The sequence below is a fragment of the Simochromis diagramma genome, unplaced genomic scaffold, assembly GCF_900408965.1.
Source record: "Simochromis diagramma unplaced genomic scaffold, fSimDia1.1 OVJJ01000165.1, whole genome shotgun sequence".
Taxonomy (NCBI): Eukaryota; Metazoa; Chordata; class Actinopteri; order Cichliformes; family Cichlidae; genus Simochromis; species Simochromis diagramma.
In genome coordinates this window covers 1,597,684-1,669,772 of record NW_024387467.1, presented here as the reverse complement: position 1 = coordinate 1,669,772, position 72,089 = coordinate 1,597,684, and the positions used below count along the sequence as shown (strand labels likewise).

At 41.6% G+C, this 72,089-nt stretch overlaps 1 protein-coding gene across 1 annotated transcript; it reads right to left on the bottom strand.

Annotated features, from left to right (window-relative positions):
- Positions 1-32,710: 32,710 nt before the first annotated feature.
- LOC120723413 (pseudouridine 5'-phosphatase) lies at positions 32,711-66,626 on the bottom strand. Its single transcript, XM_040014845.1, has 4 exons — positions 66,455-66,626; positions 65,728-65,946; positions 58,429-58,658; positions 32,711-34,010 (listed from the first exon to the last, which is right to left on the bottom strand). The coding sequence occupies exons 1-4, from the start codon at positions 66,522-66,524 to the stop codon at positions 33,834-33,836; spliced, it is 696 nt and encodes a 231-aa protein (XP_039870779.1). The 5' UTR covers positions 66,525-66,626; the 3' UTR covers positions 32,711-33,833.
- Positions 66,627-72,089: the final 5,463 nt, after the last annotated feature.

Genomic DNA, 72,089 nt, shown 5'->3' with positions numbered 1-72,089 from the left:
AAAAAGAAAAATTGCAGGTGCAAGTGTTGCATTTTAAGGAGAAATTTATTTTGAGCAAAGAAAATCTATATTTGAGTGAACAAAATTCATTGCTATGTGCAAAAAATGTATTTCAGTGTTTGCTATTATCCACACACACACAATAGCAGCAGCCCCTCTGCTAAATGTATGGATCACAAAATATGATCCACATTTCAAAGTGTCTTGATAAATAATTTAAGGTGTTGGATAATGATATTAAGAAGGTGTCAAGAAGGCAAATGATTATGGAAATGGTTCCTGTGAAAAATATACAGGAAAAGAAATAATAAGCTTTAACTCCAGAACTTCTAAGTGATGTTAAACTACTTTTCTTCATATCCAGAGTGACACAGATGAGGACCTTACTTTGTGTCAAACAGCAGGAAATTTCTATCATGATATAGAAGGCCAGATTCAAATGGAAGCCAAAAAGCTTCCTATTAAGGAAATGTGGAGGAAACCTCTGCTGTGTGCAGAAGCCAAAATAAAGAAGATGAAAGAGAAAGCAGAAGGTGGAAAAGAAGAGAATAACCAGAGAGAAGTTTTCCAAAGAGAGCATTTGCACATGATAGATGAGGAATGCTTTCCATTTGGAGATGCAGGGCATTGACTAAACAAGAGACAAACAAAAGAAAAAAAAAACCCTTCAAGAAACAACACCAGGCTAAACAGAAGAGAAGGGGTGCTTTTAATGTTGAAAAAAGAAGCTATGACTGAAGTAAAAAGAAATAAATAAATAAAAGCTTTTAAAACAGAAAGGGAGGCGAAAGAAACAATTTGGAAAGCCTTCATGGATTAGAGGAATGCTTCCCATGGATAAGGGATGCTGCAGAAAGAAAACATGAAAAAAGTAAAAGGTTTCTTTTTGCAAAAGAAGTCAGGGAACAACGCCTAACAGGAAGGTCTTTGCTACTGAAAATAATTCCACGGTTTGTGACAGTGAGCCCTTTATGAAAGAAAAGGAAGAAATGATGATGATGATGAAGGTCTACATTAGAGAAAAGGCAGGTATCCAGAGAATGAGTGATGCTCTCCAGCTGGAAAAGCAAAGCACTGAAAAAGAAAATGGGATGAAGAAAACTTTCGGTGCCAAACAGGAAACTATTTGTGAGGGGAAAATGCATGTGAGAAAGCAAGGAGATGAGCAAAGAGGCTGACGTAATGGAGCATCATTAATAAAACCAGTAATAGAACTGTTTACTAACATAGCTGTCAAAATTTTCAAGACTAGCGAAAATGGAGATTTAGCACTACACTGTAAAAAAAATTGTAATATAAAAGTATTTTACTGTGTATTTTAGTTTTGTACTGTTCTTCTAGAACATCATTAAATTCACATCAATAGACTGATTTTACATTTCAAATGTAAATTAACGTAAAATCACTGTAAATGTAATAAAACATAATTTTCTTGTTTTTTAAATGTATCTGTCTGTACATATGCATATTTAGATTGTTAAAATCATAATCATAAAATAATGGATCATAATTTCACAAATATTTGTCCGTTATTTGAAAGACTGACCTGTTAAATTCAAATGTAATGCTATGGAAAAATATATAAAATAATTCGTATAAACTTTTTTTACATCAAATAATAATAATTATTATTGTTATTTAGGGCGATCGTGGCTCAAGAGTTGGCAGTTTGCCTTGTAATCAGAAGGTTGCCGGTTCGAGCCCCAGGCTCGGACACTCTCGGTCGTTGTGTCCTTGGGCAAGACACTTCACCTACCACCTACTGGTGATGGCCAGAGGGGAAGCGCTTTGAGGGTCTCATAAAGCGCTATATGAATGCAATCCATCATTATTTAAACCAACTGTATATTTCTGTACATTTAAGTATTATTATTCATATTGCCGCATTCATTGACCTTGTTTATAGGTAATTTCAATGTTTAATCACATTAAATTGTTCCTAATTTAATGTTTAAAAGCACTTGAAAAAGGCAAAATCCCATGTAAAATTAGGGCAACAAACTGTATTGTCATTACTGAAAATAACCGTATTTTCATGGGAAAGTTATTTTCTATTATTTTCTGGTATTATTTTGGCGCCCCAGCTGCTGGAATATTACTGTTTTTTTAGGATTTTTTTTTTGCGCTGTAGTCATCCTCTAGCTTCATTTTTGTTTGGGCCTGCAAGGATGAACATGGCAGCTAAAGCTGCACCAAGAAATGTGAGTGTGACTGGTGAGTGTCAGCACCACAGTCCAGAGACAATCCAGCACATAACAGCAGGGTGCAAGATGCTAGCAGGCAGGGCATACATGGAACGCCATAACCAAGTGGCCGGCATAGTGTACAGGAACATCTGTGCCGAGTATAACCTGGAAGTCCCGAGGTCAAAATGGGAGACGCCCCCAAGGGTGGTGGAGAATGACCGAGCTAAGATCCTGTGGGACTTCCAGACACAGACGGACAAAATGGTGGTGGCTAACCAACCAGACATAGTGGTGGTAGACAAACAGAAGAAGACGGCCGTAGTGATCGATGTAGCGGTTCCGAATGACAGCAACATCAGGAAGAAGGAACACGAGAAGCTGGAGAAATACCAAGGGCTCAGAGAAGAGCTCGAGAGGATGTGGAGGGTGAAGGTAACGGTGGTCCCCGTGGTAATCGGAGCACTAGGTGCGATGACTCTCAAGCTGCGGAGTCGGGGCGGTCTGCCTCCCCCCACCGCAGGGAAAAGGGTAACACCACCTGGGTCTGGGTGCAGTTCCCCCCTCCAGGGGCAAGGGTACCTAGACCCGGGGCTTAGAGTACGCTTGGGGAGTGTGATCGTGTGTACAGCGTCTCTTTATGTCTGTCTCCACGTTGGTTGAGTGTGGAGTAAGTGCATATGAGAGCATGAGGGTGGGAATGGATGTCTGTGTCTGTGTGTGCCTGTATGTCTGTGTCTATATGTCAGGTTGGGTGTCAGGCGCCACCTCTCTGGGGACATCTCAGGCCCTCCAAGGTTTGGAGGCCTATCTCCCCCCACCACCACTTCCCCTGCCAGTGGCGGACTCCCTCAGACATCGGTGCGTTGGTGGTTCTTTGTGTCCGGGGGTGGGCGTCCAGGTACACACCGGCTCACTCCTTGGCGGCCGCTTATAGGGGCCTGGAGCCTGGGGCTCGCTCGGGCCACTTCGGAGGTGGGGTGCCCCCGGCCTCTCGGCCTGGGGCTCGGTCACTCAGGCACGGCTGGCTGCCGGCGGAGCTCACGGGCGCGTCACTGCAACTCCCCCTGGCTTCTGCTCCGCGGCTGCTGAGGACTCTCCTCAGCTCTTACTGGGACAGTGGCGCGGCTGCCCCTCTGTTGGTCTTCCTTGGTCTCTTGTGTTCTGGGGGCCTCTGGATGTCTGGAGTTTTGATCTCCTCCATACCTGCTTCATGCCCTGGAGGACGGGGCTGTGGCCCCCCCACACCCTCTAGCAGATCATTACATGAAGGAACCTTTTAAAAACAAGCGCGTCCATGCTCACAGGTGTACACACGGGTGATCACACCCACAAACTACACCCTTTTTGGCTCCTACCTCAAAGCACACTGTGTTCTGTTGATCTTACGTGCTGCACAATAATGTTTAATATTTAGTATTTACTGTCATATTCCCATAGATCATCGTGATGTTGTTTATTCTATTACTCTTGTTCTCTTCTGCTTGTTTTCTTTTTTCTTTCTCAGCAGGTGATCCAGGTGATCGATAGATGCATTTTTTTTCTTTTTTTTTTTTCTGCTCATTCTGTTGGTTTTTGTTTTTTGCCCTTCTCCCCCGTCCCTCTTCTCAGCTCTTTCTCTTTCCCTCTTTCTTTCTCCCCTTCTTTCCCCCAGTCAAGTCTGTCCCGTATTCAGTAAGTGAAAATAAAATAAACAATAAAAGGTGAATCAAATGGACCATTACGGCAAGGCTGGGATGGTCAATTTGGTAAAGTAAATCCGTTGGGCATCTTTCTTTGCCTTTAGACAACAATTCTGATGCAAAAGAGCCAAACGGGACAGGCAAAAGAAAAAAAAAAAAAAAAAAAAAAAAGAAGGTAACGGTGGTCCCCGTGGTAATCGGAGCACTAGGTGCGGTGACTCCCAAGCTAGGCGAGTGGCTCCAGCAGATCCCGGGAACAACATCGGAGATCTCTGTCCAGAAGAGCGCAGTCCTGGGAACAGCTAAGATACTGCGCAGGACCCTCAAGCTCCCAGGCCTCTGGTAGAGGACCCGAGCTTGAAGGATAGACCGCCCACAGGGGCGAGTGGGGAATTTTATATATATATGTATATATGTATATATGCTCCATCACACGCGTCCAAGTACTCCACAGCGTGGCTGGCAAGAAAGGGTATAAAAGAAGAAAAACTAATGACATGGCCACCTTGTTCACCTGATCTGAACCCCATTGAGAACCTGTGGTCCATCATCAAATGTGAGATTTACAAGGAGGGAAAACAGTAACCTCTCTGAACAGTGTCTGGGAGGCTGTGGTTGCTGCTGCACGCAATGTTGATGGTGAACAGATCAAAACACTGACAGAATCCATGGATGGCAGGCTTTTGAGTGTCCTTGCAAAGAAAGGTGGCTATATTGGTCGCTGATTTGTTTTTGTTTTGTTTTTGAATGTCAGAAATGTATATTTGTGAATGTGGAGATGTTATATTGGTTTCACTGGTAAAAATAAATAATTGAAATGGGTATATATTTGTTTTTTGTTAAGTTGCCTAATAATTCTGCACAGTAATAGTCACCTGCACACATAGATATCCTCCTAAAATAGCTAAAACTAAAAACAAACTAAAAACTACTTCCAAAAACATTCAGCTTTGATATTAATGAGTTTTTTGGGTTCATTGAGAACATGGTTGTTGTTCAATAATAAAATTATTCCTCAAAAATACAACTTGCCTAATAATTCTGCACTCCCTGTATTGTAACAACTGAATTATGTGCTTTGCTTTTACACAATGATGCAGATTAAGCTTACGGGGCGTGAAATATTATCGCATGTTTCCACAATTACACAAATTAACTGTTGTGCACAGTTTAGTCTCCACAGTCACACGCTGTGAGTCTATTGCACACTGTTTTTTACTGTGATATTTTTGTTTTCTTAGCTTAGTCTAGCAATTGAAACCTGCCAATTACTAACCTTACACTAGTCATTTCAGTGCATTTAGTTCCGTTCTTAGCTCTTCTGCCTTGGGCCCTTTCGAGTGAAAGGTCTAAGATTGTAGATGGGACCCGTTGTGCGGGACTCCTGTAATGTGGAAGGCACGTTCTCCATAACCTTAGCTGGATAACCAGAGGCTTTCTGACCGGAGAGGTTCACTGCATTTGGTCTTCCACGATGAAACAGTGAATAAATTTCTTTGTCAGTAGTACGGTACTAATATTAGATTGGCCAGAACATGCATTTGCCAGGGTGTTTATTAGCTCCTCATTACTTAGAATTTGAGCCACAAGATTCCGTGTAGACTGGCTCATAGTGCCATTCCTCGCAGGTACAAACAAGGAAAACACTAGATGGCGCAGGCGCCTCCGTGACGTCAAGTTTCATTAAATATATTCAAGTTTCATTTTGTATATTCAGAAAATCATTCTATATATATAATAATTTCCATATATATATATATATATATACAGTGTTGGGGAGTAATGGAATACATGTACCGCCGTTACGTATTTAAAATACAAAATATGAGTAACTGTATTCCGTTACAGTTACCGTTTAAAAAGGTGGTATTCAGAATACAGTTACTTTGTTGAAATAAATGGATTACACTGCGGTACTTTCCTGTTTCATATTGTGGCGGGTCAGGACTGTTTGGGTTTTGTTTGACAGCTACGTTCTGTTGTTCCAGGCGGCAGCGTTACAGTTGCCATGGTTACAGGGCGACGCTCACTTTCTCTGCGACTGTGTGCTTCCTGGGTGAGAGAGCGCCTTTTCGTTGTTGTTGTTGTTGTTGTTGTTGTTGTGCTAAGCTAACAGGCAGAATGCTACAAGCATAGCTCTAAAGAATGTAGCATCATGGGCAGTGTAGTCCGTGTTGCAGGGAGAATGGACTGCCATACACGTTATGGGTCTGTGAGCGCGAGGAGGGAGAAAAAGGGGAGTGGAAAGGTACGAGTTGTCATCGAGGAAAAACGGGAGCTGGAAGCATGTAAATATAATAATAACCACTGCAGCCAAGAAGAGTGCCTGACGAGCCCAGTTGTAAGTAAGCTATTAAGACTCGACTGTACACCGTGTTCGTGTTTTCCTCCGAAAACAATAAGTTCCATTGGAGCAGCCTTTCAACGCCTCTCTCTGTCTCTCGCAAGAAAAGTTGACCCACACAACAAAGTAAAGCTATTTTTCGGCTACGAGCCGACAGGGACCCCGCCGTATTAGTCAGAGGTCCCTTTACTACAGTTCGGAGTCGCGGACCTTCAGTAATAGTAATAAATCACACAGCAATAGTACATTCACGTTGTTGTAAACAGCATGATAATATATTAAGTAATCCAAAGTATTCAGAATACGTTACTGTCATTGAGTAACGTAACGGAATACGTTACAGAATACATTTTGGGGCATGTAATCTGTATTCTGTAATGGAATACATTTTAAAAGTAACCTTCCCAACACTGTATATATATACATATATATAGATAGATATATGTATATGTGTGTGTGTGTATATATATACATATATATAATGTGTATATAATATACTTTTTTTTAACTAACTGTAATCCTTGAGATGTCTAATTAAAATCCAGTCTGTAAATGCCCTGTCCTATATCGAGCCCTGTTTGGCACGCAGGGGAGTGGGTGGGCATAAGCTTCCCAGTCTGTGCCAACTCCCAGAGGATTTGGTTTCTGTCATGGTCTCTTGGAAAGGCTTTAATTTGATGCTGTAATAATTCCTTTTAGTAAGGCTACCACGTACTTTACCTCCTCGGGGCATGCACAGGGATTTGTAATTGGCTGTCGTTCCACTACTATTCCACTGCTGCTCCACTATATTTAACCATGCATGCCAGGAAATGCTGAATAAATCCTTCAGTGATAACATTACAGCCTTAGGTTGAGTCTATTTCTGCTTTACATCAAGTTGAAATTAAATTTACAAAAGCGAATTAAATTCAATAACTATCATCAAGACAAAGATCCAAATGTATGTGAACACGTTCATAAAATAAAAGAATAATGTTTATGAGCCTGTTACATCTATCTGTGTGACAAGTCATATTTTTTATTATCAAGTTTTCACTTTGAAAATGTAATAGAACATTTGACATGCTGTTTCTGGTTTAAAAACAGGGTTTCAAAACAACAAAATGAGCATGAAGTCTGCGTAACATATGGAAACTGTATCATTTATAATGAGGAACTCAGGAGAACATAACTATAAGAAGCTCATTTACAGGTGACGTAAACATGTATCACCAACAGCTAAATGTAATGGTGTTCATGCTATGAGGTTCCACCAGCAGGTTTGCAGTTTGTAGTAGGCAGGTTTAATATCAACAGTATTAGTATAAAAAATATTTTGGCAGCTCTACGGTCATGAAAATAAGAAGATGCTGAGAAGATGCAATTCTTCATATGTATTTATAAAAGAGAAAATATCAAGTTCTCGAACACACAACACATCAAACACCATACAGATGGACAGCAGAAGACCACACCGGGTTCTCCTTTTGTCAGCTGGAAAGAGACAGCTGAGCTGGTCTGTTCCACGGACTCTAAAACAGTAGATTTTTTTTACCCCTGTCCTGTTTGGCACTGTCGCAAGCAGAGTTATCATTATTATTGTCTCAAGGCCAAGAAAAACACCCATATATACTATTCTGGTCCGCTTGATTGTCATAGTTTATTAGTTATTACAACCAGGATGGACAGAACCTGGGAATGGGAGAAGAGATGGGAAATGGGAAAGAGAAAGAAGAAGGAAAGAGGAGTTGGGAAGAGAATTAACAGAAGGAAAGGAAAATAGAGGAGAAGAGGGATAGAAAGAGAAAAGACTCTACCACCTGTTGGAAGAAAACAAGCAAAAAGAAAACAACACAGAAGGGAAACCACAGTAGCAACACACATAGATATAAGTAATATTAATAATAAATTATTGAAAGCTGCCGAGCAGCACACGCGATTAATAATGCATGATATGTTTGGAGGCAGCAGTCAGCCCAGACTGTGTGTCTGTGAGTACCTGTTTGTACACCTGTGTGAACACCTCAGTGTGTGTGTGTGTGTGTGTGTGCGCCCACGCTTGTATTCACAAGGTTTCTCCATGTAAGGGTCTAATAGTGGGTCTGGTGAGCCATAGCCCCATCCCCCAGGACAGGAAACGGGGATGGAGGAGAGCCAGGCCCCAGACATCTAGCACCTGCAAAGCCAGGCTTCTACCTTTCTACCTATAAAACCCGGAGAGCAGCCAAATGGCTGGTAGGCTTTTAGCTAAGCTTTAGCTTCAGCCAAGTGGAAGCTAAATTGGCTAGTCATTCATATGTATATTAGGTTGTTACCTGGGAATTCTGGAGGGAGGGGAGTGGGGGTGTGTGATTGAGGGGGTGGGGGAGCTGCTAAAAGCTGTGCACTTCCTTTTGTGTTTCATCTTGATGCATTCTCAATCATCCAGGGAAATAAATCTCCAAAAGTCACCAACTTGGAGTGTTTCAGTTTGCCATCTTAGGGAGAAATCAACACACATGGGTGTATGTCCTTTGTTGCTGAGATTTATTGATAAAAACAGTACAAAAAACCAACCATTTGTACACATATTTACAAATAATAATAAAAAGTGAGTGAGTACATTTCAACATTTTCAGCAATCACTCACAATCCTGGCACTGCCATGGTATCTGTAGTCTGCATTTACCACATGTGTATCTGTAGCAGTGAACACATCGCACAGTGGCATGATTGTTCTTGCATTTGTGTTTGACCTGACACATGGCTCTTTTTCCAGGGCTAGGTGTGGAGGGTTGTGTCCAAATGTACTTGGATTTTAGGTCGCAAGCCACCCAAAACTTGATCCCAAACTTGTCAGGTTTACTTGCAATATACTGCAGGAAACAGCACCGAGTCTTTGATGGGAAAAGCTGTTCATCAACGGTGATATGTAGACCAGGGTTGTAGCACGTGATGCAGTTGGTGACAAATGATCCCCACACACTGGAAATTGCAGCGAACTTTGCTCGATCACTGCGGGTGGACTTGTCATCAAAGCGTAGGTGTTGCATGATGTCTTGGAAGCGGTTTCATGCCATAGTTCCAATGATCTGTGGGTTTCCCAGGTTTGCTGACCAGCAGTCATTTACAGATGGAACCCTGTAAACCCCCCGCAAGATGACAATTGCAATAAATGCCATTAGTTCAGGGAGGTCCATGAACCAATGAACATGCTCCGTTTGCTGTGCATGTTGAATAGTCCATTCTTGAATGCTATGAAGCATGTCAAGAGTGATGAAACACAGGAAGCTCTGAAGGCGACTCGAGATACTTCTCCTGGCCTTAGCCGTTGGCTCTCCATCTGCAGCGTACGCTTCTATTGGGGTGAAAGGGAGACATGTCCCCACCTGTTCTTCACGCCACACTGTGCCATCTTTCGCTGTCTCAGTCCCCAAACAAGCTCTCTTTTTAGGTGGAGAAGCAGTCTCCTCATCTGCAGTGTGAACAAATTCAAATTGTGAGCAATGGGAAGGTCAAACAAAATCACAAATGCATGCATAGATACTAATTATAATTCCAGTATCTCCTCCTCTGTATCAGAATAATGTCTGAAATATCTTACTTACTAACTACATCCACTTACTTGTTTGAAATGAAATAGGAAATAACATGAAATGAAACTAACCGGAAGACTGATCAGACAGCTCTGAGTCCGAATCCGGCTGAACTTCTAGGTCTTCTCCATCCGAGTCACAAGGGTCGACTTCCCTCAGGATCATTTCCAAGGACTGCTGAGTGGTGAGTCTTCTCTGCATTTTCTTTCCTTGGAGAGGAGGTCCGTACACCAGAGAATTCTTCAGGGCAATGAAGGATTAGGCGAAGTGCAGTGAGATTGTATCATATATATAGGGCTTGGCTTCCTGATCAATGGTCCACTACCAAAAGGAAGCCAAGCCCTGTCACCCTTTACAACAAAACAAAATGTTGAAATGTACTCACTCACTTTTTATTATTATTTGTAAATATGTGTACAAATGGTTGGTTTTTTGTACTGTTTTTATCAATAAATCAATAAATCTCATACACCCATTTTCTCCCTAAGATGGCAAACTGAAACACTCCAAGTTGGTGACTTTTGGAGATTTATTTCCCTGGATGATTGAGAATGCATCAAGACGAACACAAAAGGAAGTTCACAGCTTTTAGCAGCTCCCCCACCCCCTCAATCACACACCCCCACTCCCCTCCAGAATTCCCAGGTAACAACCTAATTTACATATGAATGACTAGCCAATTTAGCTTCCACTTGGCTGAAGCTAAAGCTTAGCTAAAAGCCTACCAGCCATTTGGCTGCTCTCCGGGTTTTATAGGTAGAAAAGCCAAATGGCTGCTCTCTGGGAGTTTAAGTGCTCTAGAGGTCCCCTAGAGCATGAGAGCCAAAGGAGGACCACAGGAGGGGCAATCATGCTATCCACCTGGAAAAGAGCTAAGGGGGGCCCCAGATGGGGGGTCACCCAGCAGCCACGATGCAGAAGCCACAGGGGGCTGCAGCAACGAACCCGCCTATGCCAGAGCAGATCAAGCCCCGGGCTCAGAGACCTAAGATCTGAGGCCCCTCCACACCACGGAAGCGGCTTGACAGAGCCAGGGGTAAACACCCCCCCCCCCCCCCAGCCACCAGGAGTGAGCCAGTACACATCTGAGCACCCATGGATGGTTCCCTTTACTCAGGGGTGGAGACAAGCAGACCGCCCCCAGTCCTGCAGCAGCAGGGAGGCCCACCAGCCCAGATCTTGACCAGACAGCCAGCTTCTCCTCCCAGCCCCCCACCCCAGTTGGCAAACCGAGAACAGGTGTGTGTTGAAGACCCCGCGCCTCACTCCACCCACTCATATGTGGTGTTGATGCTGTTCTAAAATAGGTACTTCAGTGGCCTCCTCACTCATTAGATTGTAGACCAGTAAAGCAATCTTGGAATTTTTCAAGGGGAAATTTGTATGAGCAGCTGACAAATTTGCAGTGTTTGCAGGTTTCCAGCCTTATAAACAGGACATTTGCATAATGACTGAAACCAGCCCACTGAAGGAACAATGGGCTGGGAGGTCAGTTCCTTAATCTTAATTATGCAAATTCTCATGACCATTGATCAACAACCACTGATCAACAACCATTGATCAATGGCCACTGATCAATGGCCATGAGTAATCGGATCAGTATTTAAGATTTGACTCTTATAATCCACTGGAGCATAAAGTGGGTGTCATCAGGACGCTAGAACACAGAGAGAACACCATCCCCACAGACAGCGGCCAGGGAGGCAGAAGAACATCACACCAAGAAGGCCCTGAGTAAATGTAAAACATTGATCAATACGGACCAGAATCTCATCAGCACCTCGGCGAATTTATCCAACAAATAATTAACGCAGGTCTCAAGGCACCAGCAATGTGTACCTAATAAAGTGGTTGATGAGTGCATTTGTATAGTATATGCCTGTGTGCAATTAGCATTGCCAACTGAATGCTCATAATAAAGAGTCATTTTAATGTTACCACTGACAGTGTGCTACTGGCCTTGCTCTATTATACAAATCTGAAAAAAGTTTGAAATACTGTCATTAAAAAGATTAATGTAATGCTGGACAGTGTTCAGGAAAGTGAGAGAACTAGAGTCCTAACTGACAAATGTACAAACTATGAAATATGTATTATTGCATGATCTGTCTGAGAAGGAAAGACAAGCGTCGTGGGATCAGCTGCAGGGGTTGGTAAGGAGACATCTCTGCCATCGCTCCACCACACCAAGATGTTCCAGGATTTATGGAGTGAAAAATCAATGAAGGGTGGCTCACGGCTGATGACCCTGCAGCTACCCTAATGACACCATCTGAGGTGCAACGGGCAACTCAGTTTATCTAACACGCAGAAGCCAAGTTTCTCACCATACAATAGAAAGCACCGTTAGGTAACTGTGATACTGATTTGGTGCTACATAAGTATTGTATTGAACTGAATTCAAAATCCTGCTCCTCACATACAATAATTAAATAATCAGGCCCCATCTGATCTTAATGACCTTGTAGTACCATATCACCCTATTAGAGCACTTCGCTCTCGCTCTGCAGGCCTACTTGTTGTTCCTAGAGTATTTAAAAGTAGAATGGGAGGCAGAGCCTTCAGTTTTCAGGCCCCTCTTCTGTGGAACCAGCTTCCAGTTTGGATTCAGGAGACAGACACTATCTCTACTTTCAAGATCAGGCTTCAAACTTTCCTTTTTGCTAAAGCATATAGTTAGGGCTGGACCAGGTGACCCTGAATCCTCCCTTAGTTATGCTGCAATAGACGTAGGCTGGAAAAGATGCACTGAGTGTGCACTCACCGCTTTTCACTCACCATGTGTTATACACAGCTCTACATTTAATTATTATTTATTGTTAATCTCTTGCTCTCTTCCACAGCATGTCTTTGTCCTCTCTCCCTCACCTTCACCCCTAATCATGGCCGATGACTGCCCCTCCTTACTGGAGGCATCAACCTGTTAAAAGGGAGTTTTTTCTTCCCACTGTCACCATGTCTTTGCTGATGAGGGCTGATATGATTGTTGGGGCTTCTCTCTGCTATTGTAGAGGGTTTAGCTTGCAATATTAAAGGTATCGAAGTGACTGTTGTTGTTATTTGGCACTATAAATAAAATTGAATTGAAACTGTTTTCCACTGATCCCTCACGTGTTGCCTCTTTCTTTGGTATCATGTATATTGTCCCAGTATTCTCTTGTCCATTGTCTTTGTTATCCCTGTCAGGTGTGTTCCTTGTTTTCATGGAAGAGTTCATGTTTCCGATTTTTGTTCCTGACCTGCTTTTCTTTATATTTTTGTAAAAGCTTATCAATAAATCAGTTTTAAGTAAACATTTTCTTGCATATTATACATTTTCTGCAGAGAGTGCCACAGAGTTAGCGCTGGTGTAAAGAATCATTATTTTAGGACCAACTAGAAAATGGCTTTATGAAACTTTTTGTCCAGCATGAAGTCTTGAACTTCTTTAAATGTGTTATGGTAGCAGAGACCCTGGAGATTTGCTTCTATTTCTGTCTTCGTTTTTATTTGCCACAAAGGAACTTTTTTTTTTAAATAATTCAAAGTCTGTGCCATCACTGAATCTCCCCGTCCTCGCTGTGGATAATCAGAGTCTGTATACATGAACAGCGTTTCTAGGCCAGAACCTCCTGCTGCTAGCAGGCTGTTTTCTGTGGGCCTCACACTGGTTTTCTCAACACCTACTAGCTTATGATAGCATTGATAATGTGCACTGATATCATCAAGGATGATACTCCAGGATGTTTCCAGACAAATCTACATTACACTGGCCTCATCACATCCCGTGACCTCAACTCACATTTAAACAAACTTGTCTCCATCTATTAACCCACTCTAGGCACAGACAATAACATTAGAGGCAAAACTATTGCTGAGTTATGGGGTTGACAGTCAACAGAGATGTCTTGGACACTAAAAAGGTGAATAATTGAATTTATATTTAAAAAAATCTCAAAATGCTGTAAATGCTTATTGGACTTTGAGGTTATTTAGTGACAAAGAATTGTCACAGGTTATGGTGAAAAACCTACACCACTGGCCAATGTTAAAGCTTTATAAACTTTAAGTGTTCCCCAGCAGAGATGGGCAGTTGTAATCTGTAATCTGTTGGGCAGCAACAGACGTGTGCAGATCTGAAATATCTACTCATCCAGGAGAGAGTGCGACCACACAGAGTTTAAAGCTTGGAAGTCATCACATTACTTTGAGTTTGATTCTGTACAAAGTGACAAAAACATTAGCATCCACTGTACACTCTGCGTGGGGAGTAAACGTCTTTCTACAGAGAAAAATTAAACTTCAAATCTGAGCGAGCAGCGAGCACGCTGCCACGGGAATGTGACATTCACAGAGAAACCCCCACTGACATGACCGCTGTGGACAAACCTCCACCCGCCCCACCCCTGCTAAACGGGTGACAGTAGCTTTAAGAGTGACAGGACTCAGTGCTGCTGAATCTTTGATGTTATTTATTTTCTGCTGTGTGTTACTTGCGTCTATTTCAAAGAGTGAGTGTAAATACAAAACATTATTTTATTTATGTGCTGGAATATGCAGACAATAGGTTTAAATGTTAAACACAGTCAGAGAACGTTGCGTATAGTTTAATTTTTGCTTGATGCATAAAGTTAAAAGATTAAAACTAATAAAACAAGTTTTTAAAAATAGACTTTTCCATTTGATTCAATTTTATATGATGGATTATGCAGAAAATATAGAACTGGGCTGAAAGGTCTGTTGCTTTATGTATCGTGTTTTTTTAAAGTAACTAATTAAAATAGTAACTAATTACTTTTGAAAATAAGTAATCAATAAAGTAACGGGATTTCTTTCTTGGAGAAGTAATCAGTAATTAGTAACTAATTACTATTTTCAAGTAACTTGACCAACACTGCTCAGCAGCAGGGTGTTTTTGCGTCAGCAGTGTCAGCTGTGTCTTTTTTCAGTTTTATGGTCAAAATTCAACCTTTGAGTTTGACGTTGTGAGTCCCTCCTTTCTAGTCTATAAGCATCACCAGGTTTTTTTTCAGTTATTGTTTGTTATGTGAGAGTGCTTGAAGAATCATTTAGTATTTAAAGACAAATCTGGTACTCCCAAAAAATAAAGTTTACTTCTCTCATTTCCTCCGTCCAGCAGATCTGTTGCCCACCACTGATACTTCTGTCATGCACCCTGTGTGGACAGCTAGAGGCCACTCTACTGCATATTGACTTACTCTACAAACTCAGGCATTTAATTCTAAAGCTGTCACCTTTCCTTTGTTTCTCTCCTCCTGCCAAGTTCATAAAAGCATATAAGATGAATTTCAACTGCCACTTTAACACCATAACACAAGGAGTTTAGTAGAAACAACTGAGTTGTGTAATACACTTGTTGCCATGGTTTGAGAGCTGTTGACCTCTCTGCAGATGAAGCCAAATCCTTCCATTGACCTGGACACTCCCCAAAGTACCCATCTGCTGCTGACTGCCTGGCCATCTAAACCTTTCAGACAGAATGTCCAAAGAGCCTTTTCTAGCCACTCGACACAATAATAACAGTATTAGTTGATTATATTCAGGCAGCTGGAGGTACTGAGGTAATAGGCTTGTTTCTGACTGAGATCTGTATGTATGAAATTCTTTGCTTTGCTCTGACACTACAATGCACTCTGCACTGGACAAAGCAACTGTAATGCCTGCATGGCAGGTATAGTCTGTGTCTGGTATTGGGCAAACATTCTCTCCTTCCATTTGATGCTCCACATTTAGATCTGTAATGTTGTGTTAAAATACTGGAATTACTGACATAGAAATAGGATGTGGGGCACTGTTCTAAAAATCTGGAGGGTAGAGTTACAGGCTGGAGCCTCTGCACCATTATTTAACTTCCTGAGACATTGGCAGGATGCAATGGCTGCAGTTTTGTCCACCTGTACTGTACCTCCCTCCGTCCAACCGCACACTTTGAGTTCGCTATGAGCCCTTTCTGCCTCAGAGACTCCAGCACCTCAGCCGCCCACTGCACATGCTCCATCCAGGTGTCACTGTAGATGACGTCATCCAAATAGGCATCGGCATATACGGTGGGTGGCTGCACCACCTGACCCGTGAGATGCTGAAATGTTTCCAGGCTCCTAACAAGCCAAATAGAAGCGTGACAAATTGGTACAACCTGTATCTAGTGGAGAAGGCAGTGTTTTCCTTAGACTCTGGAAAGAAGGTGGTGTAGCTAGTAGCCCGTGGTCAAATCCATTACAAGCAATGCCTAAACAGTCCAGGAGCTCGTCAACCCAGAGCATGGGGTAGGTATCAAACTGAAACCTCATTGACCTTGCAGCAATCCACACAGAACCGGATAGACTCATCTGAACTCTAGAGCTATACCCAGCAACGTAGGGGTTCTATTACCCCAATTTCTAGCATGGCCGCCAATTCCCTCTAAAGTATTTGTTGCACATGTTCAGGATATCTATAGGACCAAGAGCACAGCATCCCCTGGATACCCAGCCAAGTTTTATCATATCTCATCTGTCCAACCATCGGGCTGTGATGAGCTGCCTGAAAGATCAGTTCCCGACATTGTTTCGGAAATGGTAAATGGACTGATACTTATATAGCACTTTTCTACTCTACCAGAGTACTGAAAGTACTACCAGTACAGCAAGTGCAACGTGTGGCATTCACCCATTCATTCATTTTTTTTCTATGCTTAAGTGCTCTTTTTCTAACATGCAGACACATTTTAGTAGCATCCTCAGGGATATTTGGCATACAGACTCAAACCACCAGCTTTCCACTTAGTAGATGACCTGCTCTACCTCCTGAGCTACAGCCACCAAATGGGTGGGTTCTTCTCTATTGCAAGTGTCATGACCAACTCAGCATAATCTGTCTCTAAGCAACACAAAATTTGGAAATGTCAGCACTACGTCAGAGCACACCATTTGATCATCAGTTTTAATCACCTGTTCAAAGTCTGAGCATGGAGTATCAGCCCAAGACTGGTCCGGTGGAAACTCTTCTGTGGAATGGTTCAGCTGTGCAGGAAGTGTGATTTTATCCTGGTGGAAGTAAAACAGCCAAAGTCAGAGGGAATTCATGACGATGTTTATCAAACGTGAAGCGCAGTTTGGATCTTCTTTTGCTGCTGGTTGGACAAAACCTGCAGCATCAGAATCTGTGAGACGTCGGCCTTCAGCGCCCAGCATGTCCACACTGGGTGAGCAGGGGCTGCGCTTTGTGTTTAACATCTTTGTGCTGAATCCATTCACCTGCTCTCATTTGCTGTTTAAACTGTTTGGTGGTTGTTGAAGGAGTTTTGTGAGGTTTAACCTGAATTTCTGGCAGAATTCGGGCAAAATAAATGAATAATTATAAATTGATTCAGTATTTAATGAATCAATATCACATTACTCAAACTAAAATCGATTTGAATCGGGGAAATCGATTTTTTATACCTACCACAATCAAGCACCACTCTGTTGCCCTGATTTCTTTCACCAGGGATGTGCTTGTGTAAACTTGCTTATTCCAGGTAAAGCTGGACTGTGCATCACATGCTGCCCATGTTTTGATGCCATATTTGGCAGGTTTGCTCGGCATATATTGACAAAATAGACAGCAGCCACGAAACACAACCAAGCATTGGTCAACAGTCACATGGAGGCCTAGATTGTACAGCAGGGGTAAACCCTGTATCCACTTGTCCCACATGCCCCTTATTGTCCTTCAAAGTACAATATTTTCAATCGATGGTGTCATGAAGAGCTAAAATGATGACTTGATGTCCTAAACATGGCTGACTGCGTATCTGGTGGGGTCTGGAACCATTCTGATCATATTTGCAGCACTAAGTTTATCCTGTTTTTGGAGTTGGGAAAGGGACCATATTACTGGAGGGGACTGTTTCTGCTGGTGGCTGAGAGACAACAGGAGGGTCAACACTCTCGTTCTCATCAGATGAGAACTGCAAGCCACACCGTGAGAAGCATCAAATTTCTCATGGGTGCAATGTCTTCAACATTTCACAAATTACCATGAGAGAAAGGCCTATGCACATAGACTTTGACCTCATCGTGTGTAGATCCCAAAGTAAAACTCTGTACAAAGGCAGAAAAATGTATTATTTTGTCAAATTTATGAAGCCGTACATGGTCCTCTTTTGTAAATCTCAATGAATGCACTTTATGGATCATCATAATAAGCTCATCACTGGACCCACTTCAGTTTGCCTACCAGCCTGGCATTGGAGCGGATGATGCCGTCATTCACCTCCTACATCGTTCCCTCGCTCACCTGGAGACCGCTGGGAGCACTGTGAGAATCATGTTCTTTGATTTCTCCAGTGCCTTCAACACCATTCTTCCCTCGGTTCTAAAGGACAAGCTGGAGAACTCAGGAGTGGACCATCACCTCACTACCTGGATCCTGGACTACCTCACCGACCGACCACAGTATGTGAGGACTCAGGGCTGTGTGTCGGACAGGGTCGTCTGCAGTACGGGGGCCCCACAGGGAACGGTTCTGGCTCCGTTCCTCTTCACCATCTACACTGCAGACTTCTCCCACAATTCCACCCAGTGCTTCCTGCAGAAGTTCTCTGATGACTCTGCAATAGTCGGCCTCATCACTGATGGGGACGACAAGGAGTACAGAGGTCTGACCCAAGACTTTGTGGACTGGTGCCAGCTGAACTACCTCCAGATCAACGCCAGTAAAACCAAGGAACTGGTGGTAGACTTCCGCAGGCACAAGCATTCTCCACTGCAACCACTGAACATCCAAGGTATGGACATTGAGGCTGTGGACAGCTACAGGTACCTTGGTGTTCATCTGAACAATAGACTGGACTGGACTCATAACTCAGACGCCCTCTACAGGAAAGGGCAGAGCAGGCTGTACCTGCTGCGGAGACTCAGGTCGTTTGGAGTGGAGGGCCCACTCCTGAAGACCTTCTATGACTCTGTTGTGGCTTCTGCTATCTTTTATGGCGTGGTCTGCTGGGGCGGCAGCATCTCTGCTGGGGACAGGAAGAGACTGAACAGGGTGATCCGAAGGGCCAGCTCTGTTCTAGGATGCCCTCTGGACCCAGTGGAGGTGGTGAGTGACAGGAGAACGGCGGCTAAGCTGTCATCCCTGTTGGACAACATCTCCCACCCCATGCAGCAGACTGTGACAGCACTGAGCAGCTCCTTCAGTGGGAGACTGCGGCACCCACGGTGTGGGACGGAGAGATCTCGCAGGTCTTTCCTCCCCACTGCTGTCAGACTCCATAATAAAGACTTTAACTGATCAAGCACACACATCCATACATGTGCAATAATACTAAGTGCAATAATCCTTTCTGTCATCGTTGTATTTTTACTCAGTTGTATATAGTATTTGTATTTGTATTCTATTTTTATCTTATTGTATATTTATTTTATTTTATTCTACTGTATATAGTATTTTATTCTATTCTGTACAGTTGTGTACTGTATTTATTCTTATTGTATTCTAATTTTTGCCTCATAACTTTTGCACTGTCCACTTCCTGCTGTGACAAAACAAATTTCCCACGTGTGGGACTAATAAAGGTTATCTTATCTTATCTTATCTTATATTGTTGACTTCCAGACCTTAAATGGATGTACACCCTTCCTTTTTCATGACTTATAAAATTGTTGTTTTCATGTCGCATAAATAAATATAGCTCTGAGAAACAGTGAGAACAAAGCACAATGTCACTGAGTGTGAAGAATAAAACACATGAACGTAAATATGTACCTGTGCATCATGGGCAGAAGAAACATGACTAAATTTGGCTACCATGATTTTGTTTTTGACTTTTATTTTATTTTATTTTATTTTATTTTATTGGTGATTATTATTGTTTTTATTTTAAAGAAAACAACAAAACAGTCATCCTGCTGTGCTCTCCAGATTATTTCATCTGAGCAGCTCCTTTGATAGAATTGAGCGCTACAGGTTGGTGGTAAATGGGCAGCAATGGTGGCCAAGTCATGTGGTCATCTGGACAAGGCATCTGGAACTGTGTTGTACTTTTCCCTCCTGTATTCCTCAAAGTGAATCCCTGTAGACATGCACTAGGTGTCTGGACATCAAGGACCCATAATAGTGTTGAATTATCTGTGAACACAGTGAAAAATTCCCATTCCAAGTAGTATCTCCATCATTGCAGGGCCAATAACACAGCATAATAGTTACCTTCTCCACTATTCAGGATTCAGCTCCATACACCAGAACATCCTCCTTGTTCCTCTGTCTTCTTCAGGCCCATGTCACTAACATCAGTGAAAACCACAAAGGGCAGGTCAAAGTTTACATGTTCTCGGATGGGTGGGGCGACCAGACAGTGCAGTGCAACACTCCTGTGTCCATTTCCATTTGCTGCTCCGCGTTTAAATGTATTCAGTCATTCAGCCATTTATGAGAAATTGGGGACAAACCGGTGCTACCATCTGGCCACGCATAGGAAAATTTGGAATGTCTTGATGATGCAACTGGGAATTCAGCCACTTTCTTAGTTTTATCCAGATCCACCTGAATACGGGCACCTTGTCACGCCTGCAGTTAGTGCAAAATGCGGCGGCACGATCTTTAACCGGTAGTAGGAAATTCGATCACATCACTGCGGTTCTCGCTTCCTTGCATTGGCTTCCCATTGAATTTAGGATTCGTTTTAAAGTCCTTTTATTGGTTTTTAAATCTTTAAATGGTCTGGCTCCTGTCTATTTATCTGATTTGCTGAAGCCACATGTTCCTCCTCGCTCGCTTCGTTCAGCTGAGCAGCTGCTGCTGTCGGTCCCTAAGTCGCGGCTGAAATGCAGAGAAGACCGAGCATTTTCAGTTGCGGCTCCGATGCTCTGGAATAATCTTCCCCTCCAAATTAGACAAGCGTCATCAGTGCAGGTCTTTAAGTCCAGATTGAAAACCTATTTTTATTCCCTGGCTTTTAACTCTGTAGGAAACTGACACCTTCTTATTTATTTTATTGTATGTAATGATTTTATGGTATTTTTAATTTGGTAGTTGTTTTGATCTGTGTTGTTCAGCACTTTGGTCTGCCTGGTGTGTTCTTAAAGTGCTATACAAATAAACGATGATGATGATGATGATGATACCTGCAGCTGACACAATGCAACCCAGGAATTTGAGGGATGTTAAGAAAAAGTTAGCTACAGTTTTTGAAAAATAAACGGCCTGGATGTCCTCCTTCTGCTCCTATGATAAAGAATTGATGATGTCATAGGTAAGAACTGGGTTGGAAGTGCATTTTTAGACTGTTAGCCATGAGCTTAAATTGGTATAATTTCCAGGCCACAGACCTTGATTTGGCTTTTCTATCATCCTTTTTTTGGCACAACCTCACGTGTCTGAATTTACAGTTATGTTTTCATTTTGACTACTGTATTAACAACATTGATCTAAAATCAGACAAAAAACATAAAATCCGAGTAGAAAAAGTTATATTTTTACTGTAACAACCACAAACATGTTTATTGAATCATATTTCATAACTTTAAATGCAAATATAAATTGTTTTAAAATCATATGCACAAGTTTTGGAAACAAAGTTATTTGCAGCCATTTACCTTTTACCCTTGCTTTCTGATTAGTTAATTCCTTTAATTCTACCAATGCTAAGTGTAAAAATCATACAAAATATGCAATTTCTGTAATAATGTCTCAAGAGAATACACTGCTTAAAAAAACCCCTAAGAGTTGCTTATTCCATACCTGTTGAAATTTGACATTGATAAATGCTATGAAGTAGTTTCCAGTCCAGATGAACTGCCATTCCTGGATAATGACACGTCCCAGATGTTATCTTCACTTTAAATAGATTGTAAGCAAATCTTTCTAATTATGTCTCTGTGGGCTAATTTTCTCTTCCCACGTTGATTTCACCTTCCTCTGTCTCTTCTTCACTCTGTTGCTAGGACAGTGTTTCTACAGCACCAGATGTAGAAACACTGTCACGTAAAGCAGTTTCACCCCAGTTCTTTTTATTCCTCAGGCCTCCAGAGACGACACCGGAACTCAGTAGTTGCCTCACAAATCCTTTATTCATCTTCACTCATGCATCTTCTAGAAGGGAGATGTACATGGCCCGGCAGTGCCTCTGCAAATCTCAACTTCCTTGTCTGTTACAAACAGTTTTATAGAAGCGACCCCCCTCCTGCCGGTCATAAAAAAGGGCTCCCCTCACCCAAGCTACACCAAGCTTCTTTACAAAACGTGGTTATCAGGTTACAAGCACTGAGACCCCCACCCAGTTATCCCTTTTAGAATTTCCCCTAAGCTATAGCTTCTCTTTGTTCTACTTTCACAGCCCAAGGTGGGGAAGGGTCTCCTAAAAGTCTACTCCTAACTTTATGACATGTTGAGGCCTTTATTGCATCCAGGGCAGTGTCAGTGTCTCTACAGTACTCTACATTCTATCCAACACATTTCTAAATCCTAAAGTGAGCTACAAATATCTTTCGATTTGAGTCTGTGTAGCTTCAGATCCGTATCAAGGTGAACATCTTTAGCCTTTCAACTCAAACAGTCCTAGCCAGAGCAATTAGCCACACTAAAGCAGGCCCACAAAGACCTGCCCACAGTAACTTTAGCCCTGAGAGTAATTCAAATAAAGCTTACATTTAAACTGATATTGAAAGTGGGTTTTTCAGTGAAAATATGCTTTACTGCTAACAGAAAGTGCTACCGAATTTGAGATTACTTAATTAAAATCGCTACATTTTGTTCTGCTCCATGTTGTACTCTAATATGATCTGTGATTACCTCCATTACATGTGACTATTCAGTCACATATGAATACACTGTCTTATTCAGTTTATGCCATTTTACCATATCATGACTCTTTATGATTTCGACATGATGTCTTTTTAACTCCGTACCATAGGAATATGTTTTCTTACTTTCCTTCATGACTCTGGGATTGTCACAATATACTCAATATAAAGTCATACATACTAAAGTCAGACATTCTCTGGAAATTACTGTCTACTTAGTGTTTCACTCACTCTCCCCTCACAACCTCCTGCTCACACAGACACACATCATTTAGCATAAACAGGCCACTCTATAGTGTCGTGTAGGGGTGTGTGGCAGGCAGAGAGGACCCGAAATCCAGGATTTGGCAGACTGGCTTAACTGAACTCAAACTGCTTTATTGCTGGAGCTCAGGAACAAAATACAAAGCCACAAGACACACAGCCAAAAGAAAAAACTAGAACTTACCAATTACATAAGTCAGCAAACTGACATGTGTGTGCGCACATACACACAAGGAGGGAATGACAACAACGTGAGAAAGAACTGAGGGAAACTGAGGACTTAAATAGACACGAGGTTATCAAGGAAATAGACACAGCAGGGGAAAACAAGGCACAAGCAAACAGAATCAGTTAACAAGCAAGAAGGAAGCAAAACTAAACACAGCACACATAGGACATAAGCCTATCAAAATAAAACAGGAAACAGAACTTGACAGGCCAAAGTAAACAGAAAGACAAAACGGATTAAACATGGGAGATATCACAGAAACACAGAGTAGGCATGGGGAACACAGGGGGGCAGGAACCAGTGGATAACTAACCAGAGCAGAGTGAAAACATAACCTAGGCAAAGATAATAGCCGAACTGAAAACTACAACAATGCCAGACCGAAAAAATCAAACAGACAACTGAGTCCAGAAAATGCTGGCTACAAAACCCAGGATCATGACACAGAGACTCTCAGTGACAGGCCTGCATTCAAATAACTTATTCATTACACTGGTTAAACTCATACTTTTATATTCTGATCAATATTAAATATGATTAACTATCAGCAAAATCACATGTAAATTATCCGTCAGTTTGGCTTTGATGAGGCGCCTCTTTCTCCCTCATCTTATCTTTCCTGTTTGGCTTCTCATGTCCTTGTTCTGAGGCAATGTGTCGTCCAGCCTGGAAATATCGAGGTCTCTATTCATGCATGTTCTTCCACTTGTTTAATTGCAAGTAATTTAACACACACACATCCAAGACAATTTGCTTGTGTGCCAGGCAGAGTAAGGCAGTAACAGTAAACAGTAAAAATATCGCGTTACTGTAATTCAATTTCCTTTTTCCAGTAACGAGTAAAGGATTACTATTGGAAAGAAAGTAATTAGATTACTGTTACTTTCCAGTAAGCAGGCTGCGTTGCTAAAAGGTGATTTTGTTTGTGAGAGTGTCTCATCATGATAATATGAGCGTGGCACGTCCGTGGTAGCAACAAACACGTGTGTAGATCAGCAACAGATAACACGGAGCGCAGTGTCCGATTTCCACTGTAGGCTCAGAGTCATTGCGACGCATCGCAGACAAAATACCGACTAAAAGCGGTGCTACGACTGCGGTCGTAATGTTGTGTCATATGCAAATCTCAGTGTGCAGGCGCCTCCCTGACTGGTGGATCCAGAGGATGGACCATACGGACTGGCTAACCAGCTGGAGACAGCTTATATGATGACAGCGCCATGGACGGCCAGCCATTCATCCTCAGGTTATCCCAACCAGCAGACCTTCTGTAACATGCCCAATGCTGTTCACCTGCTACAGGAGTAAGGGTGGACTGCCTTTTTGTTTGATTATAGTTTTCTCCTGTTTTTCATACTTAGGGAGGCAAGTTGCTGTCATTTGGTTTGATTCTTTTGATTAGGTAAGTTTGGTAAATCCTCGAGACAGGCTCCTTTTGTTTGTTGTTTTGGCGTTAGGTCCACCCCAAAACTTTAACCAGCTCCTTTTGTGTCAAATAATCTTACGAATCAACCCACTGTAAATAAATCATTATCAAACTTTACCAATTGTGTGATGTGGCTGCTTGGGGTCTGACGAGGATGGATCACCCTTATTTTGTGGTCGGGCCATAGATGGGCCATAACAAGCTGCCAGAGAAAGTCATTTGCAGGATGACTTTGTTTCCACCACTGCTGACATCTGGATGGTGAATAATAAAAGTTTTATGGGTGTAACAGTTCACTGGATTAATTCCAATTTACAGCGCAAAAAAGCCGCCCTAGCATGCAAGAGACCTGGAGGCAGCCACACCTGTGACGTAAGTGGAGCAGAGATTGAAGAAATCCATTGATCATATGGGCTGCACAGCAGAGTCGTTGCCACTGTAACGAATAATGCATCCAACTTTGCCAAAGCATTCAGAGTATGTCAGCCCTGTGATTTGGAGCCTGAATGAGGAACTGACTTTTACTGATGTCAAAGAAGCTCTTTCAGCCACATCTGTTGATGGACAGGTTAGCCTCCCTCCACACTACAGATGTGCATCGCACACAATTAACTGATTTCAACAAGCGATGTTGACACCAAGGCTGTATGTAGGAGTAGCATTGCAAAATGCTCTGTTCTTCGGACTAAAGCAAATCGATGGACATTAGTCTCTGAACAGGTGGAGGGAGCTAAGTGTACCCACATCCACAAGGTGGAATTCCCTGCACGAGGCCATTTCCAGAACCAACACATTTACCTTGAATGAACTTAATCCCCTGTGTGTAAAACTGGGAATCAAGTGCCTTAATTGATGGAAGTACCAATTCTTGAAAGAGTACTGCACTGTGACGAAGCCCCTGACAGCAGCTCTCGACATCTTACAAGAGGATAAGTGCACATATGGGGCTTTACCATCCACACTCACAAGCCTGATGTGACCTTGACCAACACTGGTGTCAGGTGACTCTTGGTTCAAATAAAGAGGAAATGTTTACAGATGTCTTTGGAGATGAAAACACTGTGGTCCATAGAGATTTTGTGCATTTTTGTGTGTGTACAGTACTATCGAAATGTAGTTGTGCAGAGCGGAGACATACTTATTTCAGGGATTCAGTTATGACCAGCTCTCCTGATGTGCTCGCCTCAAAGCTTGATGCTCTTTTTATGAGCCAAGAGAAACTTTTACTGCATCATCATTTGCTTCCCCTTAAACTACTCACAGCTGGGTACATGTATATTACACTGTGTTCGATCTCTGTGAGACAGAGGGCTGCTGGGCTCATGGCGCTCTACTGGAATGGAAGAAGTGGAGCATCTTCTTTTGGCTACATTCTACGACCTTTACAAAAAAGCCTTTAATGCATATAATTCACTCCTAAAATGAGGAGAGAGAAACCCAAAAAGAGACTCTGAGGGTCGTTGAAATGAGATGCTGATGTTCTGGGTAGTTTGTTTGTCACTGTTCTCCTTCACAGACACGCCCATGTAAACCATTCATGGCTCTCTCTTCCCTTCATGCATCATTATTGACCCGTGAGCCTCCTACAGGAAATAATCTTTAAAAAAAACAATATTAATACAGCAAAATGTGATTCTGAAGCAGAATCATTTTTCCATGCCACTTTAACAGTAACTGTGCCATACAAGTGGAAACGAGTGGAAGGTGGAATAGGTGCGATTAAAAATGAAGTCAGGAATCAATCTCTATCATAAATAACTGAGCAGAGCAGTGCAGAACCAAATTAAAAGCACACAGTATTATTAATGTATCACAGAGCAAATTTACTCACAGAAACACAATTAGGTTCCTGGACAGTGTGGCAAAAACAAGACTAGAAGACCGTGATCACTCTGACATGCTACAGCGCTACATGCTACTGATGAGATTGCAACTCATCAGTAGCATCAAAAAAGGAAGCTTTGAAGATAACAAAGCCTGGATTTAGTTGGAAGACACACATTAGCTTATTCTGCCGTTTGACTGAGCTGCATGTATGATAACGTTCCATCACATAGGGCTTGTCTCGTCCTCTTGTCTCGACTGTGAGCATCAGCATCTTGTTCCCCTCCAGTGTCCACTTCCCCTAACGACGTTGTGCGTTGTCCCCAACATGGGCAATCATGAGGATAGTTATGAACTCACAAAGTTAATCCCCTGCACATTCACATGAAAGAAGTGGTCTTTGCAGCATCCAATAAATCTGAAAGGGTTTCACTTTTTAGATTTCTTCCCCAGAAAATGATCCCTATGAGTGCCACCGTCATGGTGCAGGGTCGCTGACTCAGTGTTTCTAGTTTTCTTATGTTCTCATTTTAGTTTTGTTTAGCGTCCTTGTTCTTCCTGTTTTAATCCTTTGTATTTCTGGTTGTGAGTTCTTGTTTGTTTAGCCTGTTTCCATCTTTCCCTCCCTTAACAGGTCATCGTGTGTGTTTAGTTCTGTCTCCGTGGTCATTCCCCATTCTCCATGTCGCAGTTTGTTACTCTCTGTGCTCCACGTTCCCTCTTTCTCCCCAGTCAGTCATGTCTCAGACATGTGACAGTAACATGTTGCTCCATGTCTCAGCGACAAGTTGAACTCTTCGTGGTTCCCGTTTTACTTTGACAGTCTCCTGTCCCGTGCTCAGTGCTTTTGCTTCCTCTCTGTCTCGTTTTGTCCCAGCTGTGTTTCCCTTCTGTTTTCCATCCCCTTATTACTCCCTTGTGTGTTTAAGCCCTGTCTTTTCCTCTGTCCATGGTCGTGTTGTACAGCACATGTCGCTGTGTGTCTCCCTGTGCCTTTGAGTTTTTGCCACAGCGTAATAAAATTGCCTTCCTAAGTTCATCCCTCTAAGTCTCATAGTCCTGCATTTGGGTCCTTCATGCTGCCTGCCACGGCACTAGCCCTGACAGCCACTTCCTCCAGAGTCATTACCACATGTGATTAAGGACATAGGACAGGAGATGACTGTTAATCTGGTGATGTATCACAGACTGATGAAGTAAACATTTTAATTCCAGTAAATTATTTTATCACTAAGTGTGCTCTCTGTGTTGCTGCCTGCGTTTTTTTTTCTTTTTTCTTTTCCGCCTGTCCCGTTTGGTTCTTTTTCATCAGAATTATTGTCTAAAGGCAAAGAAAGATGGCCACCGGCTTTACTTTACCAAATGGACCATCCCAGCCTCGCTGTATTGGTCCATTTGATTCACCTTTGCTTTTATTGTTTATTTTATTTTCATTTGCTGAACACGGGACAAACTTGACTGGGGAAAGAAAGAGGGAAAGAAAAACAGCGAGGAAGAGGGAGGGGGATAAAGGGCAAAAACCAACAAAACAAACAGACAAAAAATACATCGATCAATCACCTGGATCACCTGTTAAAAAAAGAAAAAAGAGAAAACAAGCAAAAAAAAAAGAGAGCAATATAATAAACAACACCATCGCGATGATATATGGGAATATAACAGTAAATACTAAATATTAAACATTATTGTGCAGCACATAAGATCAACAGAACACAGTGTGCTTTGAGGTAGGAGCCAAAAAGGGTGTAGTTTGTGGGTGTGAGCACCCGTGTGTACACCTGTGAGCATGGACGCGCTTGTTTTTAAAAGGTTCCTTCATGTAATGATCTGCTAGAGGGTGTGGGGGGGCCGCAGCCCCGTCCTCCAGGGCATGAAGCAGGTATGGAGGAGATCAAAACTCCAGACATCCAGAGGCCCCCAGAACACAAGAGACCAAGGAAGACCAACAGAGGGGCAGCCGCGCCACTGTCCCAGAAAGAGCTGAGGAGAGTCCCAGATGAGGGCTCACTCAGCAGCCGCGGAGCAGAAGCCAGGGGGAGTTGCAGTGACGCGCCCGTGAGCTCCGCCGGCAGCCAGCCGTGCCTGAGTGACCGAGACCCAGGCCGAGAGGCCGGGGGCACCCCACCCCCGAAGTGGCCCGAGCGAGCCCCAGGCTCCAGGCCCCGACAAGTAGCCACCAGGAGTGAGCCGGTGTGTACCTGGACGCCCATCCCCAGACACAAAGAACCACTAACGCACCGACACCTGAGGGAGTCCGCCACTGGCAGGGGAAGTGGTGGCGGGGGGAGATAGGCCTCCAAACCTTGGAGGACCTGAGATGTCCCCAGAGAGGTGGCGTCTGATACCCAACCTGACATATAGACACAGACATACAGGCACACACAGATACAAACATCCATTCCCACCCTCATGCTGTCTGCTTTTAAGGTGAGGCTGGATCTGTTTAAGCATTAAAGCTAACTGTCCTGTCTAATTGATGGAAATCACTGCAGTTTGTCGCAGATCAAAGTGAAATCAGTTTAAATGAACACGTATTCTTGGTACATTTTCTGCGTACCATGACAATCTCTGTGGAGCAACCAACTGAATGAAGCACAAACTGTGCACTGCATCATCACAAGAACAAAAATGAAGCAATTTGGTGATTTAGGAAATGTTGTTTTTACATGATTCTGATCTACTAAGTGTCATTTTTACACAGCTGGAAAAACAGGAACATACTAAGACTACCTGTTCAATCAGTCAAACTGATTTCACTTTGATTTGCCACAAACTGCAACAGTTTCTCAGGCTGTGGGACAGGAAGCTTTAACGTTTAAATGGATCCAGTTTAAAGTTTCATAGCTTAAAACAAACAGCAGCACTGAGAGCACTCTCAGTGATAAAATAATCAACTGGATTTAAAATGTTTGTTTTACCGCTTCATGCATTAAACCACCATGTAATGATTTCCTGTAGCATTAATCTCTCGTTTGCCACAATGTTGCATTTTACTGTTACATTTTTTATGGCCTTTAAAAATTTGTAATAAGCATTTTATCATCATGATAAAAATTAAATAAAAAGAACAGAAACCACAATGCATCCAATAAAGATATAAAAATGTGTATACACAATGTACAATACCAAAAATATTTAAAAGATCTTACAATGCCATCAGGTATTTCCATGACGAACTCTTAAAGAGGCGCTTTCAGTATTAGCTGTAGTAACGACAGCATGACCCTGAACTAAAACACATGAATCCATAAGAAATACAGAGAAAATATCAAAGTTATGTTACACTGTAATACTTGGAATTATAGGAAAAGATGAATGTCCAGTTCTTCGTTAAGACCTGTTGGGGCCAAAATGTCCAGAGTGAAAATCCAAGAAAGTTCAGGCTCTAAAAGTAGAGCATTGATGTCCCCTCGTCTTTTTGGAAGTGTGCATGCTCAGTGCCAATACAACAAAGACAAGACAAACTGGGATTCATATGGTTAAAAAGGTTGGCAGCTAAACCTGACTGATGATTTCTAATATGACACCTATGTTCTGAAATTGTGCTTTTCAGAGACCTGGATGTTTTACCAACGAACGCCAACCCACAAGGACATTTAATCATATATATCACTGTGCTGGGTTTACATGAAATCATCCCCAGATTCCACAGCATTCAGCCACAGAAGATGGCAGCCATGACTTTAGTCAAAGTGGAAGATTGAATGACAGAAGTGATCTTAGTACTCGTGTTTGTCTTGTATCGAGTGCTTTTTAAAAATTCTAATTGTCAGTCAAAAGATTGTTTTAACACTATTTGTCTTTTTATAAAGCTTTGTTCTAAATCTGCTGTTTGCTCTTTAAAGTCACTATTAAAACTACATATGTGGTGGAAATGAGACATGGGAAGACTTTTTAAAGATGTAGGACGATATGAAAGCCCATGTGAAGGTTTTCTGTACAAGGAAAAGTAGTACCCAAGAAGTCCTTATTACCATAATTGCCTACTATTAATTGTGCATTAAAAACATTTTTGCATTCATAAATCTTCTTCCCAAAATCACCTGCTCCTGTCATCAGTTGCATTGTTTCACGAGTTGAAGCTGAATAAAACATGAGCTATATTTGCATCACTGAGGAAACACTGAGTCCCATCTTATAACCAGGCAGAGTCCTTCTCACGGTCAGAGACCTTCAGTATCTTCATTTCCATAAAATCCCTTTTGGTTTGAGTACGGTTGCACATTTTGACAACAGAATACAAAATGACATCCAGCAGAGCCACTATTACTGGATGTTGGCATTCTTATGTGCGCTAGCCTTCTTGGCAGTTTAGCCACAGCCAGTTTGTTGATGATAGGCAGGCTTGAGATACGCTTTGGCGTGGGGTGTTGAGAAAAGAAAAACACTAAAAGTTCTGCTTTCTCGCACAGAGTAGAGCTATTTGTTCTGTTCACATCTTTAAAAGTAGGCTTCCTCGAGGACTGTTAACAAAAGGACTTGGCAATGTACAGAAGTAGTGCAGTGTGCTTGGATGAAACCTTTTGGATTCTGATTACTTCTGGGACAAATGAATTAAAATATTTACACTACTGCTCCTTGAGTTGATGTCCAAGGCTCCCAAAGGTTACAGCCAGCACTTCTTCCACTAAGGTGGCAACTTCTTCTCTCTTCAAATCCCATTACAGAAATATGAGTTCTTTCCAAATCTTCCAGAAAAATGCATCCCTGCTTCTTCAAAGATATGACATTCAGTAACTAAGTCCTAAAATATAGGACGGCTTGCCGGCATAATCTGATGAGCCTGCCTATCCAGTACTTTCCATATTCAGTCACAGAGAGCGTCACTGCGTGGCACACTAAGAAGAAAAATGTTTAAATGAGGTTATCTGTACAATGTCTCTCTGCTGTCCAGTGATTTGACTTTGCCTGTGGAGAAGCTGCTTGTCTAAGTGCTGATAAAATCCGGATATAAAACCTGACACTGAAGATGAATGTGTCCCACAGCCACGCCAGCCTATCAGTGGTGAGCACAGACGACAACACGGGCCTGGGAAACGTGTCAGCGAGCTATCTCTGCGCTTCTTCCAGGCTCTCTCCTGCCCTCTTCGCTCACAGGCAGAAATGAAGTCGAAAAGGTTTGTGGCAACGATAAAAGGCGAGGGTGACTGGCAGAGATGGGAAACAGTAGAAACTCACTTTGCTGTTTGCCTGTTTTCGCTTGTTTGTTTGTGCACTGCCTCGAGCGCTCTTACAGACTTTATAACAGGTATGCAGACACTCACTGCGAGGATGGGGCATGTGCGTTGCTGACCTATTGAACAGTCGCACTCTGTAGCCAAAAGACCTAAAGATGGCTGTGTGACAAATGCTGGATCTGAAAAAGTATTAGTCCAGAGCAGAAAACCATGATCTTCAAACATGTATTAGAATACAAAGGCATGCTCCTCAGAAAGGCGCTGTTGGAGGATTGGTGCCAGTCAGTTCACACTGGCCATGGCAGGAAAGAACACCACAGCCATTTAATTATACTGTGGTCTGGTGATTCTTACATTCTCATTAATGCACCTGTGAGTAGTTTCATTAGGATGAATGTGATCAGCTTTTCCATTGATTTGCATTCACCTTTTCTTTTTACGGGATAAAACCACTCAAATCACCCCACAACATCATAGAGCCACCAGATCCCCTCACTGATATCCATAAATCCAACTTCCACGGACTCTTTCTGCAATACCTAAAATCCAGAGTTCTCCAAAATGGGTTTAAGTGCATCCTCTATGTCAGTCTTTTTGTAGAATGCTCTTCTTAAAAATTAAATGTGATGATTGAGACATTAAAACAAAGAGGGACAAATGCAGTACTAGTGCTACATTATGTAGGTAAGTGTGCGAGAGAGGATATGTGGCATGACGGGTAAACTAAACACTGCTGAGCCTACAGACCCACAAACCCCGCTGCCCAGTACAGTAGATGAAAGTACGACCACCACGGGCCTTTTTTATTATCACCTCTCAAAACTGTTTAGCTTTGGCAGGTGGCAGCATCTCTCATCTCTACTTTTATAGAGCACAAATACTCTGTAGTTTCTTTCATCTTGGTCTCTTTGGTAAAATGTGGGTCGTTCATATGAAGCCGTAAACAGTAAGGAGCTTTGTCTTGTACTTAATCTCCTCCCTTCAGCAGCACCGCTCTAAATCCTGCAGTGATTGTGCACACTTGGTCCTCATGATTATCGTCAGCATTTCACACGTTAACTGATGCTATATGAAATGTTTTAAATGCCTAAATAAATTAGCATTGACGCAGAGCTGCTATGTGTTCATGAACTCTATGCTCTGAAAAGCTGTGCTGAGAAATGTATGCAAGTCCGAAAATAATCAATTAACTAATTAAATCTGAAATCAAAGTCAAGAAGAAAATTATTAGGGATTAGGAATGAATGCAAACGTATTATCTTCTGGGTTTGTCATAGGATTTATTTATTCATTTAAGGAAGGTGGAGAAAATGAAGTCAGGTATTATTTTTCAGGCATAATTCTTTTGGAAACAAAATGTAAAAAAACACCTTTGCCTTGCTGGAAACAAGAAATGAAGACACACAGAAAATGAAGCAATCACATTTCAGGCCCAGAGACAGTGACGACTCTGTAAGCAACAAGCACAGAAGAAAAAAACAGCTGAGACGACCTTGTTGTTGAGGATGTGAGGCTATGAAAGGGGAGGAGACTGAGGAGCTGCGGCACCAGCCTCCTCCAGCCTGCTCCAGGGTTCCCCCATTAAAGCCTGCTCTGCAAGCAGATGGAGTCAGTTCAGGAGTGAGGACGACTCACAGCCTCTTTACTGGATCACACTGAGCAGAGGAGGATTGTCTCTGACATTTCAAAAAGGCATCTTAGACGAAGTGTATGACAAGAACAACTTCAACTTCACGATGTGTCCACATCCAGACGACCACAGAAGGTGATACTGTGTTAGAATGACAGACCTGCATCTGAAGCTTTTCCAGTGACTCCTCCGAGAAGCTACAGTTCATAATATGAGGATATATACTTCGGGATAACAGCACTGACGCTAATATTAACCATTCATTATTAAATTAAATTATCAGATTAAAAAGTCACCTAACGAATGTAAGACAATTACTTGTGTGTGTGTGTTTGTATTGTACATCAGTGAATAAGGGCCAATGTGCCTGCTACTCTGGGTATTTCACAGGTGACAGTGAAGAACCTGAACATGGCTCAACTCAAACTGCTGATGTTTTCTTTATTAGATTTTTGTACGGTTCAAATGAACCTTTCGATAACAGGAGTACGATAATAAGACGAGTCACATGACGTAGTTTACATCACCACCACCCTAAGCTGAACGGTTCCCTTTGGAACAAAGATTAGAACCATCAGGTTCAACTTTTTAGTATTCATCCAAGTAAGAGGTGTAATACAGATTTACATTTGCAGATTTACGGTGCCCATCCATTTACTAATAGTTTACTCATTTATGAAGTTATTGTTTAACAACCAATCAATTAACAATGGTTACTAGTTTCCTGAATTACGTGCTGGGGTATGAGCCATTTCAGTCATATGCTGGCAGGCCAAAGAGCTCCGGCTCAAACTCCTCCATACTCCTTAGTCGCAGCGTAGCCTCCTGGATAAGGCTGCGGTCCAGGTTGTCATCGGGAATCATGACCACCTGCATTCCTGCTGCCAGTGCTGCCTTTACACCATTGGGAGCATCTTCAAACACCAAGCACTGGGCAAAGACAGGAGAAAAGAAAAACAGTGATATTATCCTATATACTCACCTGGATTTCCCCTCCTCAGATGGCCGGAGCCGATACCACAAACATGAGAGAAAATTATATAATTATATAAAAGTATAATTAATTTTTTCTTTGTGGCTTGACTCTGCTTACCCCTGTCAGGTAGAATATCCATTTATTTTTAAGAATAATGACCCTGATGAGCCATAATGCAGGCTAAAACTTCAAACATACTGCAGCTGCCAGTGCTCCCCCTCAGCCTCCCCGTAGATTCAGTTTTATTTAGATAGCGCCAAATCACAACAGCCACAAGGTGATTTTAAGTTACAGACTCTACAATAATTTATTGCTTTTATTTCATGTCACTAAGGATTACCCAGAAGTTCTTCATCTTTTCCTATTTTATGAAAATGTGATGGTTATACAACAATATCAGGGTCCATGACAGACTCAATGGTGCTCAAGTGGTTGAGAATCTGCCTGCTGTGCTACTGTCTGTCTGTCTGTCTGTCAGAATGACCACCTTCAAACTGTGAGGAAAATGACACCGTCAGGTGGGAGCCCAGTTTAGAGGTAGTGGTAAACAAAGATCGTGGGTTTTCACTGCACTGTGGGCAGCTGCATGATGACGTGTGATGCTCAGCAGCGGTTCTGCTGAGTTAATGCACTGTGGAATCCACTATGACCAAACTGCTCTGACAGCGTCATCAGTTTCACAGTAAAGCTGATGTTTGTGCATGTCCATGGTGCAACTGCAGAGCATATATGCAAGTGGTCCTGACATGACTTCTAGGGTGGTATGTGAAAATACCAGCCGCACAGGAGTCAAGACAATCCTGTGTAAGTCAGTATATTTGTTTTAACGAATTGGACGCTATCAACACACAGCCCACAGGAGCAAATGCATCTATGATCACATCTCATAGAGCTAGAGGTTGAAATTTCTACTGTGGGCACATTTTATTTTTAAGCAATAGAAAAAAGACAAAATACAAACAAATAAATATAACTAGATCTTCTGAATTTACCACAGGAAATATATAAGAAACTTCTTTTTCCATTTTCTTTTCAAACAGGCTGGAACTGAACATAGCAATAATAGCTGAAGTATTAATAATAACACACAAAACAAGATGTAAAAACATTTTTAAAAAAAACACGCAGACTAACTGCCTTTAAAAAATGGTTTATGCACATGTTCAGCAAGGACACTGTGGCAGCTGCGGCCTTCACTGGGAGGTCGTTCTGCTTTCACTGTTCAATAATCACAGGAGAGAAGCAAACAGTGGTAAGAGTGCAGCACTGTCAGGGTTAGGAGGAATATTTAATCCCAACTATTCAACGAGATTTAGCTGGAAACAGAATGACATCTGTGCAGATGTAGACACAACAAACTACCTACTGCAGGGGTGGGCAACTCCAGGCCTCGGGGGCCGGTGCCCTGCAGGTTTTAGATGTGTCCTCGAACCAACACAGCTGATTTAAACGGCTAAATTAGCTCCTCAACATGTCCTGAAGTTCTCCAGAGGCCTGGTAACGAACTAATCATGTGATTCAGGTGTGTTGACCCAAGGTGAGATCTAAAACCTGCAGGACACCGGCCCTCGAGGCCTGGAGTTGCCCACCCCTGGCCTACTGCCATGCCAAAATATATGTTGGAGGTGAACTATTTAAACGCAGCTGAAATTAAGCCCATGACACTTGACCAGTAAAGTGAACACTAAACACAGACTTGCAGCAGAAAATCAGTACAATCAGCACAGTTAATTGATCTTGTTCAAGATTTATCTAAAACGTTGTCAGAATTAGAAAAAGAAGTGTTTTGTGTGAGGGTGCACTGATCTTCACCTTCAACTGTTAGTCCTCGACTCATCCAAATGAATATTTCTATAATCAAATTCCCTCAAGACATTCTGTGTAACTCTTCACAAAAAAGGGAATTCTGATAGCACGCACACGGACCAACAAAATCTGAGAAATTCATCCTTTAGTCAAAATAAATGTCAGCAACAACAGACAAAGTTTTCAGTTTGGCACAGAGATGCACTGTTTGCTCTTCTGCCTCCACTCATGTGGACTCGAGTGACATCCCATTCTTAATCCATAGGGTTTATTATGATGCTGACCCACCCTTTGCAGCTATTACATCTTAAAGTCTTCAAGTAAGGCTTTTCCACAATATTTAGGATGTATGGGTGTGTTTATGGGAATGGTGGAGTCACTTTGGAACAGGAAGGAGCCATCCCAAAACTGTTCCCACAAAGTTGGGAACAATAAATAGTTCAAAATGTCTTGGCATGCTGAAGACTTCCAGGAGAATAACATCGCTCTTTTGGACCATCCTGCGTGTTCCCCTGATCTAAATCCAACTGAGAGCCTTTGGGGATGGATGGTGAGGGACGTTTACAACAATGGACAACAGTTCCAGACAGAAGATGCCCTTCATACGGCCGTCTTCACCACTTGGAGAAATGTTCCCACTCACCTCATGGAAAGGCTTGCATTGAGCATGCCACAACTGATTTTTGAAGTGATCAACAATAACGGTGGAGCTCCTCATTACTGAGTTCATGTTTGGAACTTTGATTTCTGTTTTGGGGAAGTTTATTGGTTTTTTTGGAGGTGTGGTCCTAAACTTTTGATCAGCTGTAAAACTATAAAGCACAAAATGTTTTCAGGAGTGGCCAGACTATAAAAAATCCTCCAAAAGCACACTGACAACTCATCCAGGAGGTCACAAAAGGACTCAGAACTCTAGAAATATCGGGCTGGCTGTAACTCAGGAGGTAGACCAGATTATCTAGTTATGGATCCCTGGCTGGTGCAGTGTGCATGCCAAATATCTTTGGCCAAGATACTAACCCTAAGTTGCTCTCCACTTCTTCTTTCCTGGGTCTTTTCACGTGTGTTATGAACAAATCTTCTTTTTTTCGGTACCGGTACCGGTTTTATTTTGTTGTATTTATCCGCGACACCTTAAAGGCCAGTCTGTGAAAATATTGTCGGGCATAAACCGGCAAAAAAGGTTGGAGACCGCTGCGGTAGAGCTCAAAGAGGAAATACACTATTTTAAAGGGCTGTACACACCCTGTATGCATAAGCAGAGTATATTATCATGCATCAGTGACAGCTAGTCAGTGACAGCTAGATACGATTCCTTTTTTGGTGATTTTCTACAATTAACTGCCTCTCGCCCCGCTGTTTCCTGTTGTTCTCTTTTAGCAGCATAAAAATAGACGATGTCTATTATGCATCAGTATGAATGTGTGTGAATGTTAGATAGAAAGCACTTGTGTAGGAAAAGCATAAAAAGTGCTCCTGGTTTAAGTGAATAGTAACATTCATTCACTAAAGTCAAACATTTGGTCTCCTCCGTTCCCAGAGAATGGACCACTGTTTAATGAAGAGTGGGTGCCTCACAATGACATGGCGCTGTCTCAACATTTTCAAGACATGTTGCTGTTGTGTTTTTGTTTTTCATCTCCAAATGCTCTGTTTAAACTGAGTTTTGTGGTTTTATGCGTTTTATCCTGAAATAGGGGTTATGATTTATTCACACAGTGCTTCTACATTTTGGCTTAGTCTTTGATGAATAAACAAATATAGCGAAATGCGACATGAGTTGTTTTTCAGGTTGTATTCCCTTCATTCTAACAGCTGGTATGGGCTGGACATTTCTTTATTATATCTTTACAACTGACAGAGGGTGTACTTTCTTTTTTCTCTTTATCACAAATTTCTCTTTCAATTCCATTTTTTCTTTTTTTGTGGCTTATGGCTCCAAACAGCACTTCAGTGTGAATAAAGGAAGTTGCAGTATAATGAATCTTAAGCTCTACAGGAGTCACCAAACGCTAAGCTTTACTGAAGCCTTAAAAACCCTTGTTCATTTCAACTCTAATGCTCAGGCAGAACAAAGGGGCATCCTCAAGCCTCTTTAAAACATAATTGACTTCTGTGATGTCACTAATCCTGAAACTGAAGGATCTTGAACAATGATGGTGGAAACACTCAGAGTCCAGAGCACTCTTGCTAATTCCCTTGATTGAGAGCAATTAAAAACGGTAATTATCCAATGAGCTCGTGAAATGACCTTTAAATCTGCTTCCTGATTGTGCTGAACTGGATGAAAACAGACACAGATGCACAGCAGACTAATAGCTTGGGTGGATTACAAAAGTCAAAAGTTAAAGAAATGAACTAAAAATTTCTAGAGCTACACAAAACAAATCTGTGGATCAACAGAAATAGCAAAAAGAAAAAAGAACCACTGAAAGGATTATATGTATGTTAGATACACTACTGGTCAAAGGTTTTGGAACACCCCAGTGTTTCCAGTTATTTATTGAAGTTCAAGTCGATCAAGTCCAAATGGTACAAAGGTGAGTGGTGAACTCCCAGAGGCTAAAAAAAGGAAAAACAATGTACATTATACATAATTATACACGAAGGCCAGCTTCAGGGAATCCAAAATTCAAAGCTTCCAACTGGCTCCGCCCAGCCTCCTGACTTAAGATCCCCATGAGCAGAGTTATGAGCAGACACAGCGCCCACTGGTCCTGCTCTTCAAAAGGTACTATGTAAGATTTACAACCTGTCCCGGGGCCTGCTCCCAAACACGCAAGAACCAGCAGAACCAACAGAATCTGGATTCACTGTGTACTCGAGTACACACTGCTGAACGAGTCAAGACAAAGTACAGTGAGGCAGAGCTGTGTGTTTGCTGTGGGCAGATTCATGCACAGACATTTGTTACAGGCTCACACACATTTGGCCCTCTAATGCAAACACATTGCCCCTTTAGAAGAGCATGGTGCAATAATGTGACAGCAGCAAATGCCTGCATGCTGTGATTTGGAGGCAACTTGACTGGCTACAGTCTATGCTGCTGGCTATGGACAACAGTTTAGTAAACAAGGCTCTCAACTACAAGATTAATGCGACTGAGGTGAACAGTGCGTACAACCTGAAATATAATTTCTTTCTACCCAGAGATTAATAATAATAATAATAATGGATTGCATTTATATAGCGCTTTTCAGGACCCTCAAAGCGCTGTACAATTCCACTATTCATTCACTCTCACATTCACACACTGGTGGAGGCAGCTACAGATTAGCCGTCATTTACCCTCAAGAACGCTGCACGATCGCGATCGTGGCTCAAGAGTTGGGAGGTCGCCTTGTAATCGGAAGGTTGCCGGTTCGAGCCCCGGCTTGGACAGTTTCTGTCGTTGTGTCCTTGGGCAAGACACTTCACCCGTTGTCTACTGGTGGTGGTCAGAGGGCCCGGTGGCGCCAGTGTCCGGCAGCCTCGCCTCTGTCAGTGCGCCCCAGGGTGGCTGTGGCTACAGTGTAGCTGCCATCACCAGTGTGTGAATGAATGGTTGTGTAAAGCGCTGTACAAATACAGGCCATTTACCATTTTTACTCTGCACAATTATTTCCCCGAAATCAGAGATAAGTCAAGATTCTAATGCAACAAAAACAATAGCATCTTTGCAGTTTTAATTAAAAAAAAATCAAGCAATTTAAATAACATAGGACTGCACTGCTGCCATTTGGGTGACTCTAACCCTCATCAACCCTGCTACTGTGTAATCAGCATCTAGCTAGCACTCCAGAAAAGGAAAGAGGACTAACATTTCTACATGACATAATGTTTCTACAACATGTCCTACAACCTGTCATGTTTCGGTAGGTTTGAGAATTGCTGACAAACTAAAACTGGTAGGAGTTTTGTATTAAAGCTTTATAATAAAGAGGTCAGAGTAGGGAAACACGGCAGACACAAGAACATAGTTTCTATGTTATTACTATGCAATTAGCAAAGTAAAAACCACTTCATACCCATTAATATCAAGGTAGCAACAGCGGTTACAGTTGAGTAATACTGCCCTGAAATTTATGTAATAGAATAATGAGAACCCACAAACTGGGGGTAATAATATGGAAATACAACTCCATAATAAATTGTTAATAATAGGGTAACAAGGGAGGAACAAGAACATAATACCGTGTTATTACCACTGAAATACCTGAGCTGCAAAATGCAAAACTGCCTGTTTCTATTTAATAACACATTAATAACCAAATAATAACCTTTTAAAACAAACCTAAAGAATAGTAATGACACCTGTGCATATTTTCCGTGTAATAAGGAGCAATTTAATACCACGGTCGTGATAGCTGATTAAAACAAGCATCAGGAAGTCCTGATGACCTGTGGTTAGTTTTGGGTTAGCAGAGTGTAGCAGAGTTAATTTACATTCATACAGACGACACAGATTAATTCACTGAATTTGTTATACCAACTGTATAACTGCTCTAGTATGAAGACAATATACAGTATACTGGAAATGAAACATCTGCTTTCATCGTGTTGAATTCAATTCAATTCAGAGCCACTACAACTGATCTGAGGATTTTCCCCACTTGCTGAATCTCACTTTCACCCCTGACTGCTCTCATTTCTGTTTAGGTGTAGAGGATAAGTCACCCTCTACCATGTTGGCAACATAACTCTCTTTTACTGCTTGTGTCCTAAATAATATTCAAACTGAGTGCATTCATTAGAATTAGAGTACTTTGTATTAGAGTATTAGTATTAGAGTACTTTTTCACTTTTACTAGAGTAAAGAAGTTGAATCAGTACTTCAACTTGTTCTGGAGCATTTCAAACACAAGTATAAAAATATAACATATAAGACATTCTTCAAGAAAACACGATTAAAGACCAAAGGTAACATTATTATATACATTATATAAAATATATTACACTGCAGCAGCAGTTTCAGCCGTTAACACAGAGGCTCATTTTTAACATTATGAGTTTAAGGTGTGTAAGCCTGCCATGGGGTCTCACGAGTGGAATAATGTGCGGTACAGCTCTCGCCTGTGATAAAATGGAGATGTAATGATGGAAGAAATATGGAACAATATATTTTGCGATACCTTAAAACAAAAGACCATAATGTGAAATCGTAGATATTTTTAGTTTGTCATTTAATACAGATCATCACCTATATTGCAAAGCAGGTTACTGAGCTGTGAGGAACATCCTCAATTACCTGCTGTGCAACGGAGCACCCGTCTCATCTTAATGACCTTACAGTACCCTATCACCCCAACAGAGCACTTGAGTGTTTCCTCTTTTATACACCTCTCTGTGTTCAGTTATTACTTATTATTAATCCCTCGCGCTCTTCCACAGCGTGTCGTTGACCTGTCTTTGTATCCTCATCCCCAACCTGTTGCAGCAGATGGCCCCGCCCCTCCTGAGCCTGGCACTGCAGAAGGTTTCTTCCTGTTAAAAGGGAGTTTTTCTTTCCTACTGTCGCCACATGTTTGCTCATAGGGGTCATATGACTGTTGTGATTTTCTCTGTATTATTGTATTGTTGTTGTATTTCGGTGCTATATAAACACAACTGAATTGAACTGAAATTGCATGTTTAGATTCAAAGCAAAGAGATAGTAGAAATAGTGGGAAGGCAATACACTGTACTGCAAACCTAATACGCTTTATGAATATAGCATCAAGCTTTATATCACTCTCATGTGTTCATGTTTCAAACAATAATACCAGTATATAATATATTCTGTAACTTGTATGTCTGAAATTTAAACATCAACAGGTGCTATGTGCAAAAAATGCCAAAACAATATAGAAACCATGAGCCATAAAGAAGGCTTTCAATAGGTGCTGACCTGTGTGAGAAACCTACTTTTCTCCTGCTTGTCTGGAAAATCTATTTTTGGAAAGTGTTATTTTAAGTTAAATAGGACTAATTAAAAAGTGCCGCCTGTAAAGCAGCACATATGATGACACACACATACACAAACATTTGACAGGATATCAACCAAAACTCCAGATAAAACACATTTATTTCCACGCCATTAGTGAAATAAGTATTTGATCGCTGAGCGAAATATGACAGTACTTGGTAGAGAAACGCTTGTTGGCAGTTAGCGAGAAGATGTTTCTTGTAGTTGGTCACCAGGTTTGCACATATCTCAGGAGGGATTTTGGTCGTCTCCTCTTTACAGAAACTCTTAAATCCTTTTGTTTTCTTGGCTGCTGCTTGGCACCTCGAAGCTTCAGCTCCTTCCACAGGTTTCCTATAGGACCGAGGTCTGGACACTGGCGCTCTCCATGACCTTAAGATTTTACACTACTGGCCCCGCCCACCTGTCCCTCACGGTGGTGAAGTCATCCCGAGTAGAGTTGATGCCAAAGAGCTCGATTTAGGTTTCATGTGACCACAGCACTTTCTCCCATGTGTTCACTGGCAGGCTTCAGACTTCAGTCCTGTACATGTAGACCTGGTAAGTACTGTAAGATTTCAAAAATTGAAATCTTACAGTTTCTTGGTGACTGTGGTCCCGACTGCCTTTAGATCATTAAACAGCTCCTTCTGTGTAGTTTTGGGCTGATCCCCATCTTCCTCACTCCATGAGGCAAGATCGTGCATGGAGCTCCAGACCAAGGACGACTGATGGTCATTGTATATTTCTTCCGTTCCCATTACTAACCGTTCTCACGAAACTTGTGCTGATGATTTTATATCCAATCAACCTTGTGCAGCTTTTGGCACTGAAGTCCTTCCACAGCTCCTGTCTTTGTGATTTATGACTTCCACATAATCACATTATGTGATGTGGCTACTTCTGATGTTTTTTGTTGAAAACAGTTATTTTTATAATCCAACTTATGATGCCAGATATATCCTGGCTGCACTGCAGAGTACCACATCACTTCGATCTACAGTAAAAGCAGTGTTTTTGTTCCTAAGCAGGGTCCTGACCTCTTTTGTCATCCATTGTTTCTGGTTGGCATACACCCAGATGTTTTTGTCAGTGTTATGGTGTCTGTGAAGTGCTAGGAAAGTACAGATGTAGTCTACTCCTCCAGCTTTGTAGCTTTGAAGAGAGACCATCAAACCAAATTTACAGCTACACACACCAACACCAAACCCTATTCCAATGAGGCCACATGTGATCTTCCTCTTAGTCAAGAGGAATGAACACAAAGCCGATAGCACAAAGCAAAGATGAAAACCAGCACAAAAAGAAAGTGATTGTGATTCTACTGTAGAAACATGAACAGGCTGCAGCCTGACTGCTCATCAGTTTGTTACCTGTTGAAGTTCAGCAGCTTCACTGCAAATCACAGCTCCCTTCACCACAGTGCTGGGGTCAGCATTTACTCAGCTTTAACATCACTCTGGGTTCTTGGCTAGCTTAGTGTTAGCATGCTGTCTGTGCAGGTGCAAGTTGTGTTAACAGTGTGATGCAGTTGTTTCTGTCCTGGAGCAGTCTCCGCTTTACCATCACACTCTCATCCTTTTGTGCAATAATAATAAAACTAATGTCCACGCTGCAGACTGCGTCACTATTTTCCTCCTCTGGTGAACTGAAATCAGCTGATTGTAGCGAGAGTGCAAGAACCGATAAGCGGGATCGATAGGCAGGCAAACGAATGATTCCAAGGAATTGGACTACTGGGAAGCGGTTCTGTACAAGAACCAGTTCTCGATCCTCATCCCTTCCTGTATCCCTATTTGATTTTGGAGTAGACTTTATCCAGTAGGTTTTTCCTGTGTGTAGCACAGTTCATATGCTGGTGGAATTTCAGCAGCACTGCTTTGACTCAACATGATGAAAGTCCAGCGCTATTATGTGTGCTGCCTCTGGATATTTATGAATTTAGCGCTAATGACACTAGAAAGCTAAGGGCTGAGCCAGGTTTAGCATCAAGGGCTATATAGAGAACCAAGCCTATTCATTTATGTCCTCTGTAATGGATATTTGTTTTTGGTTTACATCTTTTGACTTGTTTGAGCTACCCTACTAAGTCCTGATGTACTAAATAGAGGACATCCCGGGCTCTCCACCGACACGTCATGTGTTTGAGTGTCCTCTTTTAGCTCCAAAGAGGCAGGAAAAAAAATTCAATGACAGGATTCTTTTTTCCTCAGTTCTCTGGAGGATATACACGGGCGTGATCAGAATCAGGTGGATGGAAATAGAATAGAATAGAATAGGCTTTTATTGTCATTGTACATGTACAACAAAAATGTAGGAGAACAGGAATAAATGACAAACAGGAGAAATATATATGAGTCCATGTGTGAGTGGCCTGAATGATGAGGGTCAGATTGGTGAGTGGCTGGGCAGGGGTGGGATGTGGGGGGATAGGGTTTGTTAACCCTTTAAGACCTACCATAGAACCAAGTCCGCCAGAGCTTACTTTATATTTTTACATGCTGTGGAGCCATTTTTGGGAGCATTTCAAGTTGTTATACATCAATATACCCATTATAGCCCAAATTTTAATAATATGTCTGCATTAAGTGCATAGTAATTACATAAATTGCAAAAAAGTGCAATAAACTACAAAAAAATTGAAAATCGTTTTTGTTTTTTTAACATATATTTCTAGTTAGAGAAATTTAAGAGGCTTATCCCTCAAAACTGCAAATACAAAAAAAGTTGCACAAAATAGTTTCCCACCACAGGAAATTTATTTTGAGTGTCTTCATAGTTTTATTTTTGAAATACACCAATTTTTATATACTGCAGGAAAAACGAAAATAAATATTATGATGCAAATTTGCAAAAAAACAGCATATGCATCAAAATAAACTATTTCCAGCAGTGCAATATGAGTCCTAAGCATCCCAGAAACGACACAGAAAGTCATAAAGTCAATCATAACTTTTAAAAACACCAGTATAGGCTCATAAGGCCCTGAAGGTAAAAAAAAAAAAACTACATTTCCTCAAAATGACATCACTTCCGGTTTCAGGCAGGTCATGGCGGACATGCGATAGTTCGCGCTGATGGACGTAGGAAGTGTTACGAACAGCTGATCGGATCGGCAAAGCGTGTTTCTGGAATATTATGTTTTTGTCGCTGCAAGTGCTTTTTATGCAGTTTTTGCAAAGCTATATGTGGAAGGAAACTGTGACCGAGGACAAGCTGATGGCATAAGATGTAAGTACAACTCCTCCGGTTTCATATGCAAAAAAAATTATTGCGCTAGCTTACGTGGTTGCAGAGCTACTGGGATTTAAAAATAGTTAGGCAAAACTGAGTGTGCCCGCTCCGACCGGCTTTAAAGGGTTAACAGTCCAAATGGCCGAGGGGAGGAAAATGTTTTTGTCTGGACGTGTGAGACACAACTGGTCTGAGGCGCCTCCGGAGGGCAGGTGATGGGCAGAATGCAAGGGGTCAATCAATCAATCAATCAATCAATCAAGGCTTTATTCGCCACGTGCAGGTTGCCCTGCAGTGAAATAGGAAATCTCACAGGAAATCAATTTATTATGTTGATTTAAGCATATGTGATGTATTTCCATGATAACATGCTACGTTAGTATTTTCAGGTAATTCACTTTTAAGCAACATACTGTAAAGATAAAATGTTAGGATTACCTTCTAGTTTTCAAAGCTTCTGGCATCTAGACACTCAGTATTACCAGTGTAATGACGTATGTGTTATTCTTTTCATGTTACTGTTATACATTTTCAGAAACATAATGAGGAATACAACATGCCTCATGGAAAGACTTTTTTAACCCTAATCTAATTCTGTCGTAATTGTCCCTGTTTATAAGGATGATGAGAGGTGTTGTGTTTTTCTCAAGAGGTGTGTGATAGTAAGACATATACAACATGACAGTGGTGTTAAAAACACGTGAAACAAGCTGACACACTTACATATAGATTACAAATAGATATATGAACGCGTTCCAGCGACATACAGGACCTATACGAGTGTGTGTGTTTGTATCCTGCCTGCAGCGGCGAGTGAATAAGTGACAGTGACAGATTGCCCATTGAATCTTTCAAATGATGATGAAGCCTAGAGCAATATGAGCCAAGGATGTTTACCATTTCATCATTTCTGTTAAGGAGAGCAGAAATAAAGCCAGTGCTGATGATGGACAGATACGCACAATGGCACACAAGACCAAGTGCAAATGGATGTTTTAGCATTGTGTCTCAAATGTCACACTGATTGGTCCAAAGGTCGATCCGAGGATCCTGCCTCCCTGAGGCCAAGTTCGAATGATTGTTTGGGTAAAAAAACAACGTCGACGGCAGAAACAGCCTCCAAGGAAAATAACCATAATGTACATTTATGCAGTCGGACCACATTATTAAAATACAGGAAGCTGCTTGATAATGCTAATACAGTGCAGTGGGTATGGACATAACCCAAAAGACACACAGCAAGAGATCACAAGTAAACAAAGCGGCTTGAGGTGACTGTTGTTGATGCTGTACAAATAAATTAAACAACTTTTATTTGTACAACCCACAAACAAAACCTAAGGGTTCATTCATAGATCACTTCCAAACAACAGGAATATCCATACCTCATGATGGAAAAACTCCTCTTAACCTGACAAGTATAACATGAGGTTATACACACACAATACAGTAACATTATGTTGAAGCACAGTACGTATCACTCCGAGAGGCTCCGCCTACGATAGCCGTAATGCTCCGACAATCTATCAAGCGGTGCGGCTTCGTAGCTTAGCAAAGTCGTACTGAAACATTTGACAGATTTTCGAGCGCCGTGCACATAAAATCGTTTCGAGGTCAGTAAACACAACCAGAGTTCATACATAAGGCACACGGGATTATAAGGGGCTCTGTCGACTTTCAGAAAAATCAAAGGATTGATTTTAAGTGTGCCGTATTTTCCAAACAACATGGTAATAACGACGGCCCGCTAGCATGCGCTACCAAAAATAGTGCTTTGTTGTGTATCTGATGGACGAAAGCTAAACCAGTTCCACACCAGTGAAGCTGCAGCATTTTTACAAACCAGTTCAGGTTCATGGTTTCATCCAACGATCCGCTTTCATCCTTCTCATTCTGCGTCGCCGCCGTGCTTTTTCTGCCATGTGCGTATGAAAACAAAGGCACTGCGCATGCGCGTTTTACCCAAATTCTATTTTACCCATAACGTTGCCCAACATTATACCGGCATTACTGTATTGATATGGTCCAGCCCTAATGTTCATACTTCATACTTCATTTACATTTTGCATTTTTCAACTAAGGTAATGCATGCAGCGACGTAAACCAGCTACCTAAACTGTTGAGCCATGTGTTCTATTAACGTTAACTAGTAATTACTTTATGAATTTCTTCACAAATAAAATGTTACCAATTTGAAAAAACATATTGACAGCTTTCCAATTGGAATATGATTAAGAACAGCAGTTTTAATTGCTCTCCTCTCTTTATAGCCCAGAAACAGCATTAGTGAAGGTCACCCATGACGTTCTCATGGCCTTTAACAGTGAAGTCATCTCTATGCTTGCCCTCAGTGCAACAGCAGTCAATACTGTTGGCCACAATATTTTACTACAGAGATTCAAACATGCCATGGGAACAACAGGAATCGTGCTGCAGTGCTTTGAAGTGTATATATTTAATAGACTCCAGTTTGTATATCTAAATGGGAATGCCTCTCACGCAAAAGTTAGTTATGGAGTTGCACTGGGTTCTGTGTTACGAGCAGTACTCGTGCTTGCTTTAGGCAATATGATTAGAAAACAAATTTCATTGCTATGTAGCTTCATTTATCCACGAGGCCAGATGTTACAAATCAATTTAAACTGTAAATTAAGAAGATAAAGCATCAGAGAAAAAATCCACTTGACCCATGGCAACAAGGGGAGAACAAAAACTAGGAAGAATTTCTATTAAAATGCAGATTGTTACGATCATGGATTTGCATTCCTCTGTGAAGAGATCATGGCTGACAAGGTAAAATGCAACTTAAAAACAAGGTCAGACAATATTTCAAATAAAAATATGAAATTATTATTTCACTGTTTTTCTGTTTGCCATTCAAAACTATTTCTTTTGATGTTTCACGCAGTAGTCATCATATGTTTGTGCTGTAACAGTTTGCAGCTGTGTGTCTGAATGCTCTTCACTAACAAGTGGTATAAAAACCTTTGAATCCAAGTGTGCGTTCTTGCACGTGTCAGCGGTTAATGCCTTTCCCTGACCACTGTAACTGCAGGGAGCTCAGTGACTACAGACGCTGGCTTCATAAGCTAAGGATGTCTCAGCTGTCAAACTTTCATAGGTTGAGTTTTATATTCAAAATCAATGTTTTAGAGAAACCATTTCGTTAAACTCTTTAAATGAACTGCTGCTGTTTTCTGAACAGATGCCTGTTTTAAAGCATTTGAACCTTTTTTGTTTTTGTAGGCTGCTAGTTTATAGTTTATTGTAGAGAGAAGATGTCATGGCCTTTTTGACTTAACAGAAAAGTATGGATGTGTAGAAGCAGTACTACAGTTTTATTGCAATCCTTCTGAAAGAGTAGGATTATGGGCATGACTGGGCATTAAAGTACCAGTTTAACAGGTTCTCTGTGAAACTGGTGTGCAAAAAAAGACACATTAATTAAGACAATTTTAAAAGCAGAGGACTTACTACTGTGCTGAATTTAAAGAGATTGCAAATTTGAAAGAAAAGTCTTTGGACAGTCCACAGATTAAATCAAGAAACCATCACTAAGCAAAAATGGGTGCCTGAAAATGTCAAAGCCACCCTTCCTCCTTCATCTTTTCCTTCTGCTTTTTCCAGATCTAAGAAGGCTCCTAAATAATTGAATTCTGCGGTAACAAGTAGGAAAACACAAGTGTGGAGCAGGGCAGGCTGGTGTATCCAGGTGTAGTTAAGCAAGTCATGTATTATAATAGATAAGAGAAATGCAAAGGGCTGCAGCGTGGGCTCGGCCGTCACAGCACTTTACGCCATGAACTGACCCATAATATTTGTATTTTATTCCAAAAACTTGCAAGTAGAAAAAAACCATCTAAGCATGAGCACTGAAGTTTACTGTGGACAGTGAAGGCATCACTATAGCATCACACCTTCTCTATCAAAACACACTCATCTGTTTTATAAGTGAACCTGATCATGGGGCCAAGTCAAATTCAAACAAGAGACAAATAAATTACGTGATGAATGAACAGCTGGAAATCCACATCTTTCACTCCTCACTGTGGATCACAGCGCTGATCCTTTATGTGAATCCCTGCAAAGCCCTGATGGTTTCTGAGGAGTGAAAGCCAATAAAAGTATGGAGGTGAGACTCCAATCATAGTTGCTGTGTTGTTGCAGCATCATTATCTACACATCCAAAGCTCCTCTGGCCAAAAGGGAATTCACCAAAGAACCGTACCTGACTCTCTTTTCTCAGACCAAGCCTTCCTAAAATCACACTGCACTGTTTGGTATCACAGTGGTATCACATTAGCCAGGAAAATGTATGTTGTTTGGAAATTATTACAATGTACTTTAATGCAATTGTACTTGTTATGTTTTATTACTTTTTATTTTCAGTTTGGGATTTATAAATGGATTCGAACACAACACACGACGTTGATGAAAAGGAAAAGCCTCTATTCAATGGCCCGTCCAGATCAGCGTTGGTTAGAAGCAACAATTCACCCCAGTTCCAAACAATCTGGTCTCCAATGGGAAATGTAAATGAAACCATAATGCAATGATTTACAAATCTCATAGTCCCATATTTCTTTTGCAATAGAAAAAAAACTAATATTTAATATTTAGACATTTTAATGTTATATGATAAATATTAGCTCATTTTGAATTTGATGGCAACAATATGTCTCAAAAACTTTGGGAAGGGGGGAAGGAAATGTTGTAAAAGGGAGTGGTACAAGAAAGAAACAGCTGGGTTATAATATCACAAATGTCAACTAACATAATCATCCTGCTGCAACCAGGTTTCTGTGAGGCAGAGTAAATCGATTTGTTGATCAATTATTAAGTCATGTACTAACAGAGACTTGGAGGAGAGAGACCTGATATTTAATAATCCACATTTCACTGTTTTACTCTTTGGTTCAGATGTGGATACTGTATTGTTCTTTCTTTGTGTTTATGTTTAAGTTGTTTGTTGCTGGTTTTTACTTTGTTTTTTGTCTGTTTGGGAGCTGACACAGTCTCTATGGAGATGGGTTTTTGGGGGGGTAGCAGGAGGAGAGAAGCTGCAGAGAGGCGTGTAAGACTGCAACTCTGCTTCCTGGTCCCAACTCTGGATAGTCATATTTTGGGGGGTTTAATAAATTTGTCCATATTTCTAGAAACGAGAGCTGCTCCATCCAAAGTGGGATGGATGCCGTCTCTCCTAACAAGACCAGGTTTCCTCCAGAAGGTTTGCCAATTATCTATGAAGCCCACATCGTTTCTGGGACACCACTCAGACAGCCAGCAGTTTAAGGAGAACATGCGGCTAAACATGTCACTCCTGGTCTGATTGGGGAGGGACCAGAGAAAACTACAGAGTCCCACATTGTTTTGGCAAAGCTGCACACCGATTCAATATTGATTTTAGTGACCTCCGATTGGCGTAACCGGGTGTCATTACTGCCGACGTGAATTATGATCTTACTGAATTTACGTTTACCCTTAGCCAGCAGTTTTAAATTTCCCTCAATGTCGCCTGCTCTGGCCCCTGGAAGACAACTGACTATGGTTGCCGGTGTCTCTAGCTTCACATGTCTGAGAACAGAATCGCCAATTACCAGAGTTTGACCCCCGGCGGGTGTGTCGCCGAGTGTAGTCTTCATTTAGCCCAGAATGGCTAAATGAAGCAATCCCATCCAACTACCAGCCAATAGCCTGTCTCAGCACAACACGAAAGCTCGTGTCAGCCTGACTTCAAGAACCTCAAGGGCGAACCCATCCAAGGTTTTTCGTAGATACACCCAGGGTATCAATTTGAGCTTCCTATGTCACCTCGTTCTTCAGTTACCACATTCACAAACTTAGGTGTCCACGCCACCCGCCCGTTAGCCCGACGTTGTCACCACAGTACTCCATCAGCTTGACCAACCAGGGAAATACTGTGCTGGGAAAAAGTATCTGACTGATTTTGTTTTTGCTTTCAGCACATTTTCCAAGAGTATCAATCAAAATTTTAATATTCTGTTTTGTTTTGAATTTTAAAGACAATCTGAGTAAATACAAAATGCTGTTTAATTGATTAAGAGGAAAATCTATCGAAACCTGCGTAGTGCAATGTGCAAAAGCATTCTCCCTGTTTATTTTATTTATTTATTTTTAATGTTCTGTGATGTTTACCTGTTGCTAAACAGACAGGAACTCATATAAGCACCATTCTACTCAATCTAAGAACTCTACCCACGTTCATTCACCCAATCACACATTCATACAGTGCTTTTATCTAACATTCTTACATATACTCACACTCTGTTGATCATATCATGAATAAATAAATCAGAATATTGTTTTTACATGTCATATTTCACACTGGGAGATGAATTAAAGTAAAGGATGAAAGACGGCTGCAGTGAGAAACACACAGACTGAATTACAAGTGAGTTCTCGGAGCATCAGTTGTGTTACCTGTCACCCACTGACAGGTAACACAACTGGGGAACACATGGGATGTCGTACTGAGCAAGAATGTGCCATTTGGCTAATATAGTATGTGCTGCCTTCATTCCTCTGCAATCACACTTCATCCATCCATCCATTCGCTTCCGCTTATCCTTTTCAGGGCCACGGGGGGTGCTGGAGCCAATCCCAGCTGTCATAGGGCGAGAGGCGGGATACACCCTGGACAGGTCGCCAGTCTGTCGCAGGGCTAACACACTTCATCCTGTCTGCCTAATATTTTAAATCAGGGGTGTGCAGCTCCAGTCCTGCAGCTTTTAGACGCATCCCTACTCCAACACAGCTGAATCCGATGGTTGGATTCCCTCTTCAGCAGCCATCAAGTTTGGCAAAGGCCTGATAACAAACCATTCATTAGATTCAGGTGTGTCGGAACAAGGATGCATCTACACTGTACACGGTTTTTGCTTTTCTATGTTTTCAGAAATAATCTTTGTAGTAAAAATGAAAAGTGAACACAAAAGCTGATAAAGTGGCCTCAGAATGTCAGAAAGTCAGTAGTTTATTTAGTCGCTTATTCTTCACTGATTGTTCTTTTAAAGATTTTTACACCAGGGATGAGACAATACTGCTAAGGACTGACACTAAAAGACAAAACATGCATGTATGATGTACAGATGGCTGACAAAGGAACGACCAACATGTTGGAGCCCTACAGTGATGGCTCTGTTACGCTGCGTGGTTCTTTTCGCTGGTGTAGTTTGCAGCAACCTGTCTCCTTAAAGAAAGGATATCGTCAAATCAACAGAAGTTTTATTTCTGAGCGATAACCTGTAAATAAACATTTCTACCTGGGAACCTGAACACTGATCCAAAGATCTAATGTTACCTCGGGGAAATCTGTCCATCTTCAGTTTAACTGAAGGGTGAAGAAAAGCATCATAATCAAGCTTGGATAAGTAGTGGGTCCAAGTCCATGACACTTCAGTTCAATGTAATTACCTTTTTTTATAGACCACCAAATCTTTTGCTTCAAGGCATGTGCAGAGAAGACAGCCCTTATTTATTCTTCAAACAGGTTTTCTTGGAGCTGTGTTCAGGCTTCACTATTGCACTACAGCAGGATGAAAACACGATCGGAGCATTTCTCCAGGAAAAGTGTTCAACTACAGGGTAACAAAGACCTTCTTTATCCTTGTGAGATGGTGCAGATCAGTTGTTGTTCTCTTCATCCTGATGACGTTTCGCTTCAATCTCACCGATACAAAAATCCACCTGACCAGCGCAACCAGAATCTACAACCCCAAAACAGGAGGCTGGATGACACACACACTCTTTTGTGTTGAGTTGAATCAACAGTAAAATCTACAATGCTTTGGGACTGCACGCTCTGACTGCAGAAACAATGAGCACTTAGCAATTTAAAAATGACCTCAGCTACTGAAGCACATTTTCACGCCACCCTTCTACAGAGAACGATGTGCTGGTATAACAGGTGAAGCTTTGCCAAAGTAGTAACGAACCAACTGTCCAGATAAAAAAGTTTATGTCTTAACTGAACCTGGTCTGAATATGTGGATGACAAAGCCTCCCCTGAACGATTAATAATGGGGGACGAGCGCTCCTTTTTTCTATCTGTGTGAGCTAAACTAGCTCACGTTCACGTTTCATTAATCAGCTTGCGGCTGCCGAGCACACCTTTGGTAACATCTCCTGTTTCATCAGCCGTGTTACTTCACAGCTGTGAAAAATGTTTCTGTTTCCATCGAAGACAGAGCGCAGCTTTTTCTTTTACTTTGGCGACCTCAGACACGACACCACATTACTCAGCTGTGAGCTACAGTGTTCACCGTGAGGGGACGTGAGGCTTTCTCTGCCTCCGGTGTTGGGAATATCCCATTAAACTCCACTGTAGGACATGTTTTAAAAATCATTCTGAACAGGACTACAGCTTTTTTACTCCCATATTGAAACAGTGAGAACAGTTACCCACCATGTTACTGACTAAACATTATATGCCTATAAGTCTATATGAGGAACTAGACCGTTGTCCTTTATCTAGCATGTGTCTCAGAGGATTAGAAACACATACAACAGCTGATAAACCAAATGTCTATATTACCAAGTCCGTATCTGTCCACGTGTTTGATAGAGATCTTGCTTTTTGTCCGATTTTCCCATTTTGCAGCGCCCTAAAAGGAACGTGCTTTTTCCATCAGAGCTGAGAGGAGGGCAGAAAGAGCTGATAATTGGATGTGTGCTATTACCATACCGCTGCTTCTTGTGTTTACCTCCTACTCTCTCCCTCTGTCTCATGTCTCTGCTGCTAACCCCTCCTCCTCTCCTCTGTCACGGAGTGGGAGCCAGGGAGTGACGCATCATCATTCGTTATTCCACTGAACACTCTGTCGATTCCCCTCTGAGCCGCAGTTTCATATCTCATCAAGAAAAATGCCAGCTCTAACAGTGGCTGGCTCCAGATTAAAAAAATCAGGTGCACCATGCCACAGGCAGGCCTATTTGCAGCAAAACGCTTTAAAGGGAGAAGAGTTAGCGATGCATCTATTGGAAGCCACAAATTTCCCTTTAAAATTAGACCGTACATCCCATTATTCCTACCTTTCTGAAAGGTTTCTGTTTTGTCTACACTGTAGTTTTCATATTATCCACAACCTAATTATAAATGTAGGGTGTGTTGTTAAAATGGCTGCGACGTTTTATTAAAGCTAAGAGTTATACCTTCATGGATGATGCACCTGCAGAACGTGAACATCTGATGTGTGACGTGGAAAACTAGTTTACAACCTCCGTTTACACACAAGTGCCAATAAATGAGTGTCTTACTTCAGCACGTGAATAGCCAATTAGACTGGCAAACTACACATTTCCTAAATAAATATTGTATAATTTATGGAATAAGCATATTTCATTAATTTACTGCATCATTTCTTTTAAGCATCTTCTGCAGCAACTTCTGGAAACTGTTTACTCCTTGCAGTGGGAATGTGTGAGGCTCCTATTGGAATAAAGCAAAGACAAAAGCAATGCAACTAGATATCACTGTTCAGTGAAAACTGGGTCATGAGGAGAAATGCTGATTAAATAAAAGCAGGAAACGATATGATTTGCAGAGTGAAACAACACAAACACTGTTAACACTTATGCCAGGTACAGCTGCGGGTTTGAAATTCTGTCTGACAACATAAGATAAAAACTTTTGATGAAGGCAATAAAGCTGCCACATTAATCCAAAGTAATTCTGTTTTATTTTTAATATAAATCATATCAGAAACGGTGACGTCAAGTAATAAACTGTAACACAAAAGGGACTGCATCAAAATACTTTTCAAAACCAAATCAGGCAACAGCAGCCAGTGTGCAGCCACGTCTGGATCTCACATGTAATCGGCTACATGTGTCCGAATGAGAGTCGTGTGCCTTTGAGATGATTCAGGGCTTTAATGCCCTCCATCCTGGAGGCGTCTACACGGTGACCATAGTGCTCTGGTACAATCACTCAAAGGAGCGTGGCACGCTCATTTTACATGTTGCCTATTCCATCCCCATCAGCTATTTTTAGAACTGGTTGAATAACAATGTCACTGACTCACTGTTAGAAGTTTGTTATTTACTCTCCACTTTCCTCCTACCTGCTGCCAACGTTGCTGCAAACGTAACACAAACTAAATGCTCACAGCAAAGCTCTTGTTGACGTTCATTATCGATTTGCATACACTATTCATCTCTTCTACACAAATCAACAACGCGAACATGATAAAAACACTGCATGTAATTTTGACCCCATTTACTCTCAAACTGACACAGACTGACACTCATTGCTGGCTTATTGCAACTGACTGCAAACAGTTGCAGACCTGGTTCATTCTTCAAAGCAGGGAGCAACAACATCACAAGCTGATTGCACACCACAGTTGCAAAATCTTCATATATATAAACTACAGGACATGTATGCACACAGTTCAGGTTTTCATAGTAGAATATGTAGCGGAAGTGAGTGGTTACAAGTGGCTACAGGCTACAGTAGCCAACCAACAAATGCATAGAGTGCACCCACATTTCACTTCATAGAATGAAAATGTTTGTTTTGTTGTTGCTTTCGTTTCATTTGCACTTTTCATGTTTCCAAATCAACGGTGTCATTTATTGGTCATTTCTATAAAGCCAGGAAAATCATTCAAATGGAGAATTATTTGCATTAGTGTTGAATGTGATGAGCAATGCGTGTGGGCATCTGTTAATAAGAAATATTTCACATAAAAGATTCTTTCCACATTAAAATGCAGTAACCTCTTCTTTTCACAGGCTTCATGTTCCAAGGATATGTTGCCAGTTCAACGTTTGTTCCTGGCTGTCCTGAACAAAAGTGAAGACAGTAAATGTGCTAGTTGAAGGCAGGGCTTAGAAAAGGGCAACATCCTTGGTCTGATTCCCGACAGTCAAAACAAAAATCTGAATAAAATCCATTCACAAGCAAAGGACAACTCCGTTTAGACTCAGCTTTAAAGTGTAGCAGCAGAATTACCACTGAGTATCCTCGCGTACAGCATGGGAGCGATTTTAGAAGAAACAAGTGAAGAACAGCATCGTGCAGATGCTGACAAAGGGTAAAAATTTCAACATAATAAATGAAAACTTGTGACAGAAATCTAGATGCTATTACACAGCCTCCCCAACCAGGAAATTCAGCCCAGCAAAAAAGACAAGACTCCTGTTTCCACAGGGAAAAACTGAAGTAAACTAAAAGTTGGAAGAGCATTTCCTCAGTGCTGAAAGCTCCAGGGTTCAAAGGTGACATTCAGCTCGCGTTACTTCCACCAGTGTTCCATCCAGTCAGCAGTTACAGAGTCCAGTATTCTGGGTAAGTCTTTGTAATAGGCTTTTTGTTCCATATGGACTCCGTGTGTAAAGGCCTGGCATGTTCCTGCATCTCTGAAAGTGTTGGAGTGATTGTTTTGGCTGTGGTCACCTCTCTGATCAAGGTTCCACCTCTGGTGGCTCCTGGTACTCCAACACCTCTTCTATTTTACAGAGGTGACTGTGTCTCTGGGACCAGTCAAAGCAGTAGGAACAGTCTCTGTCTATTTGTCCAAAACCAGTGCTAATCAGAGAGGAGACACAGAACCATCTGATTGGTCGAGTTAGCTAATACAAACAGCAAAAGCCTTCATGTAACCTCGAGGTTATCTGCTACTCCAGCAGTGTCTGTAAGTCAATGCACGCTTCAGCTGAGCACATATTCTGCGATCATTATCATGCGCCTTTCTGAGAAGGATAAAAATGCTCCTTAGGTTTACTCTCCAACATAAATTTTTATGAATATGTACGTAATTTTGTACCTACATGAAATGAAGGGTTCATAGCTACAATGAACATCCCCTGAACACATATTGAATCGGTGTAATAATCAGCAGCAGATTCGTTTTTTAACGTGTGGTCTAGAGTGAGAGTGTTATCATAAAGTAGGTCAGCCCTCACTGTTATTTGCTTCTTTTAGGGAGATATTTGGCAGCTATTTTTGACTGACTCAACGCTGCAAATGGCTTCCAGAGTGCCTGAAAATATATCTTAAACAGCCCATGAACCCTGAAAGCTTCCCACTTTTGATCAAAGTGCTGCAGAAGATGTGTGTGCCTGTCAGTGCAGAGAGCGGCTGACATTAGGTCCTGTCTGCATTACTGCAAATGGAACACATTAGCTGCAAATAAAAAGCTCCTGACTGACACACTGGCAGTTAAATTCAACTAGATAAAAGACTCACATTGTGTGACTTACTGTTGACTGCAGTTCTACTGCAGTACTGAAGATGCATCTTTCATCTCTGGGATCATATTTTCTACATATGACTTTCATCCAGTGTGTGGAATCAGCTCAGCGTTAGTGGACTGTGCTGAGCACACACGTCCTGTGCCAACGTCTCATCAGTGCACCATTCATTTTTAGCATTTTTCAACTCAATTGAATTCAACTGTATTTACACAGCACCGAATCACAACAGCAGTGTCCTCACACAAAGGTGTTGCAGGAAGGAGGCTTCAAAATATCAGTTTGCCCTGTTTCAGCATTTGATGTGTTCCTTTGTAAATTCTTTTTACAAAGCAGCCCAACAGTGGTTTCTGTTGATAACCACTGTTTATTAATTTATTTATTTAGTTTGTCTCTCAGTTTGAATTTGAGAACTTGCAGTACAGGAAATCCTCTGATGTGACGACGTTTCAGTGGATTGTTCTCGCTCGTTACCGTGTTCTACATCCTGAAATAATTCTTTATTAGACACAAAGATATTTTTACCAGAAGCAGGAACATCTTTAAAGATCATTAAAGAGAAGAATAGCGAGTTAGTGAGTATCAGTGCCTGTCTGTGTGTTTTCAGTGTATTAGCAGCACTGCGGACACACACACACACACACACACACACACACACACACACACACGCACACACACACGCACACACACGCACACGCACACACACACGCACACACACGCACACGCACACACACACACGCACACACACGCACACGCACACACACACACGCACACACACACACACACACACGCACACACTATATAACAGCACTGGATCAAACATTTCGAGGCAAAGCAGAGAAGAATGTTTTTTTAACTGTAAAGATTTTGTTCCACCTGCTGATAATAAATATCGTTCACCTGCATACAAAAATCATCTCATTAATAGAAAATCATGTTGCTATTATCTATTACAGGAAAATCTAAGACAACTAAAAACTATAATAAGAGGACAAAAACTCTATTTTTTTGAAACATTGTTTTAATATTAATTATTTTAAATAATATTTCACTATCTAATTATAAACGTAAAGAACTTTTGGTTCCTATTTTTGAAGAGTTTTGTGAAAAATCAAAAACAAATGTTACAAAATAGATTTTTGTTACTTTGATCTCGAATGCTGCGAATGACGAACAGACGGTGCACTCCTCACCTTCTCCGGAGGAGCTGGGGGATTGAACCGGCCGGCACACACCAGGAAGGAGTCCGGCTGAGGTTTGCCATTCTTCACATCTGGATCGTCACCCAGGACAATGTGATCAAAGACAGCGAAGAACTCTTTGTGTTGACTCGTCTTCAATTTGAACGTCACGCCGGCTGAGCTGGTTGCCACTGCAGTGGGGATTTTGTGCTTCTGCAGATGACGCACAAGTTTCTCCACACCTGGTGGTACATGCGTTGCAGAATTAGTCTTAATGTAGGACTAATATACTGGTTCACCAATTTACAGGATAACATTAAAACATTAATTATCAAAGTGTTTTGTTAATTAAGAAATATTCCCAACATGTATTCCCCTGCAGAGCATAACAGTCTTTTTTTTTTTTAAGTTTGAAATTTGGACTTCAGGTTGTGCAGGGGAAGAAATGTGTCTGTTTAATGGTTACTGAGTGGTGATTTAATGCGTTTCACATGGATAATCTTTACCTGTGACCTATAAAAAGTGCTGCCTTCAAGAGCACATGAATTTATTTATACTGTTTTCCAGCTACTGAGAGATGTTTCCTGCCCCCTGATGTCATATACAGGGATGCAACAGGGACAGACGCTGATGTGGAAATATTCAGAGACCTTGTTGGACGAGGCAGTGTGGTGCTGACTGTCACAGTGAGCTTCAAAGGCAGGTGTAACCAGGCCCTCTGCATCCCAACAATAACAGTTATTCTGATTGTTTTTCTATTCCTTCAGAATTTTCCGATTGCTCCTCGTCTCCTGCTCTGGGATGTCGCACTCGAGCTTCAGCTCAAGTGCATCAACTATAATCATAGACGAGGTTCCTAACAAGACACAACGAACTGAGGGTGCACGTGATGCAGCATCAGCTAAACAGGTTGTAAGGAAGCTGGTTTTTCATGGAGTTCCCAACATTTCACTCAGAAACACCAGAAAAGCTTTTAACACCATGTTTTTGTTGCTAGTTGAATCTGTGCTGGGAGGTGGTGGTGAAGGAGTACTACAGGAGTACTACAGGAGTACTACAGGAGTATAACTGGAGTACTACAGGAGTACTACAGGGGTACTACAGGAGTATAACTGGAGTACTAGAGGAGTACTACAGGAGTACTACAGGGGTACTACAGGAGTATAACTGGAGTACTACAGGAGTACTACAGGAGTACTACAGGGGTACTACAGGAGTACTACAGGAGTACTACAGGAGTACTACAGGAGTACTAGGAGTACTACAGGAGTACTACAGGAGTACTACAGGAGTACTAGGAGTACTAGGAGTACTACAGGAGTACTACAGGAGTACTACAGGAGTACAACAGGGGTACAACAGGGGTACAACAGGAGTACTACAGGAGTATAACTGGAGTACTACAGGAGTACTACAGGAGTACTACAGGAGTATAACTGGAGTACTACAGGAGTACTACAGGGGTACTACAGGGGTACTACAGGGGTACTACAGGGGTACTACAGGAGTACTACAGGAGTACTACAGGAGTACTAGGAGTACTACAGGAGTACTACAGGAGTACTACAGGAGTACTAGGAGTACTAGGAGTACTACAGGAGTACTACAGGAGTACAACAGGGGTACAACAGGAGTACAACTGGAGTACTACAGGAGTACTACAGGGGTATAACTGGAGTACTACAGGAGTACTACAGGAGTACTACAGGAGTATAACTGGAGTACTACAGGAGTACTACAGGAGTACTACAGGGGTACTACAGGAGTATAACTGGAGTACTACAGGAGTACTACAGGGGTAGGTACTACAGGGGGTACTACAGGGGTACTACAGGGGTACTACAGGAGTACTACAGGAGTACTAGGAGTACTACAGGAGTACTACAGGAGTACTAGGAGTACTAGGAGTACTACAGGAGTACTACAGGAGTACTACAGGAGTACAACAGGGGTACAACAGGGGTACAACAGGAGTACTACAGGAGTACAACTGGAGTACTACAGGAGTACTACAGGAGTACTACAGGGGTATAAACTGGAGTACTACAGGAGTACTACAGGGGTATTACAGGGGTACTACAGGGGTACTACAGGGTTACTACAGGAGTACTACAGAGGACTACAGGAGTACTAGGAGTACTACAGGAGTACTACAGGAGTATACAGGAGTACTAGGAGTACTAGGAGTACTACAGGAGACTACAGGAGTACAACAGGGGTACAACGGATACAACTGGAGTACTACAAGGAGTACTACAGGGGTACTAAAAGGGGTACTACAGGAGTACTAGGAGTACTACAGGAGTACTACAGGAGTACTAGGAGTACTAGGAGTACTACAGGAGTACTACAGGAGTACTACAGGAGTACAACAGGAGTACTACAGGAGTACAACAGGGGTACAACAGGAGTACTACAGGAGTACTACAGGAGTACTACAGGAGTACTAGGAGTACTACAGGAGTACTACAGGAGTACTACAGGAGTACTATGAGTACTACAGGAGTACTACAGGAGTACTACAGGGGTACTACAGGGGTACTACAGGAGTACTAGGAGTACTACAGGAGTACTACAGGGGTACTACAGGGGTACTACAGGAGTACTACAGGAGTACTACAGGAGTACTAGGAGTACTAGGAGTACTACAGGAGTACTACAGGGGTACTACAGGGGTACTACAGGAGTACTAGGAGTACTACAGGAGTACTACAGGAGTACTACAGGAGTACTAGGAGTACTAGGAGTACTACAGGAGTACTACAGGAGTACTACAGGAGTATAACTGGAGTACTACAGGAGTACTACAGGGGTACTACAGGAGTACTACAGGAGTACAACTGGAGTACTACAGGAGTACTACAGGAGTACAACAGGAGTACTACAGGAGTACAACAGGGGTACTACAGGAGTACTACAGGAGTATAACTGGAGTACTACAGGAGTACTACAGGAGTACTACAGGAGTACTACAGGAGTACAACTGGAGTACTACAGGAGTACTACAGGAGTACTACAGGAGTATAACTGGAGTACTACAGGAGTACTACAGGAGTACTACAGGAGTACTACAGGAGTATAACTGGAGTACTACAGGAGTACTACAGGAGTATAACTGGAGTACTACAGGAGTACTACAGGGGTACTACAGGGGTACTACAGGAGTACTACAGGAGTACTACAGGAGTATAACTGGAGTACTACAGGAGTACTACAGGGGTACTACAGGGGTACTACAGGAGTACTACAGGAGTACTACAGGAGTACTAGGAGTACTACAGGAGTACTACAGGAGTACTACAGGAGTACTAGGAGTACTACAGGAGTACAACAGGAGTACAACAGGGGTACAACAGGGGTACAACAGGAGTACTACAGGAGTACAACTGGAGTACTACAGGAGTACTACAGGAGTACTACAGGGGTACTACAGGAGTACTACAGGAGTACTACAGGAGTACTACAGGAGTACTACAGGAGTACTACAGGAGTACTACAGGAGTACTACAGGAGTACAACAGGAGTACTACAGGAGTACTACAGGAGTACTACAGGAGTACTAGGAGTACTACAGGAGTACAACAGGAGTACTACAGGAGTACAACAGGGGTACAACAGGAGTACTACAGGAGTACTACAGGAGTACTAGGAGTACTAGGAGTACTACAGGAGTACTACAGGAGTACAACAGGAGTACTACAGGAGTACAACAGGGGTACTACAGGGGTACTACAGGGGTACTACAGGAGTACTACAGGAGTACTACAGGGGTATAACTGGAGTACTACAGGAGTACTACAGGGGTATTACAGGGGTACTACAGGGGTACTACAGGGGTACTACAGGAGTACTAGGAGTACTACAGGAGTACTACAGGAGTACTAGGAGTACTAGGAGTACTACAGGAGTACAACAGGAGTACAACAGGGGTACAACAGGGGTACTACAGGAGTACTACAGGAGTATAACTGGAGTACTACAGGAGTACTACAGGAGTACTACAGGGGTACTACAGGAGTACTACAGGAGTACTACAGGAGTACTACAGGAGTACTAGGAGTACTAGGAGTACTACAGGAGTACTACAGGAGTACTACAGGAGTACAACAGGAGTACTACAGGAGTACAACAGGGGTACAACAGGAGTACTACAGGAGTACTACAGGAGTACTAGGAGTACTAGGAGTACTACAGGAGTACTACAGGAGTACTACAGGAGTACAACAGGAGTACTACAGGAGTACTACAGGAGTACTACAGGAGTACTACAGGAGTACAACTGGAGTACTACAGGAGTACAACTGGAGTACTACAGGGGTACTACAGGAGTACTACAGGAGTATAACTGGAGTACTACAGGAGTACAACTGGAGTACTACAGGAGTACTACAGGAGTACTACAGGAGTACCAAACAACACATGGCACAAGAATGGTTACCGTCCTGGTGGCTCACCTGGTTGATAATCGTGTGTATAAATATGTTTCAGGGTTTTGTTTTCATATTTGTGCCACTTTGACTGCACAGCCTTTGCATACATTTGCATTACTAATTCAATATCTCCTCTCAGACCCAGCTGAAACAACACTGGGAGTGAGAATGACAACAGGTGAAAGCAGAAATCCAGTACTTATGATCAAGTACCTGTAAGGGATACTTTTATATATGTATTTCAGAAAGACTGAGGTTCATGTGCAGAAATCCAGACATCTGCGTGCTCTTAAAGAAGGCGTGTAGATCAGAGCCTGACTCTTCTGATGCAAGTTATTTTAAAACTCCGCTTTAGTTTTCAGTCAAAAGACACACATTACAAATTCAGCTACACTATGATGACTGAGAAACAATCCCCTTGGCTCCAGACGTCTTTATTTTATTGTAAGAAACTTGCCCCAAAATTTCATTTGGTTTTGAATAACATTCATCTGGTATCACTTTTCCACACGCGAGATCTGCACAGAGCCGAGGGCTAAGGTATATGGCACACTCTCACAGCTCACTGGAGATCATCTAGGAATGGACCTGGTTTTAATGAGTCGTGCAGTAAACATCATTTCTGTCGCCTTTGTTTGATTGAGAGCAGTGATTCTCAAACAGTAGGATGAGCCTAAGATGATCATGCATTTCTCCAAGAAACACTTCAAGTCTTTATATTGTTTAAAAAGAAATATTAAAAGTATGTCCATGTTTGTAATAACGACTCATCTGATATAATGCATGATCAAACTGCTTTTTGAATATCTCACACAACACAGAACAGGACTTAGTTTGGAGAGAGCTGGTAATGGTTTGAATTCTATCCACACACTGTGTCATGTGGGGAACATCCCACTGTGTCTGGTGACATTATTCCTGCAGCAGACGAAAACTGGAATTTGTTGGTGTTGTTACTTTAAATAATGAACGTCGTTTTCTCCCCGTCTCCGACTGCAGGTATGACAGTAGAGTTATAGCATTTGATTGTTGAGCACCAAAACTATTGAAACACTTGTAACCACATAGAAACTTGATACCTAAGCATCCTTGAATGATCCATTACCCGTGTGCTGTTGGCCCTGATTCCACATTAGTCCTTTATTTATCCAGGTAAAAAATCTCATTTTCAAGAGAGACCTGGCACATGTGGACTGTGTGAGGTCTGAAGTCTTTTAAAAACAGAAACAGATCACGTGCTGAAAAGCATCAGACGGCCAAAGCTTATCACTGGGAAACCTTCAGCATCAAACGAAATGAATGCGAGATCAAACGAGCTTTTCTCATCTAGTCGAGTTAAAGTTGATAGTTTTGATTATAACGCTGCCTCGCTGCAGTCTTGTCTCTTTTCTACCAAATTCTTTTGGTAGAAAATCTTTTTTCTTTTGACAAACTGCTCAGAGAAAAGGTTGATGACCATGGTCATGCACTCAGTACAAAGTGAGGAAAGTCGTATGATTCAGAATATTTGAGTTTAAATTTCACAAACCGTTTGATATTCAAACAGTGTTCAGATGAAACTTTGTATTTTATACCTTCGTTTACGGTGTTTTCATTCAGCTGTATTAATGACTGCGGGCAAAAATACACTTTTATTTGAAAATTAATTTGTTTATTGGAATTCTTCTTATTAATTTTAACAGTTTTCAGTGTTGACACTTGGGGGAGTGAAACTAGCAAGAAAGTAGCTCTGAGCGCGGTTATTTGTCTAATCTGTTAGTGTTATTTTAACACATTTTTGTGAGTTAAACAACAAACTGGCATTGTGTTAAATATTTAACTATTCTGAACATGTCCGTTTACATCTGCTCTATAAACCCTGAAAAAGTGTTGAAACCAACTCTGTGAGAGTTAATTCAACACTGGGCTTTTTGCTGTGAAACAAAAATGCATTAAAGCTCTTGTGTAACATGGGCAGTGTGACAGGCTCCGGTCTAAGAAAACACAGGAGAAGTCATCCACTGGTCAGAGTCTGTTTGCCTGTGATTCAAGCCTCTCATGCCCAGTAATGGATATCATGTTTAATCCACACAAAGCAGAAAACATGTGATCAAAGTTCTTCTTGTGTCACTGTGGGGTCACATATACAGTTGGCAGAAGATCAAACCTCTAGACCTAAACTAGAGTCCACTCAAACTAAACTACTTACTGACACGTATAAAAAACTCCAAGATTAGCAGAGTCCCTGCTGTTCATCCACTCATGAACATCTGTCATGTGTTGACCTGCAGCTGGACTAAGCTCTGCCCACTAAAGCGATGTTTCCCTGTTTAACAATGACCGTCAGCAGCACCAGCCTGTAAGAGCAGACAAAGAGCGTCTGTGAAAGGTTTCACTAAGCCTGTGTTTAGTAGCATTAGCAGCACAAATGAAATCCTGTCTGCAATAATTTAATTATGACACGGCTTTCTGGATGAAATCCAGGGAGTTGTTGGTGTATGTGATTATGAACTGCCAGTGTAATGTAACACAAATGGACATGTGATGGATGCGCGTCTGTGTCTGACTTCTAATGTTCATGCAGGTGTTTACAGGTGTCCGAGCAGCTATCACACTGGATGAGAGGAGCCTTCAGTCACAACACTTCCACACACTGGTATGATTCACACACAGAACGAGCAGCACTCCTACGTGAAGATCCACAGCCTACACAATACCCAATGAAAGGCAGTTTAAATTACGTGTGTTTTTACTGTTTGCTATTGTCCCGTTTGGAAGCTCAGGAGACAATAAAGTAACCTTAGCTTAGCACAAACAGCTGCATCTTACTGCTGTTTGTCTGCTCAGAGAAAGCTGGTAAACACAGTAACTGATGTCAAATGTCAGGGTAAGTCAGAGTTACCTGGCATGAGTTTAGCAGAGGGAAAGATCTTTTCTTGTATTTGTCTGCTTTCAGCAAGCAGCTCCTCAGCTGTCATGGGGAGCTGCAGCCTATCACGGATCATCTGGGCAGCATCCAGAGCCTTCTTCCCCATCACGGATGTCTTCACGTCCCATGTGTACTGCTTTCCAAACCGGTCACATATTTCCTGGAAGGACACGGTGTAAAGTCGCTCGGTGTCTACAATGAGGAAATAAACAGCTTTTACTTAAATGTCACTGAACATTGTGTAGAACTGAAGCACGTTGCTCACCACAAACCTACAGGTACACCAACAAACGAGCACATCTGATCTGACGACATTATCAGTGTTTAACATTCATTAAAACCCATTTAAAACAGGCCAAACGCCGGTATCAGCTTCGGCAGGTGAATCATTTGCCAGGTATAAGTAACTTAGTTACAGAGTCTGCGTTTAGTGGTAACACAAGTTTACTTACACTCCTGTAAAGACTGGTTTGTTTTATGGTAAACAAGTTGATAGCACAGACTGGTGGTTTAGATTTGTGCCGAATTCAACATCACATATATGTAAAAACTTTACACGACACATCATGTCAGTAATGTTTTTCCACGGGCTGCGGTGGACCAGGTCTTCACCAGACTCGAACACGACTCGAGTGAATGAATGGATTTCAGCACTTAAAACACAACATCACCAGAAGAAGATAAAAATGCGTTTCAGGACCTAATAACAATCCATCCATGTCAAAAATGACACGGTCCACAGGTTTGTAGCTGCCGTGGGACACAGACATGTTTCACTTGTGACTGCAGTTCCGCGTGGCCGGAGCAGGACAACCAAAACTCAGCCAGATGTTCGCGTCACGAAACAAATAGCGGCCAAACGCGCGTTTCCACCAACGTCCCCTCAAAGACAGCTGTCACACGGTTCCTTATTGTAAACATCTGGTTATAAATAACAAGCCTTTCTGCATTGCTCTCTAAATAAAATATTCGGTCTACTCATGAATACTTTTTAGATGACCCAGAGCAATGGATTGTGGGAAATGAAGTCCACACGAACCTTTTACAGCAGGGATGTAAAATTGATGCCAAAATTGGGACACTATGTTAAAAGTGAGGGACTTTTAACTAATATTGACTATATATGAGATTTACAGCTTTTCCCACTGATATAGACCTGCCACGACTCATACAAAAGTAATAGATGATAGACAGAAATCTTTCTGTTTTTCACTTTTCATCAGTTTGTTATTTTCAGTTTGAGCTCAAACAGCATGGTAACAGACGCCTGTTGGGATTGCACTTCCTTTTATTCTTCTCCCAGACTGAAAGGGGAGTTTCACTCATCCAGCCCGCTTAGAATGAAAGTACGTGCTCAACCCGATATCCTGACACAGTGTGTAATAGACACGCTGGTCCACAGTGTCCGTTCACGCTTTGTCTCTTGTAAACATGAAATGTAGAAGTTGCAGTTTGTTGCAGTAATCTGACCCTGGAGTGTACTAATATGTTTTTTGCTCAATACCGACTTCGTGGCTTTAAATATATTATTTCCTCCTGCTGGTAGCGCAACTTCTGCACGCGTGTCCATTTCACACTTCACGGTGGACCGGTGTCACATTTTGCTGTGATACTGGGTTGATGTGGTCCAGTGGCGGAGCGTGGGGGTGGCTTACTGGGCTTAAGCCCGGGTTGTTTTGTCAGAAGCCCGGGGTCTTTTGGAGTGTAATTTTTTCATAGTTAGATGCCTGGCTGACAACTGTATAAAACAAAAAGTACACACAATATTCGAAGCACATAGCGCACACTGTGGGAATTTACGACTGTGCGTGAATCCCCCCTGATATTGGTATGATCCGAGCTCAGGCACTAAGCGACTGAGCGAGGGGGCGGGGCAGCTGCCGCCTGTGAGTGCGCTGTTGGAGAAACGGAGCCAGCCATACTAAGGAGAGCTTAAGTTTGACCAGGTACCAAAGCAAATCATTCGTACTGTACAGATAATGTAAATATGACGGTGAATCACGAAAGATTGATATCAAACTGATCACTTGACCCATGTTACGTTACTCGCTCTTCAAGTGAATCAACAAATGGCGAAATGAAAAGCCGAACAACAACAAAGCTGTTTCTGAGAGTCTTAGCTTACACGTGTATATTCACAGTTTAAACCAGATATTTACACTTTATGGAAAACACAAGAACATTTTTTTACTGTTAAACATCAATTTAGAGCAGAGGCGGAGCCAGACATTTGAAACACCCGGGGCTTAGCCCTAAAGGGTAGTATGCATGTGGGATTTTTTCTTTTTTTGGGGGGGGGGTTAGAAATGACTGAAAGATTAATTGGCTCTGTTTTGAGTTTTGTTCAAAAAAAAGAATGACTTCATATAGGGAAAAATATATATCACACGTGCAGGACACCTTAAACTAGTTTTTTAATTAAGCAGCAAGAAAGAACAAAGTCGGGCTGCATCAAGACATGAGGGCTAAACCCCAATTCAACCAGACCCAGAACTGATCCGGAATTAAAACAGGACTACAACAGTTCAAAATCAGGACTACTGAGGACTTAACCAAGACAGAACCAGAATCAGAACTAGATGATAGCAGCACTAAAAATCATCATAGACCTGCACTACACTTATTTTTTTTAATTCTACCAAAGTCCACTGTTTAGATTGAGAAAAGTTTATATAATTATTTATCCTTGTTGTGCAAACAAGCCTGCAGAACTTAATAAATGTATAATTTGAAAAATAGCAAACCTAAAAAGAAACACTAGGTACGAGATACATGAGGACCTATGATACGGTGATACTTTTGGTAAACAACCATTTGACTAACATGTGTGTCTCACCTGCTCTTGTTCATCTCTGTTCTGTCCTCATTCTCCATCTCCCTCTCTGCTCCTCTCTCTCCCTCTCTGTTCCTCTCTCTCTCTGCTCTGACAATCATCAAATCTACAGTTGAAACCAGATATTTACTCTTCAGATCAAAACACTTTTTTAATTGTAACATCAAATCAGACTAAATGTTTATTTAGATTGATAAATATAAAAACATATTTGTTAACTTTAAGAGTAAAGAGAGAAACTATCTGTATTTCTTAATTGCAAATGGCACCAAAATTGTATTCAAACTGAGCCACACTTATGGAGCTCCACAGTTCTGTTCCTGCTGTTTTGTTGACATCTCTTGATGTTCCCATGTCACAGAAACAGGCTCTGTTTTGCCTTATATGCATCCACAGCTGTGCCACCAGTTTATTAACCATAAACTTAGTGTATATGTGCTCCTACATTTGATCAAAGTGATAGGCCATAATAAATAGAAGCTCTGTCTCTCTTTATTCTGACATTTAACTAATTCAAAAGATGTTTCAATATTTATTTATCCAAAACAAAACAAGTTTACTCTAAATTGATGTTTAACAGTAAAAAAATGTTCTTGTGTTTTCCATAAAGTGTAAATATCTGGTTTAAACTGTGAATATACACGTGTAAGCTAAGACTCTCAGAAACAGCTTTGTTGTTGTTCGGCTTTTCATTTCGCCATTTGTTGATTCACTTGAAGAGCGAGTAACGTAACAATGGGTCAAGTGATCATTTTGATATCAATCTTCGTGATGCAGCCGTCAATATTTACATTATTTGTACGGTACGAATGATTTAGCGTTGGTACCTGGTCCAAACTTAAGCTCTCCTTAGTAGGCTGGCCTCCGTTTCTCCAACAGCGCACTGGGCAGGCAGCAGCTGCGCCGCCCCATCGCTCGTGCTTAGTGCTGAGCGTAGGATCATACCAATATCAGGGGGGATTCACGCACAGTCGTAATTCCCACAGTGGTGCGCTATGTGGCTTCGAATATTGTGTGTACTTTTTGATTTATACAGTTGTCAGCCAGGCATCTAACATATAAAAAATTACACTCCCAAAAGACCCCGGGCTTCTGACAAAACAACCCGGGCTTAAGCCCAGTAAGCCACCCCCACGCTCCGCCACTGATTTAGAGTAAACTTGTTTTGTTTTGGATAAATAAATATTGAAACATCTTTTGAATTAGTTAAATGTCAGAATAAAGAGAGACAGAGCTTCTATTTATTATGGCCTATCACTTTGATCAAATGTAGGAGCACATATACACTAAGTTTATGGTTAATAAACTGGTGGCACAGCTGTGGATGCATATAAGGCAAAACACAGAGCCTGTTTCTGTGACATGGGAACATCAAGAGATGTCAACAAAACAGCAGGAACAGAACTGTGGAGCTCCATAAGTGTGGCTCAGTTTGAATACAATTTGGTGCCATTTGCAATTAAGAAATACAGATAGTTTCTCTCTTTACTCTTAAAGTTAACAAATATGTTTTTTATATTTATCAATCTAAATAAACATTTAGTCTGATTTGATGTTACAATTAAAAAAGTGTTTTGATCTGAAGAGTAAATATCTGGTTTCAACTGTAGATTTGATGATTGTCAGAGCAGAGAGAGAGAGGAACAGAGAGGGAGAGAGAGGAACAGAGAGAGAGATGGAGAATGAGGACAGAACAGAGATGAACAAGAGCAGGTGAGACACACATGTTAGTCAAATGGTTGTTTACCAAAAGTATCACCGTATCATAGGTCCTCATGTATCTCGTACCTAGTGTTTCTTTTTAGGTTTGCTATTTTTCAAATTATACATTTATTAAGTTCTGCAGGCTTGTTTGCACAACAAGGATAAATAATTATATAAACTTTTCTCAATCTAAATATTGTACTTTGGTAGAATTAAAAAAAATAAGTGTAGTGCAGGTCTATGATGATTTTTAGTGCTACTATCATCTAGTTCTGATTCTGGTTCTGTCTTGGTTAAATCCTCAGTAGTCCTGATTTTGAACTGTTGTAATTCTGGATCAGTTCTGGGTCTGGTTGAATTGGGGTTTAGTCCTCATGTCTTGATGCAGCCCCGACTTTGTTCTTTCTTGCTGCTTAATTAAAAAACTAGTTTAAGGTGTCCTGCACGTGTGATATATATTTTTCCCTATATGAAGTCATTCTTTTTTTTGAACAAAACTCAAAACAGAGCCAATTAATCTTTCAGTCATTTCTAACCCCCCCCCCCAAAAAAAGAAAAAATCCCACATGCATACTACCCTTTAGGGCTAAGCCCCGGGTGTTTCAAATGTCTGGCTCTGCCTCTGATGTGGTCCACCAGGTAAAAAGAGTTTGACTTCACTGTGTTCCTGTTCCCTCAGAAGTCACGTGTCTGAACTCAGAACTGACATCACTTCTGAGTGAAGCGTGCTCCAATCATAAGGAATGAAAGGAAAACGGGATTTATTTTGCTTCCTTGTGAGGTAGAGTCATTCATGCATCACTAGCAATACCGAGCAATTCAGCACAGTACTTGTTTTTTGTGCTTAAAACCTCGGCTGCAGACCAATCATAGAAAGAGCCTGATCCATGCATAGTTTATTTAGTGTGTCAGGAAGACACCACAGAGGCACAACAGATTAAACGTTGTACAGTTACTGTTTACTTCCTGCCTTCTTGGATTGCTAACTTGGAGTTTTTGAGGCTGCCCCAATTTTCCGAGTTGGAAATCAGACAATCCCGTTTAAAATGCCGACTTTCAGCTTAATCTGGAACGCTTTCCTCACTGATCTGACTGAATGCAACAGATTTCCCCACTGATTGTGAGGCTCATGCTCAGTTTTTTTTTGTGTAATGTATAAAAAATAACAACTATGACTAAGAAAACAACAGAAATAATAAGATTTTATTACGGCCTGTGTTGGAGGCTCCTTCTGAATCAGAGGTTTGACATTGGCTGTATCCCATTTCAGGGTCTGCAGCCTTAAAGGCCGCATTTTAAGACCGATTACGTCACAGCGACGCGACGAAGGCTGTCCCAATTCGAAGGCTGCTTGAAATGCGGCCCTCAAATGCGTCCTTCATTTCCCTGAATTTTAAGGCTGTGGCAGTGTAGACTTCGTGGCCCAACATATCCCAGAATGCATAGCGCGGCAGTGGGTGTGGATAATTTTGCCGGAAAAAAAAAACGGCGGATGAGGGGCCCCGAAGAGTAAACTTTAAGTAAGTACTGAATATTATGTCACTTATTTATGTGCAAATGTTCAAATGTTTAATAACGAAGAACATTAAAACATTACTGTTGGCCACATGTCGGCAAAGTCATGTGACATCAGTGACGTTTGTACTAACTTGGTTTTAAAGCCTTTACTTTAAAATATACGCCGTTCAATAGCTGAGCTTAATCTTACAGAGAATGATCAAAGCTCATGTAGAAACAAACAAACAAATGAACAAAAGATTTTCTCCTTCATTTCTGTCAGACATAGCTGTATGACACG

Bases quoted from the DNA above. Each gene is read 5' to 3' on its own strand.
- LOC120723413 (XM_040014845.1), bottom strand. From the start codon at position 66,524: ATGTCTGTGTCCCACGGCAGCTACAAACCTGTGGACCGTGTCATTTTT. The intron at 65,947-66,454 runs GTCCTGAAACGC...TCCTCATTGTAG, and splicing joins CATGGATGGATTGTTATTAG to ACACCGAGCGACTTTACACC. The intron at 34,011-58,428 runs GTGAGGAGTGCA...GTCTTTGCCCAG, and splicing joins CCCCAGCTCCTCCGGAGAAG to TGCTTGGTGTTTGAAGATGC.